At 32.3% G+C, this 72,089-nt stretch overlaps 3 protein-coding genes across 4 annotated transcripts; 1 reads left to right on the top strand and 2 right to left on the bottom strand.

Annotated features, from left to right (window-relative positions):
• Window positions 1-15,583: 15,583 nt before the first annotated feature.
• LOC127711600 (uncharacterized) lies at window positions 15,584-27,293 on the bottom strand. Its single transcript, XM_052217702.1, has 6 exons — window positions 27,204-27,293; window positions 23,486-23,590; window positions 22,110-22,284; window positions 20,499-20,643; window positions 19,425-19,484; window positions 15,584-15,725 (listed from the first exon to the last, which is right to left on the bottom strand). The coding sequence occupies exons 2-6, from the start codon at window positions 23,585-23,587 to the stop codon at window positions 15,608-15,610; spliced, it is 600 nt and encodes a 199-aa protein (XP_052073662.1). The 5' UTR covers window positions 23,588-23,590; window positions 27,204-27,293; the 3' UTR covers window positions 15,584-15,607.
• Window positions 27,294-32,098: 4,805 nt separating this feature from the next.
• Window positions 32,099-69,170, top strand: LOC127711598 (ubiquitin carboxyl-terminal hydrolase 30-like). Of its 2 annotated transcripts, XR_007986801.1 has the most exons (9): window positions 32,099-32,249; window positions 37,416-37,583; window positions 38,475-38,566; window positions 39,806-39,904; window positions 41,371-41,574; window positions 42,388-42,525; window positions 50,180-50,364; window positions 50,923-51,777; window positions 69,141-69,170. XR_007986801.1 is itself a non-coding variant. In XM_052217700.1 (8 exons), exons 1-8 carry the CDS (start codon window positions 32,111-32,113, stop codon window positions 51,269-51,271), a joined length of 1,374 nt encoding a protein of 457 aa, XP_052073660.1. In that variant the 5' UTR covers window positions 32,099-32,110; the 3' UTR covers window positions 51,272-52,661. The 2 variants fall into 2 exon arrangements, 1 of the variants encoding a protein (XP_052073660.1); XM_052217700.1 differs by lacking the exon at window positions 69,141-69,170 and having other exon boundaries at window positions 50,923-52,661.
• On the bottom strand, window positions 65,544-68,655 carry LOC127711597 (protein wech-like). The gene is made up of 2 exons (XM_052217699.1): window positions 68,592-68,655; window positions 65,544-67,343 (listed from the first exon to the last, which is right to left on the bottom strand). The coding sequence occupies exon 2, from the start codon at window positions 67,340-67,342 to the stop codon at window positions 65,654-65,656; it is 1,689 nt and encodes a 562-aa protein (XP_052073659.1). The 5' UTR covers window position 67,343; window positions 68,592-68,655; the 3' UTR covers window positions 65,544-65,653.
• Window positions 69,171-72,089: the final 2,919 nt, after the last annotated feature.

Here is a 72,089-nt window from a genome sequence, read left to right as displayed (position 1 = left end):
TAAACTGACCAACTGATCATTTTTTGTACACATGCATAACTTACTTTTTGTAACAATAAAAAAACAAAATATATTATGTTATGTACTAAATGAATAAAATCCATATTGAAAAAAGTAAATGCAATGTGTAATTAAACTTCTGAGATCATAAGTAGTAAAGGTTTGTCATGGTGGGCGGAGTTTTGACCATATCAGTAGCAACTGACTTACAACAAGGTCAATAATGATATAACATCTCCCGCCGAATCTGGTTTTTGATGCATAGGGTGTGCATTTTCTCTATATATTTAGAATTGCTGAAATTGAATGCTTTCTTACAGGTCAAAACCTAATTGATTTATGATTGAAGGCCAATCCTGAAAAATCCCAATGGTACATGTGTGAATTATATTGAAGTTAATGGGGTACAAGTAGGAAAATCCTTATTTATTCAATTGTGACACATTCATTTTTGTCATGAAAATGTAGTTTTAAATGAATTTAGCTCCTAGATGGGTGCCACTATATGTCTGATTTTCACACATGTTGTACCTTGACCAGGTATCTTCAAAAGGGTGTCTCAGATTTTCAAAAACATCAATAGAACAAATTTTATACCCAATTAAATTTAGTGATCTCTTATGAATTTAGGTTGCAAACTTCATTGAAGGTTTATGAGAGAATGAAATTCAATAGGAAAAATCTGAGACACCCTTTTGGAGGTCAAACTGTGTTATACAAGAATCTATAAAATATTTTCGGATGCTATGAATAACAAAGAAGCTATTTTCATTCAAGTGTGGACATCTCAATGTAGCAACTAATTACATAATAATTAATTATGTAATGATTATGTCAAATTGACGTTTTCACCATTTGAAAGATTAATCTTTCTTCTTTCTTTTGGTACCTCATTTATAAAATTTAAAGCTGGATGAAAGAAATTACATCAGTTTAAAGTTGTCTGATTGGGGGTGAAAAAATCTTTGTATTGTCCTACCTTAAATGAAACCCTTATATAATTTGATTAAAATGAGGATGAATCAATCAAGGACACAGTTAAAAAGTATGTCAATTAAAAGAGACAGCACCATAGCAAAACGAAATCGAAAATATAAGATAAACAACAGTATACAAAACACAGCAAAGAAAATTAAAGTTTGAAAAAAAACACGTTTGTTACGTTTCTAATAAAGTTTAAAGTTTGGTAGACCAATTTGTCTGGATTGTCTTAATTGATTGACGCAGAAAAATTGCTCATATTTGCATCGTTGCCGACACTTCTACATGTCTACAGTATATATAAAAAAAGAGAAGTGGTATGATTGCCAATGAGACAACTCTCCACAAGAGACCAAAATGACACAGAAACTAACAACTATAGGTCACCGTACGGCCTTCAACAATGAGCAAAGCCCATACCACATAGTCAGCTATAAAAGGCCCCGAAATGGCAAATGTAAAACTAGTCAAACGAGAAAAAATAACTGCTCCACTAACCAGGGTACTCTGCCACAAATATGGCATTCTCATTACGTACTTTTAACTTGGCTAAAACAATCCTTCAATTCGAAGTTAGTTGTCGCATAGCTGTAGTGATGCCTGTGTAAGAAGCAAACAATTCTTACTGAAACTTTCTTCTGATTTTAGGTGTCAAGATTATTATAAAATATCAAATATTTTATCGCATCGTTTCAATAGGAAAACTATTTGTCAAAGGGTAAAATATAAAAACAAATAAAATATAAAATATATTGAAAAAGAATAAAGAAGGAAATTTCAATAAAAGCACATACCTCGTTTGTTACGTTTTCTGGTGAATGTTGCAGTTTGTGAGACCACTGTGTCTGGATTGTATGACGTAGAGAGGCTGCACAACATCGTCTCATAATCGAAACCTGCTGTTTCACAAAAATCATAACTGCTGCATTGAATAGCGCACTCTATCACAGAGGTGACGATCACATCCCGTTCGATTAATTCGGTTGAAATGATCCTTTTAGATGACTTCAAATCAAAGTTAGTTGTGTTTACAGCTGTACTGGCTACTGTGTATACAAAAGGCATAAGAAGACAAGCTACTCTTGTCATAAACATACTTCTCAGATTTCTAAGAATTTCCTATAGTAATATATTTTGCAATAGATAATTATGACGTTTAAATTGAACCAATCAATTCAATGAAAGACAGTTTCGTTTCAATAGAAATAACAACAAACGTTATCAATAATTAATAACAAATTGTAAAACATACCAGATAAAGTATTATATACAACATAGTGTTGTATGTAAAACATACCAGATAAAGTATTATATACAACATAGTGTTGTATGTAAAACATACCAGATAAAGTATTATATACAACATAGTGTTGTATGTAAAACATACCAGATAAAGTATTATATACAACATAGTTTTGTATGTAAAACATACCAGATAAAGTATTATATACAACATAGTTTTGTATGTAAAACCCGTTATTTTGATCGCCTAACAAAAGAACTGCAATCTATCACCAAACATGGGAATCCAACTTATCCATCAACACCATTCATGAGGAGAATACTTTAAACAAGAGTGCACATGCTGAAATGTCTCGCCTGCATTACTGACTATAAATTTTATGTTGAAAGTCTTAAAGATAAAAGTTTTTACTAAAAGCATTACAGAAAATTAACATTTTTAAAAATCTATGTCAATGGGGTCAAGCTCAGATAAATTGTATCAGACAGACATATACACTTTACAATTTTATTTATACACCAAATATAGTTGACCTTTTGCGAATGCTAATTGAAAAACAGACCAACACACAAAAACTTAACATTGACCATGAACCATAAATATAAGGTCAAGGTCAGATGATACCTACCAGACAGACATGTACACCTCACAATCATTCCATACACCAAATATAGCTAACCTATTGCTTATAGTGCTTGAAAAACAGACAAAAACACAAAGGTCAGATGATACCTTCCAGACAGACATGTACACCTTACAATCATTCCATACACCAAATATAGTTGACATATTGCTTATAGTACTTGAAAACAGATCAAAATACAAAAAAACTTAACATTGACCCATGAACCATAAAAATGATGTCAAGATCGGATGAAACCTGCCGGACTGACATGTACCCATTACAATTATTCCATACACCAAATATAGTTGACCTACTGCTTATAGTATTTGAGAAACGGACCTAATAACGTAACTTTAACCTTGCTCATTGATCCATTAAATGAGGTCGAGGTCAGGTGAACTCTGTCTGAGGGACATGTAGACGTTGCAAGGAATCCATATACTAAATATAGTTATCTTATTACTCATAATAAGTGGGAAATTCAAATGACAAAAAAAACTCATATTTTTTTTCAAACAGTCGCTGAACCATGAAAATGAGGTCAAGGACAATATTCGTGCACATATGATTGACGGAAACTTCGTAACATAAGGTATCTGCATACAAGATAAGAAGGGTCTTCTACTTTCTGAAATATAAAGCTTTATACAAATAGTTTACGCCGCCGCCGCCGCCGGATAGTAAAACAAAAACCAAACGTGATTTACTTATCCGGTACCAACCTGAAAATAACGATGAATATCTCCTTTCTATAGTATACTGGATACATAAACTTCACGCGACAATTCTTATAAAGAACGCTATATAGCCTGCTCTCCTACATTTCAACGAAAAATCTTTCTAAAATTCCAAGATCATCAATTACAGTTATTACGAAGTTGCCATTATAATACCGAAACGTTTGATTTTTCTACAATAAACTATTAAATTCAAGCTTAACTGAAAGATTGACTACATCTTTATAATTCGAAGTTTGGTGACTATGTTGAACGCATCTATCCCATATGCCACATATATCGACTTACATCTAGAAACTGACCATGAGGGTCGGTTGAAAACAAAATTTAAAGACAAGAGGTGATTTCAGCTTCCTAATTGTGAACTTTCCATTTTTATGTAGCAATATTTTAGCAGCGCCTGCATATGGAGTATATATCTCGCATTTGATTACGATATTGCAGGACTTGTATTTCATATCATGATTTCCTTGATAGAAGGTTGCTGATCACACGGAAGTTATTCAACCAAGAGTTCTAAGTAGTGAAGTTGAAGTCATCCCTTCGTTAATTTTACGGACGCCATCACGAGTTGGTCGACCGTTATGGAATATCTGTTTCACAGATGACGACGGATATGTTTTAAATGTCGTTATTTTAAATTAAATAAGACTTATCACCGTGTTGGTACGTACATGAGCAACACGACGGGTGCCACGTGTGGATCAGGATCTGCTTTACCTTCAAGATCATCTGAGATCATCGAAGGTTTTTTGGTGGGGGTTCGTGTTGCTCGGTCTAGTTTCTGGCTTAATTCTACAAGTTTTGAGACGGATTGGCAATTAATGTGTAAGACTGGTTGTTATAATAAAGGAAATGAGTGATTTCTTGTATTATGAAGACTGATTTGGAGTTGTTTTACAACAAACACGTGTTGTAGATAAATAATCTATGCAAAATTTGGCAATTTTGCACGACTTGTAGCTCGACAAAGAGCACAATGAGCTTTATATTTTAGTATATTTATGAAAAAAAGGATGGTAAAATCTAAATTTTTGCAAAGTATAAAGAAATTCCATATGAGGAAATACATCTACCTTAAGCAGTACTTTTCTACAAAAGTGGGAATACAAGTTTCGTGTTTTATATCAGACCTTTGTATACATCTGATGAAGCCCTTTTCAAATCTTTATAGTTTGTTCTTATGTGGTACTGTTACACCACTGTCCCAGGTTAGGGGAGGGTTGGCACCTTCAACCTAGTTTAACCCCGCCACATTCTTTATATGCCTGAACCAAGCCCAAAAACCTGTTAGTGTAATTCTGTGGTTGTCGTTTGTTGCTGTATATCATATTTGTTTTTCGTTCATTGTTTTGTACTTAAATCAGGACGCTAGTTTTAACGTTTGAATTGTTTTACATTTGTCATTTCGGGACCTTTTATAGCTGACTGTGCGGTATTGGTTTTACTCATTGTTGAAGGCCGTACTGTTACCTGTAGTTGTTAATTTCTGTGTCATTTGGTATCTTCTGGAGAGTTGTCTCATTGGCAATCATACCACATCTTCTTATCTTCATACTTTATGTATATAAATTTTGAACAAACAGTCGACATGCCTGGGGGTAGGGCTGTTGGTTCTCTTCTGATCGACGTGATCTTATACTCATATGAAAAACATGATTCATAAAAACCTTCTCAACAACAAAAATAAAAAGCTTCTTATTACGTTCTTAAATTTCACTTTCAGATATAAAATTAACGGTACCAATTTTACCTGTTTACCTCACCTGGTGCGCATTCACTTTCAGATATTATGATGATGTCCTGAAACATGTAAGTAAATACTTACATTTATCATAGAGAACTTTACTTACAAGTACCGAATCTAGAGGGACTGTTTTGTTTTTTTCATTATATTTAACCCATTTCTCTGACGTCAGTCTATTGTTCTTACAGTAGATTATTTTTCAAGAATCCACTGACCACTTCGTTTACTTAAGATAACTTATTTTATAACTTTAAACTTTTAACTTACGATTTTTTATCCTTTCAAAAACGAGAGGCATATGAAGGGTTCGAACTCGCGCGTATTTTCTTCATAATCAGTAGAGTCTTCAGTCTATGCATAATACCACTATACCACGAGTGCTGACATAAATCAATATTTAAATAACACTCTTAAAGCGCACAACTGTCAATACATGTCAATAAACTGTATTTCTATCCAAGGATTTGTAAAGTGAGTATACAAATCCTTGTTCTATCTCAGAGATAATTCGCTTTTGTTATCTAATAAAATATTTATACTATGTCTGGATTTGTTCATGTTCTTTTCCAATTTATGTAAATTGTTTTATGCGTTATTTTTTAAGGAAGATTATGTTCTACATTTGAACGTTCTTGAGTATAGTTATATAGCAGTATAGTATATCTTAAAAAAGAGTTTATTCACGATGTCAGGTTTGAACATTGGTCGATTTTCAACATCGTTATAATGAACCGATGGGTCTTTATACGATTGTGGCTATTACACACTAGTTCTAAACACTAGAGAATCGAGGAATTGTATATATTAGTACAGTTCCTTGATAAAATAAACAACCATATGCCCATTACACATGTCACTTTTAACGTACAAGGACTTTTCCTTTTCATCATAGCAAATGCTTACTTAAGGTTTTAGTCTTATAATGATATCGAACTATCAATATTTTCTTCTTTGTTTGATTATAAATGGTCCAAATATACATCACGTCAACATTGAACGTACTCTAATTTGAATAAATGTGATATATAAGCTACGACCGTAAAACTACTTCATTGACTGTAAAACCAGAAACAAAATCATCGCCTTAAAATGAATATGAAGTATATAATACCTCTAAGATTATAACAATATTTTTGTCGAGAAAAAAATTGTAAAGAAAAATTTCAATTCGGGTACAAGGTTTGAACTTGGCACTGCTGATATCACAGTTGTGTCTTTTGATACCAACGACTAGACGATCACGGCTATGAACAGCTTGAATGAAATAGTAAAAAATTGACATAATTATACATTGTACATCTGTAGCACGAGCAATTCTGCTGGAGATATAGAATGCGTACCACAGAAAATACTAGTTTATTGACTGGTTTACGATGGATGCCAAATGTAATAACGTTAAAATAATCTAAACTTAATGAAAGGGAAACAGTTTAAACAAAATACATGTATAATTTTCAAAAAAGACCTTCAGCAATTATTTTATTTATTTCGGAGAGCATCATTTACTGGAGCATCATAAAATTGTAGTATTATGGCAACTACGCTAAATACATGTATTTGACTTAATACGGTTAAATTGCAGGCAATCCTTAATCAGCTGTAAAGAATCATAGATTGCTAAATACTATATATGTAAATTTGAAAGGTTTCTAAATTTTGGTAATTAGATTTTTTTAACTATTCAAAAAAAGATTAAAAAATTCTGTATATTTATATATGTCTTTTTGAATAAATCATAAACACCAAAATCTATATAATTTAAATACTTTGTAATGATAAAACATTAAATGAAATATAAATATATAAGTATTAAATCTGGTAATAAAAAGGGGAGCTAACAACCCATTTAAGTTATATCAAACTTATGTTAACTTAAATATAGACGTGAACCGTGTGGATATAATCATTTCCAGCTATTATAGAATAAAACAGACAAAATACGAAATCATTTTTATGAAATTCCGTTGATTCATTGTCAAAACATAAAACAGACAGTCTTTTTACTAGAAATGGGTTAAGCTAGAGAATTGATAAGAAGTAGTGGATTCGTAAACGATAATCAACTTGCGACTAAAGTCGCTCGTTGATTATCGTTTACGAATCCACTACTTCTTATCAATTCTCTACTACTGAAACAGATGGACGACTTAAAAATGGGGTCTTTCTCAAATGCCGTTAACCATGATGTCAACTTTCCAATAACTCTGAACAGTACAATATCATCTGGTGTGTACATAGCTTCACTAAACGTTACATGCGTGCACGTTCTTAGTATATGTACTTATTAACAAGGGTGTTCTAACGCATAAAAATGATGAAGAACGACTGATTTATAAAACTGTGGTTACTAATTAAAGTTCAATACGACGCAGGACGCGACCCCAATACTGCCATGACGTCCATAGGAGGTATCGGCCATACCTTGAAGTATTGGCTATAGGACATCGTCCATACTTTGTGAAGACGCGTCGTCCATGTTGTTTTTCGGAAATATATTTTATTTATAAAGTATTGTGATATATACATGTAGATGGTTATAATAACTTTTAAATGTATTATGTTGCATTGACATTATTTGTCATGTTTTTGTCGAGCCTGCGAAATTTATCTCGCGAAAAACTAGACATAGCGATCTCAGATTCCGTTGTCGGCGTCGGCGTCGGCGTCGGCGTCGGCGTCGGTGGCGTCAACATTTGGGTTCAGTCTGTAGTTAATTTTTTTGTGGACGTCAATAAATTTGTCAATCCGATATGAAATTAGTTTTATCACACTTGACACTCAGATTCAGTCTGAGGTTAAAGTTTTTCAGTCATCAATAACTTTGTCAAACCTTCATGGATTTTGATGAAACTTGGACAGAACTTGACCAAAAAACAGTATCCAGAGCAAAATTTTGAAAATATTTATTTAGATTGTTCCGTATTTTACTGATCAATGGACTTAGTTTTTTTCTTAATTTACATTAAAAAATAGATACTGGCTGGGGTTAAAGTTTGTTACACATCAATTACATTGTCAAACCTTCATAGAATTGTATGAAACTTTTCTATGATTAAGAGATAATGTCTGAAGCACACTTTTGAAAATATATTTTCATTTTCAGTATTGTCTGATAGACATGATAGATGGACATTTTTTACAGTTAACATTTACTGACAGTCTGGGATTTTTAAAAAAAAAATGGCATGATAAGTTTGTTAACCTTCGTGGATTGTTATTAAACTTAGACAGAAACTAATCTTCAAGACCAAGAAATAGCATCTAAAGAAAAAGTTTGAATCATTTTAACATTCTGTATTTTACTGATAAATGGACTCACTTTTTCAGTCAACATAACACTTTTACACTGACAGCAGCAATTGCGGAACCCCTTACAAATTTTTATGTTATACACTTGCAATACGCATTATATATATCATATATAAATGTGATTTATCTACTAAAAAATATAAATTTGCTTTATCTAATAAAATATTTATATCATTTTCTAAATGGATTTTTAATATCTTGTGTACAAGTGTTGATGATCAAGCAAAGATAACTCTTACGAGAATAAAATATGGTACGCGGTACTGCACAGACGGAATTTATGCTGTTTAGTTTCTACTCTCTGTTAAAAAGCTGTAAATCAATTTTCTTCGGCCTCAGCCCCTATGGATTTTCCAAACCCTCTATGGATCCGTAGGGGGTCAGTAGCAAACCATATAACTTATAAGTACCGATTATCAGGTTGTATGCATATTGATATCGTAAAATATCAGCTGCGAGTCACAATATGAAGCTTTTTGTCGAGTGAGCGCAGCGAACGAGATTTAAAAGGCTTCATATTCTGTCGAGCAGCTGATATTTTACAATATGAATATGCATAAAACCAGATAATCGATTTATCGGGTTGTATTTGCATAATTTGTATGATAGAAACAAGTGTTTTCTTTGTTTAACCAGCAAACCGGAAGATGACGTGATAAGTTTGGGTCAAACGTATCAACGTCGGTTCATATATTATGACGTCGGTGTAATGTCCAGGTCAAAGTTAGTAAAACCGGGTCAGCGTATCTGACGTCATAAAGCCGTGATATGCAATTTCATTAAGAGCTGAGCAGTGAGAAGAGTGATACAGACAGAGGGACGACCGATAATGGCCGACACATCCTATGGACGTTGTGGAAGCTTGGCCGTCGCGTCTGGAAAGCGTTCAATATATAGAGACATTTTCCAATTCACCTCAATTATAGTCTCTATGTGCATCAAAGCATTAAAACCTATTGAAAATATCAATATATTTTAAATGCATAGTTAAACAACGGATGTCATTTTTATACCCATTAAGTGTTTTTTGATTGAGATGTAATATATTCTCAGTGACAATGTGTAAAGCATGTCATAACGAACGCAACTTCTAAAAAACATTCACTGAAACGAAATACTATATGTGTAGAAGATGCCGTATGTATATATATATATATACCAATTGTTGCACCTCATGTTTGCGGTATACCATCTTTTCCGCAAGTTTATTGTTTTCTGTTTGGTAATAAATAAATAATTAAGTCCATTTTGTTACATCTGGTGATCCGTTTATTTGGCAATCGCCATGGCAGTCAGCAGTGTTTAAGAACATCCGTTGTTCGACCTGCTAGTCAAATGTGTTTTGTTAAAATATACTTTTCACTTTTTTGGTCTTTTGGAAAATGTTGTTTGTGCTGTATTTAGACACCTCTACCAAGAAATTTGTTTTGCATGCACACGTATAAAAATTGCGGTTTTTATCCATTGCAATCATAGGTTTGAACGTTGTTTTCAATTTAGACTTGTTTATATATATATATATCTACAAAAGACCATAGTAGGAGCATTTGATTAAAGTTACACAGATACAAAGATATTATACAGAAAATACGCAGTGTAAACAGAATGATAGGAGAGTCCGGGCTGTGACCTAAGGTGACCCGATACTTAAATGAGGATACAAAATAAAAATGACCCAATTAACACCTTTGATGATCGCTTATCTGTTGATCTCTGGTTAATAAGTGTCATCTCTTCTGATTTCAAGCTTGCAACATTTAAAATGTTTACTTTGCAATATCCTTCAATCGAGAAAATTTGTAGGCATAGCTTATATCCGAAAACAATTATTTAATGAATGTTGTCATTAATGAAAGACGAACAAGTAAGTGAAAATGAACACCTTATTTTTCAATCTCCCACAAATCAATATAAAACAACAGTTAATTATTTTCAAGAACTTAAAAGAGGATACAAGATAAATATTTACATAAGTACGGTTGTCATATTTATAACCTCTAAGTGGTTTTTATTTTGGGATGGTATCTACTCTACAATATGTAAAGAATATACTAACATGTGGCAACTCCTAAAAAAAGCTTACTTGAAACTGGACAAAAAATACTAAACTGTTTCTTCGTTTGGGTTTTGTCATTTTATTTTTAAATTTTGTTTCGAGTATTGATAATCATATCTCCTTCTTTTCCATTACAATGACGAGGTTGCAGACTCGAGACAGACAGATCAACATGTTAGAGGTACGTTTGTTTTGTGCGCCACTTATAAACCTCCCCCTTCTGTGGATGATCTGTAAATGTAAGGAAAGGACTAAGTGGGTACAAAACCACTTAGAATAATACTACCGGTATATTAGACAAACAATACTACAAGCGAAGCAATATCAAATAATACCATCTCCATAAATGAATGCTATGTCACCTAGAGTAAGATCGAACTAATTAATCGACTAATGTAGAAGCCATGCCTTCACATACTCTTAATTTCAAGCTGTGTCTCTTTTTTCATACAGTAATATCATAAACAAATTACAGGAAATGTCCAAATCAATTATTTACAGACTTTCTGCAATTAGTTTTACTGCTTGTCATTCTTCCATGCTTCTTTTGTTTCCTGAATACTTTTCATTCCCAATTGTATTGGAATTTATTATTGATAAAATGAGATGCAAGATAAATGTCAATCATAACAAATAACTTTTTGATTAAATACAAAAGACCGCCCACAGTTTTGTTTGCTTGGTTTGTGAAACTGCATGTTAATGATATACGTAGTTCAAGACTTTTTCTTTTTTCTTTTTTAACAAGACACTTTCATTCATATATTACTGTCTCTTGTTCTTTTAACAAGACACTTTCATTCATATATTACTGTCTCTTGTTCTTTTAACAAGACGATTTTATTTATGTATTAAGTACTACTTATACACTTCTTACCTTACTTTGTTATCGTTCTATGAGTTTCAAGACAATTTGGAGACGTTCAATGTCGTATCGTCGATCAGAAGGCATTATTTTGTCAGCTGTTAATGTCGATTTATATATTCATCGATACACGTTATCAGGTCTTATAGTGTTGCAAATATCCATAATTTAATTTCGTAGCTAACAAAATCCTTCTTTGTCCAAACGTTATCATGATATAAGATTAACACAATATAACTTTCGTGCGTACGAATGTTTCATGCTGAGGGGTGGGGCCATATAATCACCATGGAAAAGAGACTTGCAAATGCTAATACAACTGCATACCTAAAATCATTTAATAATAGGGATGTCGACGAGTACTCGAGTATTCGAGTATCGCTCGGTAGAACCGAGTATCGAATATCAAAACTATACTCGACTAATCGGTTTTCTGTGAGAATATTGCTGTCTTCCTTATATAAAATTGATCTTCTTGGAACCTCTTTCGGAAAATTAAATAGGCATCACTGATTAACTAGTAAATAAAATACATTTGGTTTCGAATGCTGTGCTAAATAATCATTAAAAATGCCTCCGAAAATATGTGGGTTTTAACTAGGCTAACACTTTAAACTAAACATGTCTTATCCATTCCGTCACATCGGTTACGTTAGAGCAAATATTTTCGTCTGCAAGACTGTAATTTACAGAGTTGCAAAACCGACTGGCCCCAATAACAGCTGACAAGAAAAATTAATGTTTCCAAATAAAATAAATTCGTTGCATCCTCTATCTGGTGACCCTCAATAATTAATTAAACTTCTAATCCTTCCGCCTTTGTAAACATTAAATGTGTTTTCTTAACAATTGCCAAATACTATTGTTTGATATGGTTTTTCCTTGTTATAATTTTTAAATAGGAGTTCATTAGATTATATCAATTTCGTCCTGAATATGCATGAAATATTTGCCACTGGACGTTAAAGGGGCACTAGCTACGAGATATATAAAAATCTAATATATGATTTTTTTTTGTTCAATCATTAATGAAAGTGAAATAGTGAAATATTGATTCGTTTTTAGCCGCCAGTATGGTTCAATTTTGTTAAAATAAGCTAAGAAACATTGATGATGAATTATTCACTTGCAAGTGAATAATTCGACCTCATTGAATCCGTATTCATGTGAATGAAAGTGAAATATTGATTCGCTTTTAGCCGCCAGTATGGTTCAATTTTGTCAAAATAAGCTAAGAAACATTGATGATGAATTATTCACTTGCAAGTGAATAATTCGACCTCATTGAATCCGTATTCATGTGAACTTCAATTTGACCCCTTAGCTAGAGATGGATAACACGTGAATTGTATGTGTAAAGTTATTTAAAGATAAAGAATGTCAACATTGAAAGTGAAACAAAGGTAAATCATTTGATTGACTGATCCGATCCACAAAAAATCATTCTGATACAGGTAAAAACGATGATAAACATATATTTTTAATCTATAATATGAAATTAAACAGACCTAGAAAAATCCAATAGCATGAGTTCGCTTAATCTATTTATATCTTTATTTATGTTTACATGGCTTATATGGCCATCGGATGACTTTGGAGGTCAACTCGATAGTTAATTAGATGGCGTCTAGACTAAAATACACAGGAAACGAAGCCGCGTGTTATCATGCCCATGTCCTGTTAACTGTTTATTTTAGACTTTTATTGGTTTGGATAAATGTTTTACATTGTTATAAATCAAATATGAGAATTTGAGTCAAATCGGTGAACACGAATTTGACAGCAAGTGCCCCTTTAAGCAACCAACAATCAATCGATCAATTATATTAATTAGATTATTGTTTTTTTAATCAATTAGATTAAGTACTTGCAGGCTGAGAATCTATAACATATAGTAGTTTCAGTTGCAGGTAATGAGCTATTACTTATGGTATGTAATTTTCTTATCCCAGATACTCATGTAAATGGTTTTTCGTCTATTGAACAACAACCCACAGAATGTAAAATACGTATTTTTGTGTTTCCGTGTTGTAGATATATTCCCTAGCAAGTACTCGAGTATAGCTCGATAAAACCAACGAGTACTCGATTAGTAATTGTTTACCGAGTTGACATCCCTATTTACTATCATTAGCGGTTCCTCTTAAACTGATCTAATCAGAGACTATGGAAAACATTCAGTCAATAGATCATGACTGAGGGGACAGGGTTGAATAATCTTCAAGGAAATGAGATGTGCCAATGCTACTGCATCTACATATCAAATATCATTGACCTACCACTAGTGGTTCCTCTTATAATACATGTAAACAAGGTGAAAGTTTCAAAGTCAATAGACCATGACAGAGGGGTCGGGGCCAAATAATCTCCGTGGAAATGATATGTGCCAATGTTAATACAACTGCATACCATATATCACTGAAATACCACTAGTGGTTCCCTTTAAACTGACCGAATCACAAACTCATACGTTGTTGATGCCGCCGCCACTGCCGTCGTAACCAGCATACCTAAGTCTCGCTTTTTGACTCCATCAAGTTGAGACACTTATACACCTAAGTTCAAATGAAGTGGATGTAAGCAATTATAAGCAACTGTATGGCCTTCAACAGTGAGAAAAACTAATACCGTATAATTGGCTATAAAAGGCCCCAACATGAAAAATATGAAACAATTCAACTGAAAAAACTAACGGCCTAATTTATAATAAAACAATTTACGAAAAACAAATATGACAGACATGAACCAATGACAACCACTGTTAGAGTAAGATGACCAAAAAAGACCTTGACAGAATAGCCAGATTCATCTAGGTCAAAAACTTTGCCTGAGGGAGGTGGATAATAATATCATGACTATAACTCCAAAATAACTTTAATTTGAATAAAAAACAAGAAATGTTTTTACTCTTGTTGTTCTTGTAATACGAAAAATGCTACAAGTTAAATTTTATAATTTGTCCAAAACTAACAATACATATACCTTGGTCTATTAGTGACTACCATAGGTCACCCTATATGTTCTTTTGTTAGATTATGTTGGTAGTTTATTGTCTTACTCACTTATGTCCTGATTCCATTCCTTCATACTGAACTAAAAATAACATTCTAATGTTCTTTCAGATTACAAAAAGACACAAGTAAGGCTTTTTTGATCTGCTGTTGTTTTCTTTTGATTATTCAGTTAAAGGATGGTTTTGCCTCTATAAAACAGTGCCCATATGAAATTGAAAACTCAATTTATTCATACTTAGGACAACATACTATATATCTGAATAGAATTTCCAGGAGAGAAAATGTAAATTATGAAATGTCAGTAATGTCATTCAAATGGAAGCAATCATAAATTCCAAGACTTAATCAGACAAAAATGACTGTTTCAGGCCGAGATCTTGATACTAATGTATACCAGATATGAATCACCAATATCTTCTACTCTCTGAAATATAAACTATACACAGAGCAACTGCACCACCACTAGAGTAACATTCTAATGACCTGTATGTTGCAACGTTCCTCGCAGGAAAGACAAAACTAGGACTGTCAGTGAACTCACAATAGGATATACCTACCCCTTAAATTCGATTATCTCCCCTTTGACATGTAGGACCTCGATTATATTTGTTAACATACATCCTCATTTTGTATTTTACAATTGGAAACAGTTTCATAAATGCACTTTCAAAGCACATAGACAGACAGGCAGATGGATGCATGGACAGGGTGATTACTGTATACCCCAAACATTTTGCTTGTGGGTGGTATAAATATGAAGATTGGCTTCAAACAGTTCTTGACCTAGCCCTAAGGGCTATTCCATTAAAATGCATGTGGGAGGGTAGGAAGGAACTTTCAAAATATCCCTACAACCAAGAACCATTTTTTAGATAATTTTGCATAATAATAATAGACGTATACTGAAAAAAGACCCATGACCCACATTCAATAATTAAACTTCCCTTCCTACCCTCCCACATACATTTTAATGGAATAGCCCTAATTATCATCAATAACAAATATATAACAATTTGAATATGATGTTTTATTATCCTGCATCTTCTTGTTTCAATTTGTTTTGTAAGTGTGTTGTAATTGTCTCTGTGGGATTCTCTTTGTATGCTGGATGATCCAAAATCTGTTTGAATATTGATATATCTTCCATCCTACAAAATATTTACACAATAATGTTGTGTCTAGCATTGACTATGCAAAATGTGAAGACATGTATGTGCAGAAAACATTATTCTTTTAAAGGGCACTAGCTACAAGATATATAAAAAAATATAAAATATGATTTTTTTTGTTCACTCATTAATGAAAGTGAAATAGTGAAATAATTTACCGCTTTTAGCAGCCAGTATGGTTCAATTTTGTCAAAATAAGCTAAGAAACATTGATGATGAATTATTCACTTGCAAGTGAATAATTCGACCTCATTGAATCCATATTCATGTGAACTTCAATTTAACCCCTTAGCTAGAGATGGATACTGCATGCATTGTGCATGTTCAATTATTTGAAGGAAAAGAATGTCAACATTAAAAGTGAAACAAAGGTAAATCATTTGTTTGACTGATTCGATCCACAAAAAACATTCTTATACAGGTAAAAACGATGATTAACATTTATTTTTAATCTATAATATGAAATTAAACAGACCTAGAAAAACCCAAATGCATGAGTCTGATATCTATTTATATCTATATTTATGTTTATATCGCTTATATGGCAATCAGATGTTTTCGGAGGTCAACTCGACAGTTAATTTAGATGGCGTCTAGACTAAAATACACATGAAACAAAGCTACATATTATCGAGCCCATGCCAGGTATATTGTTTATTTTAGACTTTTTATAATTTGGATAAATCTTTTACATTGTTATAAATCAAATATGAGAATTTGAGTCAAATCAGTGAATGTGAATTTGACAGCTAGTGCCCCTTTAATTATACTGACTGCCATTTTTTAATTATACTAATATAAAAATAATCACAAAATATCCATTATTCAGGCTTCATATGACATTTTATTACATGCAGATGACAGTGGCTAAATTGTCCTTCAAATACTGTAAATTCAGAAATTAATGCTAGGTTTTAATTAATGCTAATAATGTGACTCCTTGAGTATCGCAATAATAAGAACTTGCATTCTGATATATGATACATACATATGTATGAAGCTTTTCCTAAAATAGCAATAATTCCACTTGCATTTTTGTTACCGGTAATTCTTCAACAATAAATGCACGCAATAATTTATGAATTTACAGTAGTTTATTCAATAATCACTTTGAGGATGTGAACACCCATCATACTAAGCTCTGTCTATTTACATGAACATATAATTGATTGAAGGGTACAAAGCATAGCATTAACAACAGCTGCACTTAATATCAGGCAATGAAATGTTTAACCCAAAATAATTTATTTCAACTTTATGCCAAAATAATGAATTTGAATAGGGAGTATATCTCTCAAATGCAAAGCTCTCATTCCTTGTCTGGATTTGCCTATACTTAGGGTCCTTTTTGGTTTAATCAGATCTGCAGGGTTTGTATTAGGTTTCCGATTTTCAAATATTTTGGCCTAGAGCATGACTGATAAGACATTAATTGTTGAAATGTGCATCTGGTGTAAAAAATTGGTACTGTTATTGTTGTTACTACCACTTGTTCAATACCTCAGATGGTAGACTGTTAGTCCCTGAGGGTATCAACAACCCAGTAGCCAGTATTCTGTCCTGGCATGAAAACACAGATATCATTTGATTGAAATTTGTAGTTTTAAAATTTTATAAATCATTTTACATTAAGGAAATTCAATATATCTCCTCCATGCAAATCTCTGATTTTTGTCTGGAATGCCTAAACTTTAGGTATTAGGTTTTGGATTTTGCCAATTCTAGTCAATTTAAGTCAATCTAGACCAGGATTTGAACACACAACCCCGGTGTTGGATATTGTTCATTGTAGATACACAACTCCGCTGGGGCGCAGCTTGATACGAACCCTGAACAGTTGGGGCAAGTATGGACACAACATTCAAGCTTGATACAGCACTGAATTTGGATTGTACAATGTAATTAAATATTTGACACAGCATAGGTTTCTGACACAGAATGAATGTTGTCTAAGAACTTAAAAAATTTTAATTAACCTATTCAAACCATATCATTATTATTTGCTTTTATATATAAATCAGAAATAACCAATTTAAAATGGAAAATTTTAAAGAAAAAAAGGGGAAACCCCCCCCCCCCAAATTTTTTGAACCCCCTTATGATTCATCACTCCCAAACTAAATCCCCGCCTTCCCTTTGTGGTATGGTACCTTGCAGTACAATTTCAGAGAGATCCATACACTTGAACACAAGTTATTGTCTGGGAACTAGAAAAATGCTTGTTTTTTGGCCCCTTTTTAGCCCCAAATTCCTAAACATTTAGGGCATTTACCCCCAAACTCAAACCCAGCTTTCCCTTTGTGATATGGAACCTTGTAGTACAATTTCATAAAGATCCATACACTTACACACAAGTTATTGTCCTGAAACTAGAAAAATGCTTGTTTTTTTGCCCCTTTATGGCCCCTAATTCCTAAAATTTTGAGGCAATTACCCCCAAAATCAATCCTAGCCTTCCCTTTGTGGTATGGTACCTTGCAGTACAATTTCAGAGAGATCCATACACTTGAACACAAGTTATTGTCTGGAAAATAGAAAAATGCTTATTTTTGGGCCCTTTTTGGCCCCTTATTCCTAAACATTTTGGGCAATTACCTCCAAACTCAATTCCAGATTTCCCTTTGTGATATGGAACCTTGTAGTACAATTTCATAAAGATCCATGGACTTACACACAAGTTATTGTCATGAAACTAGAAAAATGCTTGTTTTTTGCCCCTTTTTGGCCCCTAATTCCTAAAATTTGGAGGCAATTACCCCCAAAATCAATCCCAGCATTCCCTTTGTGATATGGAACCTTGTGGTACAATGTCAGAGAGATCCATACACTTACACACAAGTTATTGTCATGAAACTAGAAAAATGCTTGTTTTTTGCCCCTTTTTGGCCCTTAATTCCTAAATTTTGGAGGCAATTACCCCCAAAATCAATCCCAGCATTCCCTTTGTGATATGGAACCTTGTGGTACAATGTCAGAGAGATCCATACACTAACACACAAGTTATGTCTGGAAGGTACAAAAATGCTTATTTTTGGCCCCTTTTTCCTTAACTGTTGGTACCATAACCCCCAAAATCAATCCCAGCATTCCTTTTGTGGTATTGAACCTTATGGTAAAATTTCATAGAGATCCATTCACTTAAACTAAAGTTAGAGTGTGAAAACCAATGTGTCTTCGGACGACGATGACGACGCTGGATTACGAAGACGACGACGACGACGCCAACGTCATACCAATATACAACCGCAAAATTTTTTTGCGGTCGTATAATAACACAGCCACCGTAAAAACCATTAAAGTTCAGTGAACAAACGTATAAGTTTAGGGTTTCAAAAACAACCTCAATTTTGAGCACCATCACTGACTTTCTTTGGATGATATTTTAAAAAACGTTTTGTTAACCTATCAGTTGTAGTAAATGCTAAATTATTTTATCAAAATATGTGACGAAATTGTTCCTATACATATTAACTGGCATCACTTCATTCATTAACAAAGTCAAAATGATCTGGTCAAAGTTCTGGTTTAGCAGTATCTAAAATACGAGAACCAGACTTGTATAAACATGATATTGTCTTGAATGTGACTGAAAAAAAAACATTTTTTTTAAATCTGACCTACCAGCCCTACAATTATTAAGAAGGATGTATACTATGTTGTTTGGCGCAAGTTACTCACATTTGTTTTTTCCGTTTCTTTTCTTTACCGATTCCTCTGGTCTTCTCTTCTGTTTGATCCCTTGATGAAATAAAAATAAATTATGATTAAGCTTTGTATTTATTGAATTAAATCAAAATTATTTTCCCACACTTGTCAACAGCCTTGTGTACATATGAGATATGGGGCAAACATTAACAAGACAACAAATCAACACCACAAAAAGAGCCCCCAAAAAAAGAGGGCAATGATATGGTCTTCAACAATTGACAATTGTCAATGCCACATACATGTATCATGCTCTCAAACAACCACGTCTAAAAAAGTTAAATTGACGAATTTTAAAAATTGGCAACTGTCTGCAATAGTGCTTTGTTGAAGTGTTGTTCTTTATTGTTCACACACCATACCTAAATATTATTTGAAGTTATTCAAACTACTTTTCCAATCTTTCCATCAGTGATTCCAATTACCTAACTTATTTTAGATGATGATGATGATGAATGGCAGCTTTACGTCCAGCGGCAAATTAATATGCATATTGAGGACGAGAACATGTTAATGTTATATGAATATTTACCCTGCTAAGCCTGCTTTGTACTAGACTGACACACTAAGTCGGATTTTTTACGTGCTAGTTCACAAGGTAACAGCTGTCCACAGGAAGACATGTCACCTTACCTGAACACATTATTCTGACTCCAAGCCAACCAGTCTTTGCTCCTTTGCTCTTACTCCTTAATGCCACGTGCTATGGGGAGAAGCAGCAAATACCAATTTTAAAGTCTTCGGTTTGACCCAGCTGGGGTTGGAACCACAGACCTCAGGCACTTAAGGTGAACACGCTACCACAAGACCACTGAGGCGGTATACTTATTTTAGAAGGTAAACTGATATTCTGCATCTTCTCTTAACATGTCATTAATGATTTGATATGGAAAGGAGGAAAATTTTCAAAGGAGGGTGTAGTGTATTTTTTTATAGTTTCAATCATGACAAAATGTAAACAAAGACTACCAACATGACCAAAGGTCTGCCATTACCACAAAATATCCTAAACGACAAAAAACATAAAAGCATATAACCAAAGAGAACCTGTTAGCTTGGCTGGATTTTTTCATTAAGAGTTCTATGGTAGGAAGGGCATCTCCCATGGCTCCAATGTCACCCACAATAGCTGTCTTTTCTCTCTTCTTTCTATCCTTTTCTTCTTTCTTTGCTGCTTCAACTGCATTCAATTCTGCATAAAAATACATAATGTACCAATGGATATTCCATTAAATTGAGATTTGGGAAGTAGGAGAGGGACTTTAAAAACAACAAAGAAATTTTACATTCATCAAATGTACATATCACCATAAACATTATAAGTGACCTATGACCCATTTCCTAAAAAGTAAGATGCCTTTGATGCCCTGCGACATTCCATTAATAAAAATAGCCCTAAACTGTTCTTTGTTTTTGATTTTTTATCACTTGTTTCCTCTTTTATGGATATGTAACAGCGAGGCCGTATGCATTGAACAAATCTAAAATTATCTTTTTAAAGATATGATAAGACTTGCTCCTCTGGCCAGACAATCCAAAACAGCAACTTAATACCAATACACAAGGGATCTTTGCAGTTAATCAGCCTATAAATAGTCCACTGACCCATACTTTTTATTCTTATATTTGAAAATACTGTAGATTCATTTATTTTCGTGGGTACCAATTTTCAAGGATTAAGGAAAATTGTGATTTTTCCTGGATACTTGATTGCGTGGTTTTACAAAAGGCTGAATACAAACCTATAGAAATTTATACTTGGTTGGACATTTAAATTCATGGTTGATCTGCACACATAAAATCCACAAAGAATTGGTGTACCATAAATAATAATGAATAGTCACAAAGAATTGTTGTACTGCAAATAATGATGAATCCACAAATAATACTGAATCCACAAAGAATTGGTGTACCACAAATAATAATGAATCCAAAATAGCATGATCTATTCTACATTAATGCAAAGTTTTAAAATTTGTTATCCTTTTTAATTTAGACCCCCTATCTACCTTAACCTGCCACATTCTTTATATGAGCTACGTCAGATAGAAATCCACCTTATGCAAATTAATATTAATACATCTGTTATCCTAATTCGGGTTAAAAATCTCTATTCAAAGTCTTTAACGCTTTGAAAATTGAGTTGTTATAACCCTACAAAACAGACCAAAATTCATCTTTCATTTCGTATTTGAATTTTCCAAAACCATGAATCAAAGTCTTATACATGTACATATATATGTGCACTTGCAGAAGGTCAATTTCTATCCGATGCAGCTCATATTTTATCCTAAGCTGAGAGGTTAAAATCAGGTACGTGATGTCTGTCTATCATAACTGTTTTTGGTTTATTGTTGTAGTTAAGGTTTTCTCTATCAAGTCTATAGTTGTCAATTTCTGTGTCATTTAGTCTCTTGTTGAGAGTTGTCTCATTGGCAATCATACCAAATCTTCTTATTTTTATATTGAATTGTTTCTGATATCTTGAGGCCATTTACAGCTTTCTTCACAGTATGAATTTTGCTCATTGTTGATGGCCATATGGTCACCTGGTATTTCTTATATCTTTGTCCTTTGGTCTATAGATAGATGTCTTATTTGCAATCATAATAAATCTCCTTATTTTGATACAGAATACCCTAAGTTTGTGACACTTACTTTTTATCCAAATATCATGTCTAAGTTTCTTTTTATCTTTCTTTTTAATGTGTAAACCTTTCAAAGATTTATTAGTGACTTGACTTCTGGCATCGAAATCTGGTAGCTTCTGCTTAAGCTGACCCAAGTCAAGGTCAAGATTGGCAAATGGATTGTCTAGTCTTAGTTCTGGTTGCTACAAAAAATAAAGAATGAAATCTTTTAAAAAAATTATCAATTACAAAGTTCAACTCTGATAAAATACATACGAACACATTTTGATAAATTGATCGATATATTGTTGCTTTCTAAACAACCAGTGGCAAATATAATATGCATATTAGGATAATGTTCAGAAAGACTGGAAAATGAGGTAACTTTTTATTCCTTGAGCTCTTAAAGATTATTCATGTTATTAGAGAAACTGGTTCAAAGGCTGAATTATGTGAGATAGCTATCAATATCAATTTTCTTCACTACAGAGAATTCAAACTAGAGTTTTTCCCCATAATGGGACTAATATCCATTGCACAAGCTTTAAATTATTGCAAGGCAGCAGATTGAAATTTGATATCAATATAAAAAAGAAGATGTGGTATGATTGCCAATGAGACAACTCTCCACAAGAGACCAAATGACACAGAAATTAACAACAAGTTCATTTCTGATCAAGATTTTTGGCTTTCAGCATGTTAATTTTATATGATCATCCCTGTGTGTGAGTTTGACACAGTGTCACCTGTAAGGGCTGTTCCATTAAAACATACATGGCACCCAGGGAAGGCACTCTACAGAATCACCCAATCATTGATGACATAATCTTCAATTTGTTGAAGGTGGTCACTATATGGTAGAAGAAGACGAGATTTCAGAGTGCTTTCCCAGGGTCCCATGTATATTTTTATGGAACAACTCTAAGTAAATCTGCCATAATTATATATACTGACTCAAGAACAAAGGTTTGTACATTGTAATTCAGAAATAAATGTTTGCATTTATTATCATAAATCCCTGAGGACTGTCCAAAATGTGAGTTTAAAAAACAAGATACCAGTTATAATAAATTCATGCATAACATTCAAAAATTTTGAATGTACGTACAGTATAAAAAAGTAAAATAACGAAAATACCAAACTCCAAGGAAAATTCAAATTGGAAAGTCCCTTATCAAATGTCAAAATCAAAAGCTCAAACACATCAAACAAATAGAAAACAACTGTCATATTCCTGACTTGGTACAGGTATTTCCTTATGTAGAAAATAGTGGATTAAACCTGGTTTTATAGCTATAAATTTGACTCTGGTTTGCCTTCAGATTATCACATGTATTATTACAATACATAGCTGGTGTATTCTAACAAGAAATGATACTTCCTATAATTAATTAATGTGATTACCTGTATATCTGTATCCATCATATCTACAATTTCCACCTTGCTGTTTGTAGTTTTTACAGCTTCTGTATGCAGTTTCTTTCTTTGTCTTTTAACTTTACCCATTTTCTATAAAGTATAAGGGAACACAATTTATTATGATTGATGTTTGTATCAAAAGAGAGTATATTTGGTTTGATATCATGACAGGTATTGCAGATTAACAACTTTCATGTCATTTACTTTGGGAGACCTAACCAATATAGGGCTATACTCAATTGTACCTCAGACATGAATAAGTCATTTTGTTTTTAGAGGTCTGAATTTTTATAAATTTCATATGTTATCTCCCTTTATGTTATAACACAATATGACTTCAACAAGTCAATTAATGTTCAGCAAAAAATATTTGACCTAAATCAAAATGTTGCGAGTGTTGACTTCTTCAAGTCGATAAGTTACCAAGATTTACTAACTTCAAGACCCATGTACACATATAAAAAGGTCATGAACCAACATGAAAATGTGACAACAATAATAGGTAATGTTTTGTTTTCAGTAGAAAAGTATGAAAGAGAGTCTAAAAAAAAGAGACAATGTTTATCAACTTTCTAATGCAACTATTTATAACCACTGAAAATGAAAAAAAAAACTTATGTGTGAGTACAAGGACTTATGTTAGTTCTACGTCCTTGGTGAGGAAAAAATGTTATTTGAGAGATAGCTCGATCTTTGATTATTCTCAGAAAATGTTATTGTCATAAGTGATGTTCTTTGACTACAAAGTCAAATAACAGTCAGGGATATAACTCTATAGGGTTATTACAGAAAAATAACATACATTTGTTATTGTGGACTAAAAAATCAAAGAACTGTGATAACATATGTATGTTACATGTTTCAAAGGTACAATATACATCATTAGTTTAGTTAAAATGTATACAAGTTCTATTGATATTACTATTGTCTTTATGTATACTTAACTATAGAAAGATATAACAGTTCATAGTTTGCCAATTATGCATAGTACACCTATGTTATTACAGAAAAAATATGATTGATTGATTGTTGGTTGCTTTACGCCGCATTAGCAAGAAAAAATATGCCTGTAATAACTAAAGGGTGTTATCACAGCTACTCCAAAGCATTTGCTCATACATACATCATGCTTAATTACAATGTATTTTAGTTTATTGTAAGAAATAATGACCAGAGCATGTAATGAGATTCTGCGCAAGCTTCCCAGTAATTCTCAAGTGTCTCATATAATAAGTTACATTCCTTTAATAACTAAACCTTGTTATTACAGCTAAGTTTATCCCTTAAAAGCCTAGTCTCATTGATTTACCATGGTTAATCAAAAATGTATTAATTTAATTAAAAAATTAGTTATCAAGGCTATGCATTTAGTTTCTGTGCAAAGTCTCAAGAGTTCCCTAGAGCCCACTACAGATTAAAATATCTTTGATTTATTTTACAAAAAACAAACATATGTTTTTACAGATTTATAAAATTTAAGGAATAAAGAGTAGACAACTCATGAAAGTATCTGTAATATAACACATGCAAGTTATTTTCTGTTATAACCCTATAGAGTTATATCCCTGAATGAATAAAGTGTTTTTATTCTGTTTTATTATTCATAAATTGACTTAAAGAAGTCTGTCATTTTCTGACTTAGACAAAGTCCATAATTGTCAACACATTTTCTGACTTAGACAAAGTCCATAATTGTCAACACATTTTCTGACTTATACAAAGTCCATAATTGTCAACACATTTTCTGACTTAGACAAAGTCCATAATTATCAACACTTTTTTGATTATAATACCTTCAGTCAGGGGTATTACTTGTACAAGTAATTTTTATTTACTTGAAGAAGTAAATATTAATATACTTATATAAGTAAATTTGTAGGATACTTATACAAGTGTATTTTATTTACTAGTATAGGTAAATTATTTTTTTGCCTAGTTATGTCCCTAAGACATTCAGATTTTTTACTTGTACAAGTAAAAAAGTCATCCTATCTTCTTTCTTGAATTCTAAGAACTTCTTTGCTCTAACAGAATTTTGAATTGTCTGCCCTTTGCAGATGTCTTTACTAATCATTTAAGTGAAATTTCATGGACAATGAAAATCTCATTTGTCTGTTATCTTCAGAACACTGCTCATTAACAAGCCCCCCAGGAGCAATTTTTGAAGGCCTTGCGCAAATACTTAAGATCTTTGCGCAATCAGTTTCTTTGTTGAATTAATGAGATGAAACATTGAACTCTTATCAAAAATTATGAGCTAACCTGAGAAAAATTGTTAAAGGCATGATTTTACATCTCAAAACTTGAGAATTTTTGTGGGATTGTAAAAAAATTTTTTGAGAAAATTAAGGGGAGATTATTCAAACATTATAATTTACTTATATATAAGTATATTCTATTTACTTCTTCAAGTAAATAAAGATTACTTGTACAAGTAGTACCCCCTGACTGACCTTATCTGACTTTTGTAAGTCAGAAACAAAAAAAAGAATTGTGTTTATGTCTGAGCTCTGACTGTAAGACATCTTGTACAGCTTTTTATATTTATTTTTAGCTGTTTGTCACCAAGCCTTCCAATTCGCCTTTTCAGAATCTAATGCATTCTGGGTAATGTTTTCAAAAGCGTACACCAAAACACTGTGATTGGCTTAGAACTACCAAAAACAATTGAAATTCAACCAACATGACCATGATGACGAGGGTGGTAAAGGAGGGGTGCTTGCACGGAAAAAACGTGAAATAAGACATAATTTCATGTTGAACGTGAAATAATTTCTGTCATGAACGTTGCACGAAAAATAAAGACTTTGATGTGAACCTTTTGTGACTGATTCAATGTCTTCTTGTATATATAAACTCTCTGTTTTACTTGATATTCCCGATTTAGTATAATATAACTGGTTTACGGCTTTTAAAAAAGTATATATAAAGATCTTCTAAACTATGCATTCTTTTCTTGACGATCCCTGCCAAGTGTTTGAATTTTATTTGAAAAATACCGAGCACGCAAAATAAGCATTTGAAAATCACGATGCACGTAAAATTAAATAAGCAGAACACGGTGAACGAGGCACCTGTCTTGCACGACTGAACGTCAAATAAAAAAGTAAAAACACGTTGAACTTGAAATAAAAAACGGCGATCATGTTGCAGGAAAATAACCCTTTACCACCCTCGATGACCAATGATGTGACATTATTTTCATTTTGGGGTACGAACAATGAGATTACCCGTGGTCCTTCAGATTCTGGAACGGCGAATAGGTTATAATGTATAAATAACATATCCACCATGATAACCTTAACCCTAAACACACTACACTACACATGGTAATGTTAAATGAAGGCTAGATTTAAGGATCATCATAACAAATGACCAAAAAGGGCTGTTTTTACACCTCAAAATGTACTCTGAATGTGCACAGACACAAACGTGCATTTGGAAAAGTATTAAGGTCTAGCACCCACTAAATATATAAAAGTTGAATGCAGTTTGTGTTTCAGAAAGATACGATATTTTTAGTATTTTTATTGGCATTTTTTCATTCCTGCAGAGTTTTCCCTCCATGAACAGATGAATGAGTGATTGTGATTAATAAGACAGACGATGGGGTCATTGGGCTATATCTCCCATGTGTCTTATGTCTATGTCTATGTCTGTAGTTGCAGTAAAACGTCATTTTTTTCTCATTTTCAAGATTTACATGTTCTGTGTGATTCCTATCACGTATTCTGTATCCTGTATTCTATCACGTTTATAAATTGGCTGGCTGGATATATCTCCTAAGATTGTTCTCTTTTGGAATCCATTATATTACAAATAAAACAATATTATAAACTAAAGACAGCAACGCACCAAAACGAATTTTAAAAGGCACTAGCTACGGTTACATTGAAATGTAACAATAATAAAAAAAAATATTGTTACATCGGAGACTAATTGCCGGAATGCAGGGTTGGGTAAGGAGCCGATTAATTACGAATGTAACAATAATATTTGTGTCTACGGTTACATTGCGTTATTGTTACATTCGTGCACTTCAATGTGCACTAGCTGGGACTAGTAATATGTATTAAAATAAAACTTGAAAACTTTTATTTGAATTTTACAATATTGCATACAATTTTTTAAATGTTTATTTACAATGGCAGTTTCTACAAATTCAGTATGTTGTTTTGGGAGCATGTTTCAGTCCGACGCATTTTTTAGAGAAACCACTCTAACATGTCAAAGCAGCCATCACGAATGAATTATGCAGCAATGTGCACGTCTGTATTGCATACTGTACAATTCCATTCTGCACCTTACCTTTGTGAAGTTAAAGAAACTTTCAATGTCTGCCATGCTTCAGGTGAAAAATATTTTTTTTACTCTTGCGATGTTTGTATTTTCGTCCAATATTTTTGTTGGAAACACGTGAGTTTCATGTTGTCTTATAATATAATGTCATTGAAGTATCTTGAAGAACATCAAAGCAATTAATACTAAAAAACTATTTAAACGCTATTTGTTGAATAATAATAATAATAATCATAATTAACATACTATATAACAAAATATTAATTCTACTGTCCACCGCGCGCGGAAGTAGTCAAGGAGACATTATTATTTTTTCAGGGGTTGACAGGATACACGTACTAATCGTTATAAATTTTAACTTCACGGTTCTTGTGCAAGCAAATTTAATAAACAATGATGTTATACAGTTGGGTTTTTTTCACCTTACATAGGGCTTTACTTCTGATCTTATTTATGTGTACACAATTCTAAATCTACATATTTCACTTTTATCAATATTAGGAAATCCGATTGGACGATTCCATATATTAATATTAAATAATAATAATAATAATAATAATAATAATAATAATAATAATAATAATAATAATAATAATAATAACAATATTATTATTACTATCATTCTCTAGTACATATCGAAGAATTAAGCAACAAAACTATAGAAGGTTTAAGTTTAATAAATCTAGCGTACATTGAAGTGCATTAATGTAACAATAACGGAATGTAACCGTAGACACAAATATTATTGTTACATTCGTAAATAGTCGGTTCCTTACCCAACCAAGCATTCTGGCAATTAGTCTCCTATTTAACAATATTTTTTTTTTATTATTGTTACATTTCAATGTAACCGTAGCCAGTGCCTTTTAAAAAATCAAAACGAAGAGATATTGATAATAGATTCTCTGGATGATTTAATCTTGAAATAGAAGACTATTTTGATAATATATATCCGATTTTAACATTTGTACATGTTCGAACTTTAAACCAAAACTATATATAAAAAAAGTAAAAAATTCTCTAACAATAAAATTGATAGAAATTTGGATAGCTAGTGTAGAAAACAGTTCTGGGATGAGTACCAATATACAGACGGACAATAAATTAAAAACTTACAGAAAATTTTAAAATATGTTTATGTTTGAACCATTTTAAGAAGAAATCAAAAAGTCAGGCGAACAATTACAAGCTTTATAACTATAGCTGCCATGACCTTGAAATTAAAAGAGGGGTATATGGATTCTTTTATCTGAAGATTATGTTGTTTGTAACTTCAAACGTATCTAAGTTATTGCACTTCATATTTGAATAATTTAATTTTGAATGAAATTGGCTAAAAGTTTTTTTGTCTATCAGCTCCTAGACATAATTATTTTTGTCATGTGACCGTGAAGTCATCAACGTTTTTTTTCTTCATGATTTACTCCTTAAAAATGGAATTTAGAATTGAATTATAAGGAATGACTGTATTTTTTTTTCTTTCTGTTCGAAATAACCTACGCGGGTTATTCAGTATGCGTCACATTTTTTATGTTAGTTCTTGAAAGACAGAAAAAAATATTACATTCATTCTTTAAAGAACGAAACAAACTTCTGGGAAATATCAATGAAGTATGAAAAAAAATCGACCAGGAGTTGTCTTCCATAGGCTTAGGTCTAATAATTGAATAAGAAAAAGTATTTTCTCCAGGTCACAGTGTCTTCAAAAAGACTTAATGTTTTGTCAATGACATTGTTTGTATGTTACTTTGTTTAAATGTACTTCAATCACTCTAGTCATTATAATCATTTACTTTGGTTTTTGTGTAATGATTCATTTGATTTTATTCATCAAATTAAGGGCACCATGATTGGTTAATAAAAATATCGTATCTGTTCGCGTAAGTTTCTGATGTCACGATGCTTATTGCGTTACAGTAAGAGACAATTCTTCAATGAAGTCATTTAAGCCGATTGGCTGGGTCAACCGAAATGACCTTTCAATACAAAAAAAAAAAGAAAATGGTCAAGTTATGAAATACATTACTCTTTCACAATGACATAATGTTGTTTCAAACGCCAGTCTAAAACGGGACCTATCATTTATATACCAATGTATGTCCGTCCGTCCGTTCGTCAACACTTTGTCAGAGAACTCAAATTCGCTTTAACCAATTCTCATATGACTTTAACACAACATTAGAATTGAACGGAGAAAGCTCTCTTTCGATTTTTTTTTTATTTTTGGATTTGTCTTTCCAGAGTTACAGAACTTTGATCCTTAGGTGGAAGGCAATTTTTGAAAAATCGTACACTTACCGTCCAGTATTCCTGAATTGATTTCCTCCAAACTTTTCATTATTGTAGGAATTGATGAAAGAAAGCTTCTTTGTGATTTTTTTTTTAATTTTCCAGTGTGTCATTCCAGAGTTATGGAACTTTCACTGTTACATTCAAGGCAATTTTTTCACAAATCAAGCACTAACTCCAGTATTCCAAGGTTTAATTTCCCCGTATCATACCTTCTTTGTGCAGCTCTTTACTATTGAAGTTTTCTTTTCAAACACAACGTAACTACTTTTAATACGATTCCGTTTAAGAGATCTGTTGTTTAGTTTTAACATATGTTACAGAAGTTATGCTTACTACAATATCAACATCAACAAAGAAACAGAACCCTATTACAATTATTATTATAGTTACAGTGGACAAATGATAATAATGCTTTTTTATGTTGATTTGAAAATAGCAATAAACCAAAACCAATCAAGACAACAAACATATGGTATTCCTAGAGATTGAATGAACAGTGCAGATAGTATTTTTTGTGATAAAGTGAAGCTGGTTGGGTTCGCATGTCTTATCAGTTAATTGACCACATGCATATTTTAGGTGATTGGTTATCCCGAAAAAAAATGAAAACAACACGTTATAAGTTTAATGCGTCCGAAGCGCTTTTCTGGATTTACCTTCAGCAGGAACGCTCAAAGCCGAATATTTGAAAGCCAATGATGTATAAAAACCGAAAGAGTTGAAGATCTATATGACCAAAAGTACCTAAAAATAGCCAAACCCATCGAAGGTCAACTTTGCCTGAGGGAGTTGAAACCTCAGTTTCTTTATAATTTAAAAATTTATAAACGGACAATTTTAGAAATGTTTGTTATAAATCATGTCAGTACCGAAGTACTGTTTATTGAACTGATAATACCCCCAGGGACTAATAGTCCACCAGCAGAGGTATCGGAAGTGCGTAATTTTCATATTCCGAAAACTCTATATTGTTTGAAAATTATTCCAGGCAAACTCGCACCTGCTGTCATTGAAACCACTGTAAACAAATTAACTGTCAAACGACCAATACATCATTCCGTTGTAGTATCCTAAGCAAATCAGTCAATTTAAAACACATCTTCTTCTTCTTCTATTGCATGGATATCCTTCCATTCATGGAACACCACATACAGACTCTGTATGTGTATTGAAATGTGTCACACAATTTTTTAAAATTTATTTATACTAATAAATTTAAAATCTAAAAGGACACTTTTAAACAGTATAAATAGGGGGAATTAATTTTAAAATTTATATATGCGACTAAATTTTAAAAACTAAGAGGATACTTTTGTACAGTAAAAGTTAAGCGGGAATAAACTTAAAATCTACAAGGATACTTTATACAGTATAAGTTAAGCGGGAAGAATACCCTGTCTCTCCCTGTTTATCTGTCTATATACATACATACAAAAATTTGGCAAAGCACTGTTCAGTAGCCACATTATATACAATGTCAGTTTATGATCATCTCCTTGTATCCTATATATCTGAGTTATTACTTTAAAAGTCTGATTCTATGTGTATGAAGTTTATAGCATAGACTTGCCGAAAGATTATGGATATTGATAATGTCCTCCTTCTTGAATAATGCACAGAAGTGGCTACAGTCGATTACAAGCTGTACAATATCTTGTTTCTTTGAGAAAGTATTTTTCCAAGTTTGTGGGCCAATGATGTTTATTGTATACATTTTCAGTTCTTGAAAAGCTTCTTTTCTTTGCTTAAATAGCACATCATGAATTTTATTAGTAATAGAAGTACATTGTACTATCAAAATTCTTTAACATTTGTAATTTCATCTGGGACTAACTTTCTTTTATCTATCGAGTCGTATTGCCGTCTTTCTCAAAGTTGATCATAGTTGCAGATTTTTGTTGTTCATTATGGTGCGTTGTCATATTGGACTGCATATGGTAACTAATTATAGTATTAATAGTTTTTATAGGGTACAATCTTACGATATGTAAGGACTGTCGTCCCTTACAGAATTTGTTTATGTTGAAAGATCGTCCAGTCGTCATGTTTGACCTTTTTAACAAAAACGTTTTACTTTTTAGTGGACTAGCAACTGTGATTTCAACTAGTGTTTATGTTTTTTGGGGTCCTTCTCAATCTAAGCGAACAAAATCTAAAGGTAAATTTGCTTTTGTAAATTAATTATCGTGTTATCAACTGCCACTGGTTATTATAAAGTTAGTCTAGACCATCTGGACCATGCAGTTATCATCCAAGAAAAGGTAAAAAAAATCCGGACCAGTAAGAATCTTTTGATGGCTTTATTTTAGCCAACCCCCAAGGGTGACTGGGGAATAGAAGTATGGTCACCATTGGTCTTCCTCCGACCGGCAGTAAAACCCTTGCTAAAGTGGGGCGTCCGTTTGGCTGTGCGGGATGTACAAATTTGCAGTCACGTCCGGTCAGAATGGGGACGTTAAATCCGATGACTCGTGTAAAGAGAGTGCCACGCTCTTTGCACGTTAAGAACCCTTGCAACAACTCTTTGAGGGGTCCGTAGGTGACCTGTTGCAAGGCTAAATTTCTGTCCCTATCCAATATACCCTCATTTCCCGTGGCAGTCTGAATTTCTCCGACCTTAATCCCGGAAGCCCCTATTACAGAACCTACATATTGTATTTATTGTTAACTTGTTCTCGTCCTGAATATGCCATGTATGCATGAAATATTTGCCACTGGACCTTAAGCAACCAACAATCAATCAATCAATTATTTTAGCCATGGGCAAGGTCTCAAAATGTTAATAACAGAGACATCAATTAGTATATTGATTGAATTGAGGGGGTTATTGCACATGCATGCAGTTGTTTCTGCCAAAAATACTTAATCTGATTGAAATACAGATCCTCATCTCCACGCTTTGCTTAGAAAGGTCTAACTTCGCTCCATGCCATAAGGAATTGACTACAGCTCAGATATATAGCCTATTTATCTTCAAAAATACACCCCTACTATACCATGGTTACTCTTTTAATTTAGATAGATCTACCTTTTGAATAATTATGTCTGCCATATTGTTACAAGACACACAAATCAGATTTTTGAAGTGAAATTAAACTTTTTTTTTAGTAAAAATGAATTATATCTCAAAATTATATACTTTAATATCTATAAAAGCAGTACAAACCATATAAAATAAAGTTTTCAAGTGACATAAAGTCACATTTATCAGTTCGGGTACAAGTCAAATCGGTATAATAGAAGAATTCAAATATCGAAAAATATTCAACTCGTGACCGAACAACACTGATAATTAACTCATGCGCTACGCGCATTCGTGAATTAATGTGTTGTTCGGTCACTCGTTGAATATTTTTCGCTATTTGAATTCTTCGATTAGTTATTCTATAAGTAATTCTAAAAATGTATAAATGATCTTTCTTTTTATGATTATTTTTGGGGTTGGATTTTATCATTCATTACATCTTTAAAAGTAAATTTAAAAATTTATTGTTTAAAGTTTTCTCAACATTCTATGACTGATGTTTTGATTAGTTTTCTTTTCAATTAATTAATTAATAACTTTTATCAATTACATAATTAACATGTTTGTTGTTTTAACTCTATACAGGTAGTTATTGCTGTTTTTTCTTCAAAAACTTAATAATAAACAATGAAGCCATTATCCAAGCTGTTGTTTAATTATGAGAAAATTAGATGCAATAAAAGGGAAAACTATGAGTTCCTTTCATTACTATCACTAATCAAACTTGCATGCAAAATAATTAGCAATTAAGGTGGTTTTTCAGGAAACTTTAAACAGCATTAAACCAACAATCATGCAAAATGCTCAACTAGTTAAAACATGCATAAAAAATATCCAATACCTTGAATACACATTAAGTTGACCAAAAAAAAATACATACAGAACGAAATCCCCTAAAAATGTAAATAAGTCAATACGTGTTTAACCCCTTCTTTATTTTAATCATTTTGCTTAAAATACTGAAAAAAACATATATTAAACATATCTAACATGGGTGCCGAAATGACTTCATCGGGTGCCGATTTAACCAGGTGCCAAATTGACTAGGTGCCGATTTGACTATATCGGGTACCGATTTGACCAGGTGCCGATTTGACTAGAATTCATCAGTTCTCGGGTCAATATTCAGTTCTTGGGAGTTCTTTGAAAATTGTGGTACCTTATCCAAAATCCACTTGATTTTCTGAAAAAGAAAGGTTTTTTTGTCACTGAAATAGACTGCGAATCATAGTTTTACTAACTTGTTCAGTCCAATTTGAAGCATGAATGACTTAAATCGATCTATCAAGTGAAAAACATAAAAAAAGTGTCAGAAGATTGGAAATGACACAACTGCCATAGTACATGCATAAATTAACAAATTAAATGTACATAATTTACCAGAAAAATAATATGTTTTCTCCAAGTCTTAAAGAGGTCTGCGGCTTAGTTTTAACATATTTTTATTTTTATGCATGATATGTTCACCTTTTAAAGCCTTCAACATCAACAACAATTTTTCCTAATTTATTTTACTGCATGAATATGTACAAATATAACTTTAATTCACGTAGTTACCGCCTGTAACATCTGTTTCTTGTGTTGACTTGTCCAGGAGGAAAGACTTTGGCCTGCTGCTTCCAGCAGATCTAATGTTTGTTTTAGTCTGTAATTAATACTTTTTACCAATTCCTTCCTTAGAATGTTAGTTTACAAAATCAATATACCTGTAGTAAATTGACTTCTTAATTCAAAGAAATAAACACATGACACATGAAATAGTGGCTTGCAGATCTTTCGTTAATACATAATTTCACGCATGCATCACAACTGAAGATTGGCCAATCAGATAATTAGATTGTGTTTATCTATTTTTATACGACCGCAAAAAAATTTTTGTGGTCGTATATTGGTATGACGTTGGCGTCGTCGTTGTCGTTGTCGTCGTCCTGGCGTCGTCCGAAGACACATTGGTTTTCGCACTCTAACTTTAGTTTAAGTGAATGGATCTCTATGAAATTTTACCACAAGGTTCAATACCACAAAAGGAAGGTTGGGATTGATTTTGGGGGTTATGGTACCAACAGTAAAGGAATTAGGGGCCAAAAAGGGGCCAAAAATAAGCATTTTTGTAACTTCCAGACATAACTTGTGTGTTAGTGTATGGATCTCTTTGACATTGTACCACAAGGTTCCATATCACAAAAGGAATGCTGGGATTGATTTTGGGGGTATTTGACTCAAAATTTTAGGAATTAGGGGCCAAAAAAGGGGAAAAAAACAAGCATTTTTCTATTTTCATGACAATAACTTGTGTGTAAGTGTATGGATCTTTCTGAAATTGTACTACAAGGTTCCATATCACAAAGGGAAAGCTGCAATTGAGTTTGGGGGTAATTGCCGAAACGTTTAGGAATTGGGGGCCAAAAAGGGGCCAAAAATAAGCATTTTTCTAGTTTCCAGATAATAACTTGTGTTCAAGTGTATGGATCTCTCTGAAATTGTACTGCAAGGCACCATACCACAAAGGGAAGGCTGGGATTGATTTTCGAGGTAATTGCCTCAATATTTTAGGAATTAGGGGCCAAAAAGGGGCAAAAAACAAGCATTTTTCTAGTTTCAGGACAATAACTTGTGTGTAAGTGTATGGATCTTTCTGAAATTGTACTATAAGGTTCCATATCACAAAGGGAAAGCTGGGTTTGAGTTTGGGGGTAATTGCCCGAAACGTTTAGGAATATGGGGCCAAAAAGGGGCCAAAAAACACATTTTTCTAGTTTCCAGACAATAACTTGTGTTCAAGTGTATGGATCTCTCTGAAATTGTACTGCAAGGTACCATACCACAAAGGGAAGGCTGGGATTGAGTTTGGGGGTCATGAATCATAAGAGGGTTTAAAAAATTGGGGGGGGGGGGTTTCCTTTTTTTTCTTTTTTTCCTTTTTTTTTTCTTTTAAAATTTTCCATTTTAAGTTGGTTATTTCTGATTTATATTTAAAAACAAATAATAATGATATGGTAGGAGATACACACCAAACAGGATGTGTAAATAATTATATAATAAGTATTGTGCAATAGCAAGAAATTTTCAATTGCACAGTATTGCACAATAGCAAGAAATCTTCAATTGCACAGTATTGCGCAATAGCAAGAAATCTTCAATTGCACAGTATTGCGCAATAGCAAGAAATCTCCAATAGCACAATATTGGGCAATAGCAAGAAATTGTCAATTGTACAGTATTGCGCAATAGCAAGAAATATTTAATTGCACAGTATTGTGCAAAAGAAGATACTTCGTATAAATTGCTTATAAATTTCTTGCCCCGTTTTTAAATTGGTCCACATTGAGGTCCAAAGGGTCCAAAATAAAACTTTGTTTGATTTCATCAAAAATTGAATTGTTGGGGTTCTTTGATATGCCGAATCTAACCGTGTATTTAGATTCTTAATTTTTGGTTCCGTTTTCTAATTGGTCTACATTAAGGTCCAAAGGGTCCAAAATTAAACTTAGTTTGATTTTAACAAAAATTGAATTCTTAGGGTTCTTTGATATGCTGAATCTAAACATGTATTTAGATTTTTGATTATGGGCCCAGTTTTCAAGTTGGTCCAAATCGGGGTCCAAAATTAAACTTTGTTTGATTTCAACAAAAATTGAATATATGGGGTTCTTTGATATGCTGAATCTAACCATGTATTTAGATTTTTGATTTTTGGGCCCCGTTATCAACTTTGTCCACATTGAGGTCAAAAGAGTCCAAAATTAAACTTTGTTTGATTTCATCAAAAATTGAATTCTTGGGGATCTTTGATATGCTGAATCTAACCATGTATTTAGATTTTGGATATTGGACCATAATAGGTGAATGTCCAATTTAAAATTTTTAAGTTCTTAGACCACATTCATTCTGTGTCAGAAACCTATGCTGTGTCAAATATTTAATCACAATCCAAATGCAAAGCTGTATCAAGCTTGAATGTTGTGTCCATACTTGCTCCAACTGTTCAGGGTTCGACCTCTGCGGTCGTATCAAGCTGCGCCCTGCGGAGCATTTTATTATATATTGGAGTTGACATGGTTGAAACGGGGACAAATCCTCGGGTTTTACCATCATGACCATAGATAATAATACTAATTAAAACATCAATTTTTTTTTTGTTGAATCACAAACAATCGAGAATCTCACCTTCTAGAAATCTAAAGTGCCAGGATGTTTAAAAATATGGTATTCATTATAACTATTATTCTTTTTGCAAATGTTTTGTTTTACAAAATAAACTTATATTTTTGTACAAGTTCCTGTATCTATTTTTTCCAGATGTGTGTGCTGGATTACAGAATTTAGGCAATACCTGTTTCCTGAATGTAATTCTCCAGTCCTGGGCATCATGTAACAGTGTTATAACATGGCTCTCTGATTTCATTATCCGACATGAAAACCAAAGTAGTGATTCCTTAGCTGTCGCTGTGCAAAAAACATTGTCAGGTATAGTAACTAAGGCAAAAAACATTGTCAGGTATAGTAACTAAGGCAAAAAAGAAACAGTTGTGGTTCTGATCGCCTTACCATACCTAGTGTGTATGCTTCAACCCTAAACTTTTTTTTCAGAAAAAACAATTTGTAATTTTTGCTGATGAAAAAAGCTCTTCCTTTTGGGTGTACCAAAATTGTCTGGGTCTAATGAGCCCTATTTGTAGACAACTTTGCGACCATGATTGATAATAAACAAATGGCCAGATTATACAAAACTGACAAGTAGTGTGCTCACAGTTCGGTTGATGAAATGCAACCATAATACCAATGACAGTTTCATATTAAAAAAAAACATTGAACAATGAAAAAAATGCAAGCAGGCAAAAAAAGAAATACCTACCAATCCTATTTTTGTGGGGCATGCAATAGGAAACACACCTATTTTGTTTGGTCTAACCAGTATGGAGGTCCTCTAAGAATGTCTAATGCAAGTCATATTTACCTAATCACCAGGTACATTTGTTACATGTACAAGAAGATAATACTAACACCCATGCCAACCTTCTTGATTTATCGGGATTTCTCCCATGAAATTGTTGTTAAACTGACTCATGAAATCCTATTTCATAAACTATATATAGCAGACATTCATAGGAGAGAAAATAACATAAAGCATATATATACTCGTTAAAAATCATAAATTATCAGACAAAAAAACACTCATGACATGTACCGTTATAAGAGATGCATTAGCATGATTAGATCCTTTTGTGTCTAAAATCCTCAATGCAGACATGGCAGATATTGTTGCTATTATTTTTCAATATTTCATTTAACAATAAACATTGTAAAATCTCTGATTATACCATGTTAATACAATTATTTAATATTGTTTATTTTCAGCATTGAATGAGACCCACAATGACATGTACAGTCCTGTTAAAGTATTGGATGCACTTAGATATAGAAGATGGGTTATCTCCCATGATGAACAGGTTAATTTCCTCATTTAGTATTGTCGTTCTATTATTTTTACACCTTTGCTAAATGCTTATTAAATTTAAAGAATAAGAAAAGTAGCAGAATGCAAGACATACATAACATAGGGATGCTAATCTGACAGGGATGGCATATATCATGTATATGAAAAGTAAGCTTTATATTTCAGACGGTCAATGAAGGTAGACCTGGATGCTTCATACCTTGTTTTCTGATCAATGCCTTGTGTTATTAATTTTTGATCTGTCATATTTCCATTGACCTTGACCTCATTTTCATGGTTCCGGGACAGTGAAAAAAAATGTATAGTTTATTTCATGGATCAGTGATCATCAATATTAATTTTTCATAGTCAAGTCTGTATCTCATTTACCTTAACATGTATAAGCATTGTAACGTGTACATGTCCCTCTGGCAGGTTACTTCTGACCACGGCATGTTTCATTGGACAATGTTAAGTTTTTGTGGTTTGTACTTTCCTATTTAGCACCTATCAGTTAATCAGTTAGGAATAAGAGAACAAAAATGTTGGAGTAAGAATAGACGGTCTTGATGTGGTCATGTCTATATAGAGACTTATCTTTCTCCTTGCTTTTGTGAGCTAGCAAGATTCTGTTTCAATCTATTGATCTTGTGAAAGGCAGGTTTGATTATCATATAACATCACAGCATGTTGTTGTGCTTAATATTGTTTAAAGGTTGCCCACTGGACATTAAACATTTGTCCAATCATTTTTTCTCACCATTTATAAGAAATTTTTTCATGTCTAATTTTCAGTACATAAAATTTTTTAAATGTTGTATTATTGTCAATAATACAACTATCTAATAGCATTTGACCAGAGTCCAAATGATGAGGATATAAGCAACTATAGGTCACTGTGCAGCCTTCAACAATGAACAAAAGCCATATAAGCCCCTAAGATGACAAAAGGTGAACTGTTACAATAGGTATTTTACAAAGAAAATTACTGTACAAAAACATTTCATAGTCTGTTAAAGTGTATTGTACAAAACAGTGAAACAGCAAGGAATAGACTGTTCCTTGTAAGGTTAAAATGTCGATCAAAACCGAGACACAAAAATAACCCGATATAAGATTATTTATCTCTTGCTGTCCGACACATGTGATGCTGCATAGTATCTGACTACACATTAATCTTTTGTCACTTGTATGCAAGTACAACAAAATGTATTGTGCTTTTACATAAATTGGCTTATGCATTTTATTTTAGGATTCCCATGAACTGTTCCATGTATTAACACAGACTCTCGATGAAGATACTGCTAGATATCCCAGAGTTGTCTCCCTTTTTGACACTGATACATTGGAGGTTTGTCTTGCTTAGTTTTCTAAGAACCTGAATGTCCTTTAGTCAGATCAGACATGTCAGAAAAGAAAGTACATGTATGTTCTAGTGAGAAAAGAACAAAGGTACAAATGAACATGCAATTAGGAGAGAACTGTATTGTATTTTAAGCTCAGACGGCATCAATTGGTGATTTGATGGTTGTGAATGCCAGTAAACGGGTATTTGAGACCATCAAATCAACAATTGATGCCGTCGAAGATTAAAATACAATATTGTTATCTCCATTCTAATGAAACTGACAGAATACAACGTCAAATCATACATTCAAAATCTGTCAAACGTCGTCTGCGCTTGAAAATTGGTGACGTTATCCAATCAAAATGAACGTTACAAACGATGTTGCATTAGAATTTATAATTACTAGTTAAAGAATAACAACACCATGACTGAAAATGATGAATCAACAACATACCACAAAACAATACATAGGGAAATAAACAACAACTCACATGGAACTTGGGATTAAGTTATGTGCTCTGGAATGTTAAACAGTGCCTGCTCCACTGGTTTCACCTGTCGTGTTACTCATGACAAATAAAAATGTAAAAGTTGCAAAGTTGTGAAAGTAACATTCAATGATATCAAAAATGTAGAAAGGAGTGTAGAATAGACCTTATCGCTATTTGGGAATCTGCAACACTTGATCCGAAAATTTGTGACACTTGAACTTTTGAGGTGATACAACAAACACTTTTCCTTTGTGGTGTCAGACATTTTCTCTTGTGATGTCAAAATTTTACAGGAACCTCTGTGATGTCCAGTAATGGCAGACAAATAGCTCTTAGGTGTATGATGCTTATGACAAGTGGGACATAGCTATGGTCATGTGACACTGATATAAAGATCATCCTGATTATGATGGCTTCTGTAAAACATTCACTTAAAAGCATGACAACTCTATTTTAAGAACAACAAATAAAGAACCACTCAATTCAATAGTTACCTCATTAATAGCTGCAATCTCTCAAGGAAATAATGATAGGAAACTAGATTTTAAGAAGTATTTGATGAAGTGTAAGTTTTGCTTACACTTGCTCTAAATTTCGGACACCCAAAAACAATTTTCATGACTTACTGTAAACCAACTAATTTTTCGTGAGCGATTTATTTTCACATCTTTCGCGAGTAGAATAATAACTCGAATATAATCGTCACGAATATGTAAAACTTGAATCTTTCCTCATTTAACTACATCAAGCAAATTTGTAAACCGCGAAATTAAATCGCTGCAAAATGGGCTAGGAAGGGCTAAAAGCGAAATAAAGTATCCGCGAAAATAAGTTGGTTTACAGTAATGATTTATAGCTATATTACTAAAAGCAGACAATTAATAAACAGATATACTAATATTTTGAACAAGAGAACGAGATTTCACAGCTATTTTATAAGTGAATATGCTGATGATGGTAATTTTATTATTTCTGTAGAATTCTGATGTTGTATACCAATCTGAGAAACATGCTTTGTCAAGAACAAAAGGCTTACTACCTGTTTTACCTCACAGAGAAATGGAACAACCCTTTAGAGGATTACTGGCCAGTCAGATGGAATGTCAGAAGTGTGGATATAGGAATCCTATCAAATATGATGCGTTTGATAGCTTATCATTAAATCTGCCATCCATATCAATGGTAGTAAATTATTTACTATTTCAGGGAAAACAGGAAAGGGCTGTTCCAGATTTAAGTGCATGGGGGGGGGGGGGGGGGGGGGGGGGGAATAGGAGACACTCATATTATTAAATTGTGGGTGGTTGCATTTTCTTTAGAATTTTGTGGGAATTGAAAGTAAAATGAAAATTTTATTATTTTGGGTGGTTGAGGTAAAAAAAAAAGTGCCTCCCATCTCACTTATGCTTTTCAGTTAAACGTCAAAAATGATATTTAAACTAATTTTTATGATAAACAATTTATGCAATCTTTATATCATCATGGTTGCTGACATTTTCATGGTCACAGTACTCTGTTTTATAGTCTATTCCATTCATTCTCTTCATGTACTCCAGCTTCCTTCACCAATAAAAAAATTATTGCCATGATATAGCCATAAAAGTGGTGATAAACACCAACAAACAAAGCAAGCTATTCTACTAATAAAATACAACCCACCCAGGAGGGTGCACTTAAAGTAAGGTAGCTACACATAGAAGCAATTTCAGCACTTTTTCATGCAGTTATCTTCTCAAATTGCTGCAATGAATAATTTCCAAGGAAATTAATTTTGAAGTTTATCTCTTATGATATTATGTCTTTTATTTTATTTAGGCAAACCACTGATACTTCAGGACGGGGTTGCTTGAAATTTTTATCCTTTGAATAAAACATGATGAACTCAGTGTAAGTTATCCAGTGGATAACTCTTATCCATTGGTCAACTGTTTTGAGAAACTAAGTCCTGGTTATTGCAATTAAAAAGAATTCATATTTTTTGTTTGTACTTGACAGGGAGCACTTACATTAGAGAGAATGCTTCAGCGTTACATTAGTGAGGAAACAGTCCATGATATTGAGTGTATAGGTTGTAGTAAAAACAGGAAACCAGTCATTAAAACCACATTTAAGAAAAAGCTGACAATAGGAAAGGTATAATTCTATTAGCCTGATTAAATGATTAAACAGCATAAATCAATAGATTGGATAGACATGTAACATCCTGTGGTATCATGGGTTTAAAAATCCACTAGCCAGACGCCCAGGACTAGAACATGTAAACCTTTGGCAATCAAAACTTGTCATCCAATATGCCCAACAGACTAGTAAAATAAATTCTTGGCGTTAACAGTCAGGGGTACTACTTATATAAGTGATTTTATTATCACCTATATCAGTGATTTTATAAATTCAGTTATCACCTATTAAAGTGATTTTGGTGTTTCCTTCGATCTTCAAATGCTAACTCTATTAAATTTCCATATTTTGACAAATTTTTCCTTAAATTTCTTACATAGATAAATTATCCCTTTCTCTTGTATATTAATTTCACCAGTGCGCTTGGACAGTAAGTAAGTGCACTAAAGTTTTTAAAAGTAACCTTGGGAATTTTTCTGTAATCAGATACAGTGGAACCTCGTTGTGTCAAAGTCCAAGGGACCTGATCAAAGTATTTGACTCATCCGAGGTTCGACTCATCCAAGGTCGATTGTGTTGTCATAAATTTGGAATGCATGAAATACGGTATGAGATTTGTGTAAACTAGATACAATGAACAGTGTGCCTTTTTTTCGATATGACACTTTATGATTGTGTATTCAATCTCCATTTTGGTACTTCGTAATAATTAAACACACAAGTACAGATACAAATCGATCACAAATAAAATCAATAGTATACATGTACACAAATATTTACAAAGGTCAGTCACTATAAATTATGAAATCCCTCGCGGCACGAAATAAGTTCTGAACAGTCTCTGATGAGGTCGTCTGCTTTACATAACATTATCATAAATTTATTATAATTGTCCTAATCCTTTTATTTATTGTAATTGTAATTAATGTGTTTTAAATCTAAAGTTTCATTTAATCTCGGTTTGGGTCATTTAAATTCGTTTCGTTTTTATCTCAGGTGAAAAATGTTAAACACACTAACATTCCGCTTGAACGATCAACAAAGGTGTTAATTAGCGGTCTTCATAAACATGCCATTTTAACTGTTATACAAACAAGTATGTTTACTCAGCTTTAATCTCTTTTGAAAATGATTAGGTGACATAATAAATACATCCGATTTGAATTTTTATCATTAGGCCTGCATCTTTCGAAAATTCTTACTTTCCAACTTCGAGACATCGGGGTCAATTTACATTAATTTTATTTCGACAGGACTATAAAATTTACTCAACTTAACAGAGTATTCGAATCAACCGAGTTCGACTCATCAGAGGTAATTATGCATTGATCAAACAGGAATTTTACCGGGACAGAGAAATTACTTTGACTCATCCGAGTTTTCGACACAATGAGGTTCGACTGTATTCATTAACTACTCTTACAATCAGACAAATGTCAACAATTTTAAGTAAACTGATTGGTCTTCTTCAGAGTTAGAATGACCTACTTCAAGGTTATGTCCTGATCTAAAAATTATTCCAGTTTATGCATATTTAAATAAACTGTAAACACTGACAGGCTCATCAAGCAAAAGATAATTTCTGCATGTATGTAGTTGTTTTTTAAATGGAATCCTTGTCTTTTAACCAATAAAAAAATCCAGCTTGTTGGAAAAATATCAAGAAAATGTTATAAACACTTATTGAAGTGATTACATTTTTACTTCTCAAATTACTTGTTTCAGTGATTTTAAATAGTCTGTGTCTATTTTTGTGAAAATTTTCAATTTTTCAAAGCCAAAATCACTTAAAGATGTGATTCTGAAATCACTTGTATAAGTAGTACCCCTGACTGATTAACAAAATAGACAGTGGAAAATCCATTCCTCACTCATTTTAGCTTAGCCAATCGGATTCAATTACTTCATTGATTCCAGAAATTTGAACTGATTTTTTACATGTTTTGAAAATGGAGCAAAAAAATGGGTAGAAGTTAAGAACGGTATCATGTACTGAATGCAATTCCCGTACTTTCAATGTCGATTTCAGTATACTAGGGGGTATTGTATATTGCTCATACCAAGACTTTCAATAAACAGTACTGGGAGTACATGGAGTATGATGCACCTGTTTGCATCTAATTAATTTAGTCAAAAAGAAATACGTATTAAAAAGTGGTTTTATCATAAATTTTAAAAGGTATTAAAAAAGTTTTTAAGTGAGAAAAAACAACAGAACTACGTTGTTAACAAGTACATGTTTTCCCGGTGTGAAACTTAGTTATGCATCAAAATTCTTCCGAAACGCTAAAAAATATCACTGATACCTTTATCAAGTGTTCATTTCAAAGTATTTTTTTTTTATACAATTTGAAGAAACAAACATGGAATGAACTCTTAAAACTCAATTGTGCTTTGTATATATACACAGATTATATGTATCTGTCTCTGGTCCCATGCTTTGCCATTGTCAAGTCAACATACGGTATTAGGAAAATGTGCTTTTTAAAAACAAATGTAAAGTTCTGAAACATGATATTGCTTTAATTTTTTTATATACTTATGTTGAACATTTCGTATGATGCACTGTCAATGTACCAGTTTAGGTCAGAACATCAAATTTCAAAAGTCTGAAGTTTAATATCCTTTTTATGTCAATCATTGGTATGATTGATGCTCAAATTATTACCATGTCATGATTGCCTTTCTGGTCTTCACTGATGCAGTATTTCTAGTCCTCACTAACACAGTACAGTACAACCTGTGACTTCCTCTTAGTTATGTCCACCCTCTTGTATGGTCACCATCAAATGGTGGCCATTTATTGGGGTATTCAATCTTGAGATGTTGGCCATTTATTGGGGTCATAAAACATAGGTTGATGTTTTATCTAATTATGTTACCTGTTGAAATCAATCAGGGTTGAAGTTTTCAGCTTGTATGTTTCATTAAAATTAACCTGTGCAGGTAAATCAGGTTTCTTCTCAAATTGACATTTCACCTTTTCTTGAAAATGTAGAATAGAATGTTTGTTTTAGTCTTTGTTAATTCATATCATTTGTTGATTTTTCTGTCTTTAAATTTACATATTTTCTTTTTTTTCTAATGTTTTTATTTTTTTATGTTATTATTTTTTATTTGTTTTTTTGCTTCTTATTCTTTTAATTTCTTCTTGGAAAGAATCTTTAGTAGAAATGACAAAAATTCAAATATAAGTTATTGACTAGCATTTGAAAACAAAAGAGAGAATCCTTTAAATGATTATATTTTCAGAAAAAAAAAGGTTATTGTACATGATGTACATGGTATTCTATTGTTCGTTTGCATAATTAAATGAATTATTATTAATTATAACTTATAATCATGCAAATGATATGTTTAAAGGAACCATGAAGCAAGCAATTTAACAAGTCAGTTTATTCACAAATTTAAATTATCAATATGAATGAATATCAATCCTTTTATAATAAATTTTGTTAACAAAGTTGTACAATCTATTATCATGATTATTATTCAGGAAAACTACAAATATCATTATATGGTATAGGAATAAACTATTTTTGTTTATCTTTGATATTTTTCAAATCTCAAAACGAGTTTTACATGAAAAATAACTAAAGAGACTTACAAAGAAATTATTTAAAGAAAAAACTGTCTTGCTTTTTGAAACAATTGTAAACTTATCAAATATGTTATCTTCAGTTTGGCTAATTTTGTCAGTTAACAGGCAAAATTTGTTTCCTGAAAATATAAAGTTCACTTCTATATAGATTGTGATATTTTTATGGTCTATTAATTAAATCACTTTTTGTTCTGTGTATTATATTGTCGAAACAGCAGGACTGGCATATGCATGATACATATTCTTGGTATACATTTGCAAAGAATATTTCACTCAACTCAGGCCTTTTAGATAAAGTTAATAATTGCAGGGACTTGAATGAATTAGATTCTGTAAAGCCCTTGATTAAAAATGATTTAAAAAAAAAAAATAAGAATATTTTTGAAAATAAAATAAAAACTTATGATGAAAACAGTAAACTCAAATGCTTCACTAAGTAAAGAATTAGTGGTCATAATTTAGAAATAGAAAATGGTGAATAAAAATTCCTATAAAGGATAGAATTGTTTGTAAAATTAACATAACAACTTTGAGATAATCTATTTGAAAATTGTTTACCTTCTTATAATAATGTCTCTGTCCAGTTTATGAATAAAATCTTGAATCTTATGAATAAAATCTTAACCAAGAACAAAAAGTAAAAGAAATGCTAAACCTCTATAACATGGAACACGTTTAAAATATTGGCTCCTTTATAAAAGAAAGTCATTAGAACTGAGGGCAGAAACCTAATAACTTTTTTCCATGTGTTTTGATTTCTTATAGAATTGTTATTTCTTTGCATTATAATGTTTGTTTTGGGTTTTTTTTTTTGTCAGAAACTTGATTAAATTGTAATATGTTTATACGACAATAAAAAAATTATCAAATTTTTCTGTAATGAATACTTTGAATATACATGTATTTATTCAATAGAGAAATAATGAATTGCCTAAATTTTATTTAGAATAAGTCCTAAAGATAATCTTAAACATTTGTTAAACAATGTTAAATGCAGTAAGTATAAACAATTTTGATTTTAGAAAATTAATTTGAGAATCACCTTTTCAATGGAAAAAGGCAGGCGTTGTAAAAGTTTGCATTATATTAGAAGATGATATTCATTTATTATTCACTTGCCAAAAAATATATGTAAAAAATAACTTAAATTGATAGAATTATTTAAAAGTTATAACATCAAAACAAACATTTGCAAACAGTCATGAGAAAACTTTTTTACAAAAAAAGTTAGCAAGCTATATGTTCAACTAGTTTTATTATTTCATTTTACTTTAGAATTTTCATGTCATAATCACAGCTATTAAAGTTTGACAAACACAAAAAGTAATATATTTTCCCTGAGACACTTTACCTGTAAGTTATGTAATTTTAACACTTCAATGCTGTCATGATTTCTCTTTATCCTTGACTAGTTTTTGATTAATACCTTGTGTATTAATTAAGCAGCAGGGGGTATAATGATGGACATTTAGGGCCATCATGGTGACCATATTTTTTATGGCCACCATTAATAAGATAATGTCACAGGTAGTACTGTATTTCTGGTTTTCACTAACACAGTATTTCTGGTTTTCACTAACACAGTATTTCTAGTTTTCACTGACACAGTATTTCTGGTCCTCACTGATGCAGTATTTTTAGTCCTCACTAACACAGTATTTCTGGTTTTCACTGACACAGTATTTCTGGTCCTCACTGATACAGTATTTCTGGTCTTCACTGACACAGTATTTCTGGTCCTCACTGACGTAGTATTTCTGGTCTTCACTGATACAGAATTTCTGGTCCTCACTGATACAGTATTTCTGGTCACCACTGACACAGTATTTCTGGTCCTCACTGATGCAGTATTTCTGGTCTTCACTGATACAGAATTTCTGGTCCTCACTGATACAGTATTTCTGGTCTTCACTGATACAGAATTTCTGGTCCTCACTGATACAGTATTTCTGGTCACCACTGACACAGTATTTCTGGTCCTCACTGATACAGTATTTCTGGTCTTCACTGATACAGAATTTCTGGTCCTCACTGATACAGTATTTCTGGTCTTCACTGACACAGTATTTCTGGTCCTCACTGATGCAGTATTTCTGGTCTTCACTGACACAGTATTTCTGGTCTTCACTGACACAGTATATCTGGTCTTCACTGACGCAGAATTTCTGGTCTTCACTGACACAGTATTTCTGGTCCTCACTGATACAGTATTTCTGGTCCTCACTGACGTAGTATTTCTGGTCTTCACTGATGCAGTATTTCTGGTCTTCACTGACACAGTATTTCTGGTCTTCACTGACACAGTATTTCTGGTTTTCACTAACACAGTATTTCTAGTTTTCACTGACGCAGTATTTCTGGTCTTCACTGACACAGTATATCTGGTCTTCACTGACGCAGAATTTCTGGTCTTCACTGACACAGTATTTCTGGTCCTCACTGATACAGTATTTCTGGTCCTCACTGACGCAGTATTTCTGGCCTTCACTGACACAGTATTTCTGGTCTTCACTGACACAGTATTTCTGGTCTTCACTGACACAGTATTTCTGGTCCTCACTGATACAGTATTTCTGGTCCTCACTGACGCAGTATTTCTGGTCTTCACTGACACAGTATTTCTGGTCCTCGCTGACACAGCATTTCTAGTTTTCACTGACACAGTATTTCTGGTCTTCACTGACGCAGTATTTCTGGTCATCACTGACACAGTATTTCTGGCTCCAAGCTGACCAGTCTTTACTATTACTCCTAAATGCCGAGTGCATTGGGGAGAAGCATGCACAAAAAAAAAACACATTATCAGGTCTTTTGCATTGTTTGACCAGTTGAGGGATCAAACCCAGACACCCTCACTTGAGGACAGCATGCAGCATGACTATCCAGGCAGTTAAGTGTAAATTCAAATGTCAAATATTCTTTTATTATTTCATGTATTTCCTGAGGTTAAATTAGTTTTGAGACGATGATATATTTTGTTGATCTAATAAGCAGTTGTCAGTTGAATACATTTGAATAAAGGAGACATTGGTATATGTCAATGAGAATGAACCCAACAATACAAGTTCAACAAAAAGATTTCTTTCAAAAGTATAATTGAAATCCAGGCACTGATTTTAGAGGAGTTGCAGATACAACCTGTTGACAGACACAGGAAAGGACACTTTGATAATTATACACACTATGCTTCACTTATCATTGACATAGATGCCATCCCCCTTTTGTTGCAATCAGTTACAAAGTATTAAAATTTCAGTAATTTGTGATTTTTTCAGAAATAATATTTTTTTCTTTAAATTTTATAATAATTATGACACAGCGACAAAATAGATGACTTCCTTTATTTATGACATCTACGAATCAAAGTAAGTGAGGAACAGCGACCATCGTACTAAATGGAATAATCATGAATTTGCAAAAGGCATAATGTTCGGGTTACAATTTTGTTGTCCAAGTTTTCTTTCCTTACTGTAGAAATTCAATTGTTCCATTAGACATCGAAAATGGAAAACAAAGTCTTGCTTCATTAATTATTCGGAATCAAACAAGAAATGAACATATCACTTTCTATTAGAGATAATCCTGAGAAAGTCTTAAGTATTTTATAATCCGAATCACTCAAGCACTTATCGTTACACTATTTTAACCAAAAAATGAAAAATCACAATGATCAAAAAGATATCTAAATATTGAACTGTTCTGGACTGGTAATGAACGAAGATCAGTAACAAGTAAACTGTTAATCGTAACACCATAATTTTGGTTCAAAATTTGTAACAATTATGGAACGGTTGTCATCTACGCATTGAGTATAAAAAAGATATTGAACAAGCCAACATTGTTATTGATATGCAAATTAAAAAAAGTGAAAAAATATTTCATGGAAACTCAATGCATAGGACAAATGCCATACATGTCTCCTTTATTCAAATGTATTTAACTAACAACTGCTTATTAGATCAACAAAGCAGATCATCGTCTCAAAACAAACCTTGTTATTGGTTAAGTCATATAAGATTTAAACCTCAAAATTTCATTAATAATTTGTCAATATTATAAACTTTGCAGCTACCAAAGTGTTTATGTATACACATACAAAGAACACACTGGTTAGACAATGGAATGCAGATGAAACGTTACGATAACGTGACTTTCCCTCAGACGTTACACATGGATGGATTTGTTTATTCAAAGTCTGCTACAAAAGACAGGAAACAGGGGTTAGTGGGAGGTCGAGATGATTGTGTCTTTAGGTAATATATAATATTACATAAATTAAAAAGTGTTAATGATGGCAAAATTTAAAGTTAACGTATGTTTATTTAAAACTATGTCCAAGTACAAGATTCTGTTGGAACAGACACTATTGCGTAGGTTATGTTGTATTTCATTTAACTTATAACACACTCAAAATATAAAGATAAGAAGATGTGGTATGATTGCCAACGAGAAAACTAACCACGAAAGACCAAATGAAATAGATGTAAGCAATTATATGTCACCATACAGCATTATACTGTACATGTTAACGAAGAAATTTTCTGGCTGATTTTATTCACAATTTGCTGATTGAGTTTTAATTCGCATGTCTTTTTTTCTGCATTCAGATGCCCCAATGTTCTGTTGCCAACCCTAAAACATTTGATTGCTGTGCCCCAAAAAAAAATTCATGGTGGATGTGAAAATGACATGATGTTTAATGTAAATGGTGATCATACTTTAAGAAACATATCAATTTTATTGTATTTAGTATCTTTTATCCACTGAGCACATTCTCATTCTTAACATACACAAATTTCATGTGTCTTCAGCTTCCAAAATCAGTCTGCATCATCTGGTGTGAATTTACTACGAGCCTTGAACTATGATTGTACAACCCAGAGTGGCCTTCACATTCAGAAACCATTGTATAATAGTACAAGTGACATTAACCACAACAGTCCTGAAGGAGCCATGTCTTACAAACTTAGTTCTGTTATCGTCCATCTTGGAGATGTGTTTACTGGACATTTCATCTGTTACCGTAGAAGTCCTCAGACTGTACAAGGAACCAGACAAAATGAACGCTGGCTTTGTTGTTCTGATTCATCCGTTACTCCATGTACCTTAGACGATGTTCTGTCAAGTGAAGCTTATATGTTGCTATATGAGAGATTGTAATTTATAGATGTGGTCCAGCATTTTGTGTTCATACCAAATTCATCGATTTTTTACAAATGCACATTGGTTTTAAACACTGCCTTATTTGTATTTTATGAAGTTTGTTTTTAATCACTACAATCATGAGAAAGACAATTTTAACTGTTTTGTTAAATTTATTACATATATAGTAATACATAATATTAAGAATTCCTTGGAAACTTTCTACCTTGCAAACTTGGGGATCTCCCTTTTAAGAAATTTGTTAAATTGGACATTTAATGTACATTTTCTCCGCATGCAAAGTTTGATAACCTTAACTCTATCATGTATTTAATTCAAATTTCTCATCCTTAAAATATACCATGAAGCTTGTCAAATAGTGGCCTATTCCAACTGTTCATTTCTACCACTTAGATCATAGTTCAGTTGTTAACCGATTAACTTGACTATAGTTATGTTTGCATGGGTTGATTGCTTTTTGTTTAACATGTGTAAAGTTGTGTGCCAGTTACAAATGTGGAAATGTTTTATGTTTCCATTCATAAGTATGGAAAAAAGTTATTTTTTATGTGTGCATATTGCTTTTTGAATGATATTTTTATGTGGGTTATTACACATATCATATTGAATATATCTGCATGATTATAAAAACTCCTGCAGGAAATTGTTTATATATGCTTCAACAAATTTAATATTCTATGGTCATGTATTTTTTCAATATTTCCTCAATATTTTTGTCCCTTTTTGGTTTTTCTTAGTATGTGCATTAAAAAAAATGATAAAATTATACATCTTAAAATTACTTTTAGAAGAAAATATTTGAAAATCTACTTGCTTCTAATATATTCACTTATAAAAATCGTTCTTAACAAGAATTTCAACAGTAAAAAATGTCCTAAATTTAAATGATTTCATTACTTAAATTCAGTTTCGCTGTAAATTTAATTAGATTTTTTACAGTTCTTATATAGACATTTCAGAAGATACTGGTGATTAATATTCATTAATTTTGTCTTGCCAGCAAAGAAACTTGCTTTAAGGATTAGAGTATGCTAATTTTGGTATCTTGTGGCATCAACAATTGATAAAGTGTGTGGCAAGTTCACTCAGACGAGAAGTATTTTAATCTAAAACTATCATTATGCTACCTTCATATACAATGTATAAAAAAATTAATTTGTGTCGTCATTGTTTTCAGTAGAGAATGTTTCAGCCATATATGTTTATAAAATCATGCAAAATATTGTATTAGTTTGTTACATGTGATCATGTTTAACCCCTAAAGGTATTTTATCTTAACTATTCATTGACAGTTGTTGTTGCTTTTGATGAACTTTTAAGTGTTTACTTTATGTGGATTTAATATCCATTGTTGTTAAAGTCCTAAAATAAAATATCTCTATCAGTTTTTATTAGTTCTTATCTTAATACCTTGATCAATAAATGCAATTGTGTACATGTATATATCTATACTATTTGGAGACTGATTTTTCTCTCACCTCTGACCAATGTTGCAGAATACAAGACATATGGATGCTTTGATAGGCAGCAACAGCAGAATAATCTATTTGTATAAAGTTTTACATTTAAGACGGTAGAATGTTGTATATTCCACATTTCTGTTTTTCATATATCTATTGTTGTTGACCTTCATGTGTCAATTACTGCTTAAAAAACTGTAAACTAGATTTGTGTAAGTTCTTCTGGCCCAAAGGTCACATTTCCACCAAACTTTGTCAGAATCAACCTTTAGCTTTCTAGTTAAAAATTATTTTTTATGATCCTGTCTACCAACCAACATAAAGATTGAAAATAAAAAATAGATGAAGGGGTAAATTGCAAGTATTGTAATTGTTATAGATACCATTGATTTTTTTTTTTTGGGGGGAGGGGATTTTGGCTATTTAATTATTTATATAACCATAATAGATAAAAAATAAACTGTAAATCAATAATGATCTGAAGGACAATCAACTAAAGATAAGTCAAGATAGCATAAATCGTCAGGTACTCATAATTGGATTTATTGCCTTTGAATGGTAATATATACTTACTTTTTTAGTGAATATTTGGTAGTGTGAGGAATTGTAGAAAAAAAAATGATCAGCAAAATTACTGAATTTCATGGGTCCGTGATGAGGTCATCTATTCTTGGTGAACAGAATGATTCTAAGGTGAACATGTCCAGCTGATGGAGTGTATTTAATCTTGACCTGATACTCATGGTGACCAACCTTGGAGTTTTGGTGATTTGGTTAGTTTCCCAGTTACTGCAATATGTAGGGAAACATCCATTGATATTATGTATATGGAATGATTGTCACAATATTTCCTGTATCACAGAGTTCATGTATCCTACAACACTTGTTTAAGTTTTTTTGGTCAATGTTGAGTTTTTGTTTAAAATCAGTTTATCAATTTACTGAATTCAGGGTCAGACAAGCCAATAAAGTTTCATGATACATTGATTACGTTCTGTTCTTTTTTTGTCATTATTGCATCAGTTTTTCAGTTACTGTGAGCAATAGGTCAATTATATTTTTGGCATAGAACAATTTCAACATGGTTGCAAATAAAGTTTCATCTGACCTTGACCATATTTTCGTGCATCATTGATCTATACATTAATTGGTTGCGATATCTGTGCTTTCAGCATCAAATAAAGTCATAATCAGTTTAAAGGCATTTCAGATTTAGCCAACCCTATTGTAACTTGGTTTTTGTCAAGCCTGCAACTTTTGTCCCAGAAAGCTTGACATAGGGATAGTGATCAGGTGGTGGCGGCTGCGTTAGCTAACTTCTTAAAAGCTTTATATTTTAGAAGCTAGAAGACCTGGATGCTTCATACTTTGTATATAGATGCCTTATGTTACGAAGTTTCCGTCTGTCATATGTCCATTGTCCTTGACCTCATTTTCATGGTTCAGTGACTACTTGAAAAAAAAGTTAACATTTTTTGTAATGTTAATTTCTTTCTTATTATAAGTAATATGATAACTATATTTAGTATGTTTGTACCTTGCAAGGTCCTCATGCCCGTCAGACAATTTTCATTTGACCTCGACCTCATTTCATGGATCAGTGAACAAGGTTAAGTTTTCGTGGTCAAGTCCATATATCAGATACTATAAGCAGTAGGTCTACTATATTTGGTATATGGAATGATTGTAAGGTGTACATGTCCAACTGGTAGGTGTCATCTGACCTTGACCTCATTTTCATGGTTCAGTGGTCAAAGTTAAGTTTTTGAGTTTTGGTCTTTTTTTCTAATTCTATATGCAATAGGTCAACTATATTTGGTGTATGGAAACACTTTATGATGTACATGTCAGTCTCGCAGGTTTTATTTGACCTTGACCTCATTTTCACGGTTCATTTCTCAGTGTTAAGTTTTGTGTTTTGGTCTGTTTTTCTTCAACTATAAGCAATAGATCAACTATATTTGTTATATTTTGTATATGGCAGGATTGTAAGGTGTATGTGTCTGTCTGGCAGGTATCATCTGACCTTGACCTCATTTTCATAGTTCATTGGTAAATTTTAAGTTTTCATGGTTAAGTTTGTTTCTTAGATACTATAAGCAATAAGTCAACTATATTTAATGCATAAATTGATTGTAAGGTGTACATGTCTGTCTGGCATGGTTCATCTGACCTTGACCTCATTTTCATGGTTCATTGGTCAATGTTAATTTTTCTTGGTTAAGACTGTTTCTTAGAAACTATAAGCAATAGGACAACTATGTTTGGTTTATTGAATCATTGTAAGGTGTACATGTATTTCTCGTTATATATATATATTGTCGATAAAAGACAATTCTTGCATTTCACCAGGACATGTACCAGTATGTTCTATTTTCAACTTTAGCGGCAATGTTGTTTAGTAGGTTGGATCATATGCTTAACAGTAGATACATGAAGGATAATTGTGGCAAAATGTGGTTGCAGTTGATGCAGTAGTTTCAAGAGAGGAGAGATGTGTGTTCATGTGTAAAAAAGGGTCCCCAAGTGATGGCAATAGCTCGTACTGGTTGCAAAACTCAGGCTCACAATGATACCGAAACATAGAAGCAAATAATTTCATGTACTGTTCATCATAATGAAATAAGAACTTTCGTAAACTGATAGAGATATTTTATTTTAGGATTTTAACATTAATGGATATTAATTTTTACTTGGATGGAGACAAAAATATAACAAGGATAATATTTCGTCCACGTTATTTGAAAATCAGGCGACGACACAGCAGTACAAAAACATGTTTACGTTCGTAGTAAAACATAGTACATTCCATTGTCGGTCACCTGTGTCAATTCACGTGCACACCACAATTGTTGTTGTATTTGAATCTTTCGGCCAATGAAATGGGACGTTACAAGTTGTTTGTTTGTGATATGCCAGAATGTTATCAATGAATTATCAAACGCTAAAGAATTTCCCGAATAATGTAGAATAAGAACTAATTCATGATGGGTTGCACATTTCTCTTTTGTTTTCATTCCATCTAATTACTCTCCATCCAAGTAAACCTGGTGGAGCAAATTATTTTCATTTGCAAAGAACCTGTACTTAGGTCTATACCCGTCACTCAATGAGGTTCTTTTTACACAATATTCTTTCATATGTATTTTTTAATTTTAATGAACCAGTTTACAAAATTGATGACACTGAAATGAGATTTGTTTTACTGATTCAGTCAAATAAATTTTTATTAAAAACAACTGGAGATTTTCATCATGTTGACTGTTTTGTAGTTGATAAGTTTCTTCTTGCAGTTTTCTTATTGTGTTAAAAAAGAGAGAGATCTCAATTTCCTGATTATTTTTTTATTACAATTTCCATCTCTCTTCCAAACAATTGATATTAAAAGTTGTAATTCAAGGGCAATAACTCCTACTATGAGATGACAGACAAGTTGTCTGACAGTTTTAGTCAAAATGGACCTAATCAGATTTTGTCTAATCTATACCGGTTTAAATGATAAAAGACAATGCTTGCATTTCACCAGGACATGTACCAGTATGTTCTATTTTCAACTTTAGCGGCAATGTTGTTTAGTAGGTTGGATCATATGCTTAACAGTAGATACATGAAGGATAATTGTGGCAAAATGTGGTTGCAGTTGATGCAGTAGTTTCAAGAGAGGAGAGATGTTTGTTCATGTGTAAAAAGGGTCCCCAAGTGATGGCAATAGCTCGTACTAGTTGCAAAACTCAGGCTCACAATGATACCGAAACATAGAAGCAAATAATTCCATGTACTGTTCATCATAATGAAATAAGAACTTTCATAAACTGATAGAGATATTTTATTTTAGGATTTTAACATTAATGGATATTAATTTTTACTTGGATGGAGACAAAAATATAACAAGGATAATATTTCGTCCACGTTATTTGAAAATCAGGCGACGACACAGCAGTACAAAAACATGTTTACGTTCGTAGTAAAACATAGTACATTCCATTGTCGGTCACCTGTGTCAATTCACGTGCACACCACAATTGTTGTTGTATTTGAATCTTTCGGCCAATGAAATGGGACGTTACAAGTTGTTTGTTTGTGATATGCCAGAATGTTATCAATGAATTATCAAACGCTAAAGAATTTCCCGAAATAATGTAGAATAAGAACTAATTCATGATGGGTTGCACATTTCTCTTTTGTTTTCATTCCATCTAATTACTCTCCATCCAAGTAAACCCGGTGGAGCAAATCATTTTCTTTTGCAAAGAACCTGTACTTAGGTCTATACCCGTCACTCAATGAGGTTCTTTTTACACAATATTCTTTCATATGTATTTTTTAGTTTTAATGAACCAGTTTACAAAATTGATGACACTGAAATGAGATTTTATTTTACTGATTCAGTCAAATAAATTTTTATTAAAAACAACTGGAGATTTTCATCATGTTGACTATTTTGTAGTTGATAAGTTTCTTCTTGCAGTTTTCTTATTGTGTTAAAAAAGAGAGAGATCTCAATTTAAACGGATAAATACATGGCCAACTTTTAAATTTCGTTGACACAGACGGGATACAATTATATCCTACTTTATTGTCCTGACAATGTCGTAGTTACATGTAATAAAGATCTCATAATAAGAACTAATTCATGATGGGTTGCACATTTCTCTTTTGTTTTCATTCCATGAAACTAACGCACAGTAGGTAAGCGTTTGGGCATTCAGAAATAACGTATCACAAACTAATCAAACTGTCCAACTCATTCACCAAAAGATAAAAACAACGATAATCGTATTGTGCAAGACGAAGAACAAAATTGACGAACTTTGGAATGTACTGTCATGGTGTATACGAAAATAAAATGAAATAAAGGCACGTTTGTATAAAAAAGGGTTGAAATGTTACACCAGAAAAATATATACACGTGAATATATGTCTCTGTTATGAGTGAAATTAAATTAGAAAATATAATCCACATTTTCTATTAATGTCTGTAAGCAGTTAATACCTAGTAAAATAAAAATTTCTTTGATCTACCGTGGTTAAATTATACAAGTTACAATATTAACAAGAGCACGAATTTAAAAAAAATCATTATCGGGTTCAGATGTAGGATACTGGTAGTGCATATATAGCATGATATTTATTCTCCCAAAACTAAGTACGAATTTACCGAGAAACATAAAATTGAAGATAAACAAATGTAGTATGCTAATTTTAAATGAAGTACAAAATAATACATTTTCAATAAACTGTAAAACGAAATATAAAGAAATTAAGGATGACAAAATAAATGAACAAGGAGGGACCCACCTTTTTTATTAATATATTTAATGAATAAACACACTTTCTTTAAACATGTTAAGCTGACTGTTTTTCATTACCAAACAGTGAGTTCATTGACATAATACTGGGTCTTCTATGTAAATATATGTAAATATTTTCATCACCTACATCGCCGGAGTTACATGTGTAAAGTACATTTCCTTTCATTGTAGCCAATATTTTGCCATCTGCGTTTTTCTCTAAAGAAAGCATGGTTATCTGCTCTGAATCTACTTAGAATTCAGGAATTTTTTTTTCAAAATCAAGTAAACCTGGGACTATTATACTAAAGTATATTATGTCCCAGAGTAAACTGAATCAGAAGGGAAAAACACACTATCCCAAGTCAAATCCATAAAACCCCAAACTTCCCTGCATTTAAAAGCCATAAAATGATATGTAAATTTAAGTTGTCATTTGTGATTCTATTTTTATATTTCTATGCAGTTTTATATTTATAAAAAAGGTTTAGTATACGCGAGTCTTGGTTTAAGTGTAAAATCGTGCAATATCTTTATTATGTAATTTGGTTATTTACATGTATGTAGTTAATTGGGGTCTCATTTACGTTTATCCAACAGCATCGAGTCATTTCATCCATATTTCATAATTTGGTCTCATTGCAAACACACAATGATGTAACTTAACAGATAGAAAAGGTGCAGGGGGTTATAGTCCAGAACTACTTGAGAGGAAACAGTCGGATTCAATATATTTCGCAGTGAAAACTGTTAGGAGTCTTTTTTAAAAAATTCAAATTTAAAACAAAAGGATCGACCTTATTAGAACTTTTGCACACAATTACGATATAAATAAATTTCACATGCACATGTATATAATTTAAAACGCCATGAGATAATCAAGTACACAATCATGTACGTGATTATTCAACTTTCGATCGTTTATAGTGCGCGTGTTGCTTTTTGTTTTGCAGGTATGCTTGGGCGGGGCCTGACTAAGTTTATTTCAGGTCGAAGGTTTGAATTCACCAATGACAACACTCGTTCCTTGACGAGTTGATCTTATAAAGTTTATATGACTGATTATGTCGCAAGGCCTTTCGCTAAGCTTGGCCACAGTTAAGTGTACTGTAGAATCAGAGTCTGGAAGTATTATTAATTGTTTTGAATTTTAAAAAAATTATTCAATTATTGCAGTTTTTAAATGAGTATTTTATTATTGCTATCAAGGAAGACATTCCCAGCTGGTGCACTTAAAACAGTATGTTAATGATACTTTTATTTGTACCCACTTTTTAAGAAATTGAATGAGCTTTCGTTATTCACGTGCGTAAATACAGATGTATTAACCCTATTTTGCTTCATTTACATAAACCCAGATAAGTTTTCAAACTTGACCAATTGCTAGGTTATCTTTGTGAACGTTTTGCATTGACTGTATATATAAGCAAAAGTGTGGAAAGACATGCATCATACTTGACAAGGTCAAAACATGTGAATGATTTGTCCTTTTTGTGTATAAGAAGTCAGAAATATGAAATGATACTTTAAATTCCTGTCTCTTTTTTCAGTTACACCTGAGTATTTCAAATAAGACATTGTGATCTTTAGCTCATTGACTTTCTATTATTCACAGGTCATGTCGGCTATCTTGGTTTAATTATTTTTAGCTCCTCTGACTTCAACTTCATTACTGATTAAAATCTATACTGGACATCTAATAATGAGGACTTGTGTGCATATGAGTAGTTTGATGTGCGCAAACAATCCAATAAAGAATGTAGCACCGGTGATTAAAAATATAACAAATATGTAGAGTATACGAAAGTTCAAGCTCATTAGTTGATGTTAATTCTCAAAAGCAAGAATATATGTCAACTGGACACCGTGCCATGTTGTAGGTCAAACTTTGATTTGGCATTTATATTTCTAAACATTCACATCATAATGAACATGCACACAAAGTTCCAAGTTGATGTGACAGTTACATAATTGTAAAAAGTTTAACCTGAAAAGATGCTGATTTCACAATATCACATTTTCAAATATACCAAAAAACCTAAGTACTGAGTATCATGTTGGTGTGACCACATCTTCATGCCTGATAAACTACCCAACACCAAAACTTGAACCTATTATTTTACGAAACCGGCTGGATGGACAGGTTAGAAATCAATTTGCTACTATGCTATTATATATACTAGAAGATGCCCGCGAAATCGCGGTACAATCGGGCAAGTGTTGAAAACAAGTTTTTAAATTTCGCGGGCAGTACGTCAACTGAGCATGCGCGAAAGCGTATAAGACACGGATCGATAAGGGTCTCCGAATTTAGATATTTTCTCAAAAATTGGCGTTTTCTGCGGAAAAAAGATTGTTTCAAAGACAAATTTAGGAAGTACAAAACACTATATTTATACGTCATATCATAAATATTTCCGACTTTGTATGGTTTCAGAGGAGTTGCGGCTCAATGAAATCGGTCTCTTCCTTTATTAGTATAGATATCTTTAGTTAGCCTCCGTTAGCAGATAAAGTGTTACAAATAAAATATTAGTAAATTTACATAATATACAAAATATACATAAAGTTTGAACAGATGAAAAAAAAAAAATTATTTTAAACGTATTTCACATTTTCGATTGGAAAGAGAATATGTTTTGCAAAAATTGTAAACGTAGGTGACGCTTAAAAATTGAAAACGTTTTTTCTGCTCACAGTCTAGTTCGAATTGTGTTTCGCATGACAGTAAGAGATACAGAAATCTTTATCAGCTATGGAACAAAGAGAAGCGCTTAAAGTGATCGGGTTTATACAAAGTAACTTGCACCAGAATTCATCGGAATGTAGGATAATTAGTCACACGAAGAGATTGTATGAATACACGGATCGGTGAAAACATTTACCAAATTTATCACATAGATCAATATCTATGTTGCTATTGTGAATTAAACAACTCAGGGATACTATGTAATTTGCCTGCTTACGCAACTATGGAAAATATAATGCAACAGTCCATGCAAGATGAGGCTGGAATATTTTATGTATCTTCTTGAATATGTTAAAGTCACTTTATATACGCATGCGTTGCTGCCATTTACTTAGTTCATAATTAAAAATAGAGCTGTAAACTATTCGCTTCCATATACATAGAGATGGACCAGTTCCGCAAGACATAAACTGTGTTAAATTGTCAGATAAATTGTATTTGTAGAGTAAATCAACACAATCTGTGTAAAATCTGATGCACAATGGTTGTTCCGTTGATTAACATACTTTACATACAAGAATACGAAATGATATTGCCCTGTGATGGACAGATTGGAAATCAATTTGCTACTATGCTGATACTGGAGCAAATATAATAACTATTTATTATATTAGGCAAAATACGTGTTCACAAAAGTAATTTTAGTAAACTGCAAAGGTTCGATAAACAATCATTTATGTATGCTAGATGCTCCAGTTCTCTTGAACTCCCTACCCAAAGAATTTGGATGGTGCTGAAATTTCAATCAATTTAAGACCATGATCTCGTGCTGGAGTAGTAAAGCATTTTCCTATGTTGCCTGCAGATATTAAAAACACTTTCACCAATACATGTACAATGCAGCAGCATACCCAAATAAAATATTTTCTTTCTTTCTTTGTATATTTTCTATTTTATTTTGCCTCTAAAGTTTTGCTTATTTTAAGTGTTGATAGTTTTCAGTTGCAATATTATGTGCTTGCCTTATTTGATTTTATTATGTTTTTATGCTAAACTACTACATTGTATATGACAATTGTGTATGTGTAAACTATTGTACATGTTGCATGTCATGTGCTGTCCTATTGTACCTGTTCGTACTGTATATAATATGCATGTCTTCAATTTTTTATCTTGACATGTCGGTTCAAAAGCTCCCTTTGACATTGTTATTTAAGGATGTACACCTCTGAGGAGCCAAAAATTTCTTGAATTAAACTTTTTTTCTTAACATGATTTTTGGGTTTATATGATTGTAAAAAAAAATGGTGAAGAAAAAATCATATGGTGGTGCACTTCTTTTTTTGCTACGGCCCCTTGAAAGTACGCAATTTTGATGATTTTCCCATTTTTCATCAATTTTACCCATTTTGGGGCTATTATCGTGAAAAAAAAATTACAGTTCCACAATTAAACTTTTTTCATACTTCCAATAAAGATGAAATGGACCAATCTGAATAAATTTAACTAAAAAAAACTATAGGTAGGTGTTAATATAAGAAAGTTTTATCATATTTTGAAGCTTTTTCGAGTAAAATTTACTATGCTGTCAATTAATTTTGTAAATTTTGGATTTTTCTCCGTTTTAAGAACAAAATGCATATTATTTCAAGTTCTTTGTTATAAATGATCGACAAAAATACATATCTAAGACATTTGAAAAGAAAAAAGTGATATGGGATGTACATGTTTCTGGTAAAATCATTTCTTGTACCCACCTAACCCCTCCCTCCATTTTCGCAAAATTTGGGCTAAAGAGGCTGACTTGATTGGTAATAAAATTTGAAAAATTATTTACACAAAAACTACTTAATGTAAATACACAATTTTTTCACAGAGTTAAGTTTGATTATTAAATTTTTTTAAAATTCATTGATATTTTCCACTTGTATCACATGTTTTGGAAATAATTCCAGAACGAGATTTCAACGAGACTGAAACGTCAGAAGAATACATCCTTAACATGCCGACGTAAAATAAAACATAACTGAATCAGAAACACAACATATACACCGAATATAGTTGAGATTTTGATTGTAGTATCTGAACATTGGACCTAATCATGAAAACGTAATGCTGATCACTGAACCATGGTTTGAAGTAAAGATCCCGTCCTGATGATAACAGAAACAAATTTCGAAAAGGACGGACGGACAGACAGTGAGGGACGGCCAAATCTTAATGCCCTCTTAACCTTTACCAACGGTGGTTGCATGAACATTAATTGTAGATATAATAACCTAAGTTCTCCATAATAAATATGTATATAGTATTTAGATGTCTTTACTTTGAACATATTTGACGATGTTCCATTTATAAGAACACAAAGAGCGCAATCCAACGTTTTTCATAACACACATATTTAAAGATAACCTTGGTATTGTATCAATTCATTTTGAAACGTCACAAAGAATTGCGTCATACTGTTTGTTTGCAACAAGTAACTTGCTATTTTTTCGATCGAAGCACACGGATTGTGGGTTAAAAAGGCCATCGTTCTTTGACAGCAACACTCTGTGTGTGTTTCCATCTGGTGAAATTACAACGACATTGTGAAATTTATTACCCGATACGTAAACACGTCCGTAATTGTCCACAGTAATACCTCGTGCTGTCTGGAGAAATGATTTATTTTTAAATTTCCATTTAATTCCTCCTTGAAGATCACAGCATGTAACTGAATCATCATTGTTTATAAAATAAAGATTATCTGACCATATCGCAATGCTGCTATATTCAGACAATGGACCGTTAACTAACTGGGATACAGAGTTGTTATCTAAATTTACAACACATAATCCACAGCTACCTCCATTATAGAACAATTTCCCATTTTTGTGAACAATTCCATAATTCTCTGATCCAACATTAATCGAATACTCTGTTTTTCTTTTTTTCATATCAATAATCTGAATGTATATGTTGTAACACCCAGTTGTTACGAAAAGTTTTTGGCTTTCCTCAATAAAGTGGATATGAGATGTACAAACTCCTTGCTGCAATGTAAAATCCAAAGTGCCGTTGTTTTTGATTACGGTAATTTGGCCACTATCATAACAGGAAAACATCATTCTGCCATCAGGAAGTAAGCAGCAACCTGTGACATCACTCCTTTTTGTTTTCACGGTCTGTTTTATAGTAAGTCTAACATCATCAAAAGTAGGAACATGTGTAATAGGCACCATTATCTGTGCTTGTTTGTGCTTCCTGTTTGTTAATGATGCATCTCCTGACCGAGTAAACAAGATCATAATGTTTCCTATATTCTTCATCGTGGTAGGTAGAATCTCAAAAGATTTTTCGTTTTTCCAAGACATGGATACATGGTTCATTTTCTCTTCTTTTATTAAAGATTCAATAAATTGTTCATTGTTCGTGACATCTCGTTGGATATGTTTCAAAGCTAAGAATGACTGCAGGTCGGAATCATATTGTTTTATTCTATCGAAATTAGTTTGGCTTTCTGAAATCTTTCTTTCTTTCTCTTGTATGAATGATATTATGTTTTTGATTTTTGTGCTTTCCTTTTTCTCAGCGGCATACAACTCTTTTATCAGACTTTCCTGCAACTTATCCAGATGGTTGTCAATTAACATTCGTGTCTGCTGAATTTCATTTTCTATTGTTGCACTATCCTACACCAGACTTTTATGTTTTCTTGCCGATCTTTTCTTATTCTCTGAAAAATTTCTGAAAGTTCTGCGAGCATTTGTTCTAGTTCCAAGAATGCGTTTGATGATTTTACATTCCGAATGACGTCATCTATTACATCTATCTCTTTGCAGTCGTTATGGGTTTCAGTAACGCATCGTCTACAACATGGACAATCATGCTTTCTACAAAATATGACGTATTTTTCATCGTGTCTTAGATACATGATTTCTTTTTAATTGGTTGTTATTGGCTTTGAACTAACTGCCAGTAACTTCGACTACTCTCAGATCTGTACTTAAGAGTCTTTTTGTTGTTGGGATGGATGTATAAGTACCCGTCCTCGTCGACTTTGTGTTTTTGTTAGATGTGTTTCTTTTTGTATCCATTTGATGTGTTAAGCCTTTATCAACTGATTTTGATAGTTCGTTCTTATGTTGTACTGTTACACCACTGTCCCAGTTTAGGAGGAGGGTTGAACGCTGACAAAAATGTTTAACCCCGCAAAATTCTTTATGGGCCTATCCCAAGTCAGTAGCCTGTAGTTCAGTGGTTGTCGTTGGTTCATGCCTGTCATATTTGTTTTTCGTAAATTGTTTTGTTATAAATAAGGCCGTTAGTTTTCTGAATTGAATTGTTTCATATCGGGCCTTTTAATAGCCGACCATATGGTATGGGTTTTTCTAATTATTGAAGGCCGTACGGTTGCCTATAATTGCTTACATCCACTTCATTTGAACTTTAATGGATAGTTGTCTCATTGGCAAACTTACCACATCTCCTGATTTTTATATTGTGTATAAGATTCAGAACATTAATTTGGTTGTGGCAAAGTAATTATAAAGAAAGAGTGCGGAGTTCTATTTTTTTTAAGGGACATAGCTCAAGAACAGTAAAAGTGACGCCCAAATTAGAAATTGATCTGTGTTTGGTGGTAATAAGCGTTGTGTCTCAGTTTTATAACATTTAGTTGAGGCAAACGAAAGTTAATGAACAGAAACGAATTTTCGGACGTTCACGAACTTATAGACGGCTGTACAGACAGACTAGGGTAACACTAAATGCCCCCTTCGCCTGGCATTGGTGGCATAAAAAATAATTGAAGCGACAATAACCGAAATAGTTACATAATAAGTGTGTATAGTATTTGAATGCCTTTACTTCGAACTCATTTGTAGATATTTCATCTATAAGTACACAAAGAGCATATATATTACTGTTAAGCTCATCTCAGGGATATGGTATCAATTCATTTTGAAACGTCATAGAGAAATGCGTCATTCCCTTGGTTCGCAATAAGTAACTTGTTACTTCTTTGATCGAAGAACACAGCTGTTGGTTTTCTAAGACCATTTATCGTTGCCAACAACAACCTGGTTTCTTTTCCATCTGGTGAAATTACGACGATACTGTTAGATTCTTTATCCGATACGTAAACACGTCCGTAATTGTCCACTGTAATACCTCGTGCCGTCTGGAGAATTCCTTTCTTTTCAAATTTCCATTGAATTCCTCCTTGAAGATCATTGCATGTTACTGAATCATTGTTAATAAAATTAAGATTATTTGACCATATTGCAATACTGCTATATAAAGACAATGGACCTTTAACTAACTGGGTTACAGCGTTGTTATCTAAATGTACAACACGCAATCCACAACAACCTCCATTATAGAACAATTTTCCATCTTTGTGAGCTATTCCATATGTCTCTGATCCAACACTAATCGATTTCTCCGTTTTTCTGCTCTTCATATCAATAATCTTAATACCTGAGCTATAATTCCCAGATGTTACGACAAGTTTTTGACTTTCCTCTATAAAGTGTATATGAGATGTCGTAAATCCTGGCTGTAATGTAAAATCCAAAGTCCCGTCGATTTTGAGGACGTAAATTTTTTTATTTGTATAGCAGGACAAAATCATTCTGCCATCAGGAAGTAAGCAGCAACTAGTGACATCGTTTGTAAGTGCTTTCACGGTCTGTCTTAAAGTCAGTTTTAAATCATTAATGTTAGGAACAGGTGTAATAGGCACCATTATCTGTGCTTGTTTGTTCTTCCTGTTTGTCAATGTTGCATCTCCTGATCTGGTATCCAATATAATAATTGTTCCCATCTTCTTGACTGTGGTAAATAAAATCTCCACAGACTTTTCTTTTTTCCAAGACATGGATACATAATTCATTTTCTCTTCTTTTATTAAAGATTCAATAAATTGTTCATTGTTCGTGACATCTCGTTGGATATGTTTCAAAGCTAAGAATGTCTGCAGGTCTGAAGCATGCTGTTTAATTTTACCTAAAGTAGTTTGGGTTTCTAAAATCTTTCTCTCGTTTTCTTGTATTGATGATATTATGTTTTTAATTTTTGTGCTCTCCTTTTCCTCCACGTCGTACAGCTCTTTTATCAGACTTTCCTGCAGCTTATCCAGATGATTGTTAATCAAGCTTCGTGTCTGCTGAATTTCATTTTCTATTTTTGCCCTATTTTCTATCAAACTTTTAATGTTTTCTTGCCGATCTTTTCTTATTCTCTGCAAATTTCCTGAAAGTTCTGCGAGCATTTGTTCTATGTCCAAGAATGCGTTTGATGATTTTACATTTCGAATGACGTCATCTATTGCGTCTATCTCTTTACAATCGTTATGTGTTTCAACAACACATCGTCTACAACATGGACAATCATGCTTCCTACAAAATATGACGTATTTTTCATCGTGTTTTGGACATATTTGATTAATTTCTAATATATTTGAAGGAAGCTTCTGGTACTGGGAAACTGGAATAATACTATGGTTCCTTGACCCTTTTGAAGCTGCATGATGCTCTTTACATTCCTCACAAAGTCCCTCGTCGCATTCCAAACACCAGACCACTGATGGTTTGTTGATTTTACGGTATTCACACACTCCACAAACAGTTAATTTACTCGACATACTATAAAATAGAAAATTATAAAGTTTGCTTTTATTTACAATTTTTCTAGTACTGTCAACGATTTGAAAAAAAAGCGTAAGTAGATAAATATAAAATTAGAAGTACAAAAGCTATGTTAATAAATCAGTAACATTAAGGTTTCACATAAAACTGTACTTTTTCTAGTCCTATGCTTTAGATACTAATACTTATGATGCAAATAGGCATTAATCCGTATTAGCACGGAATAGAACTGATGACGGATCAAGGATAAGCACACATCATGTACCTGTAGAAGCAAGAGAGCAATAAATAAAAAGTAAAAGGGCATAATGCAATGATTGACGGGGGTATGGAAATATGGTCATTCTCGGACTTCCTACCCGGTCCAGCAGTAAAATCCTTGCTAAAATGTCGAAAGCCCGCTTGGCTGTGCAGGATGTGTAAATTACGCTATAACTTCAAGTCTGAAGAGAAGTTATATCCGATGACTTAGTCACTTATGTAGGATGCGTGTCATGTTCCCTGCCCATTGAAAAACTCGTGCATTGTTGAAGGGCAAAAGTTATATTATCCTTCAATCCAACATCCAAAGCATCATTCTCTAGTGGCAGTGTTAATGTCCTGCCCTTTATCGATCGCAGTCGGCCGACCTTGCAGAACCTAGCTTTTGTATGCTCCTTTATTGTTAATCTATTTTCGTCCTGAACATGAATGAAATATTTGACACTGGAAGTTAACCAATTTACCATCAATCAACCAATCATGTTAATATATTTGCTACCGGATGTTAAGCTAGCAATAGTCAATCAGTAGATTAAACTCAAATATGTAATAAATTCATGGCTTGGTAGGTTGTTTTGCGTCTTTGTCTCGCATATTTGTAACACGAAATGAAAGCGGGAGAAGATACAAAGAGTTCAATCAGTTTAATACATTTTTTTATTTTTATTAGCGATTATATCATGTAAATATTAATCTCTCCAATTTAAGACTTAAATATTTTCTAGGTTCTAAGTTTGGTCTAAACTCGAGAGTACAATTTGTGATGTAAACACGTCCTTATTTAAGAATTATTTATGATTAACATTATATATACACTGATCAATAAATGCGAAATGAAAACGAAAGTAAAATTTTAAATCTTTGATCTTTTGAATTGCACTCTTATATAAAATTTAGAAAAAATCATTATTAAATGCAATATGTTAGAAACGAATCAATTAGATATCAAGAATGTCGTTCCAAGTGTTACAAACATAGGTATACCTTAGATAAAGAAAATGTCGATCCGCTCAGACAAATCAGGTATGTTGTTCACGTGACCAATACGTACTTCCCTATGAGTATAATATCGCGGTTAAATATGAAAATATAAGTTTATTCGTAATAGTTCTCTCAGTCGTCTGTTACCAGTAAAATTTGTAAAGTTTTTGCTTATATTTCATAGGAACTATTGGCCGAACCCGTCATTGTGGGCGTATATTTTTGTTTTAATTTAAATTACTATAATATTTGACCGTATTCCATGATAGTAGTATATACGGGTTGCCCGACAATTCTTATGAACGATCTGACATCTGCTTCTGGAGCAACTGCTATTATATGTAGGTACGTGTTTCTCGATACTCCCATGTAAATTATGCCATGCTACATTTACTCGACCCGTAATAGAAAAGCTATTATAAAGTTATATTGCCCACGCCAAAAAAATGAATCAATTATATATACACAATTGAAAGCAAAGTTTCATTGGGTTAATAACTTTTTGTTTGACATGTGTACAATTGTTTGTCATGCAGTAACAAATATGGAAAGGTTTTATGTGTCCATTCATAAGTATGGAAACAAAGTAATGTATTAAGTGTGTACTTTGTTTTTTAACTGTATGTTTATGTGGGCAATAATATCAATACAATACAATACAATACAAAGTCTTTTATTGTCAATTATGACGCCCAATAAATTGAGCAGTACAATCAAGTTAAATTTCATACAAGTGATTACATATTGATTACATTGATTATTTAACAATTAAACAAAATCAATTCTCTCTGAGCAGAACAATTTCTACAGAAATAATATAAAGTTGTACATGTTGTATGATATAATATAGATGGACAAAATACCGGTGACTAAACTGTATCTATATTTTATAGAGAATTAAATTTCTCTCTTTATATAAAGTACACAATAATAAACTTACGTTTTTAATGATAACATTATCCTCAGATGACATTAACCATATTAATTTTGATTTATTTGGGAGGCTTTAAAAGTTTTTCTTAACCTTATTTAAGTAATTTATATAATCAGATCTTTTATTTTCTAAAACGGGACACTGAAGAAGAAAATGAATTTCATCTTCAACTTCAGTGTTGCATAATTTACACATTCTATCCTCCACTCGAGGCCCTGCATATCTGTCTCTTTCAATTTTCAATTCATGTGCACTGACTCTGAACTTAGTGAGCATTCGCCGTTCATCCTCATTTAAAATTAATAACTATTTTTCCATACAAATATTTTCTTTAAATTATCTGTGAGATCTTAATTTATTTCCATGCTGTTTATTATGTCTATCATTGAAAAATTCTGATCTCCAAATACAAGAATATTTCTGTTTTAATTTCCGGTAAATTAATGATTTTAAATCCATCTTTGAATTTTTAACAATTTTATATCTTTATCAAGATAATTCATTAGATTATCAACTAAACTATACCAACTTTTTTTGTTTAAGCTATTTAGTGAACTAGAGACAGTCAGAGCTTCAGAGAGAAGGATATCATCAGACTTTAATATATATTTATAATATCTAAACATATTTAAAATTACTTCAAGAAATAAGGGATATCTTCCCATTTCACCCAATACAGCTATATTTGTAGATTTTTTGCCTAATCCCATAGAAAATTTACAGAATTTGACATGAATACTTTCTTGTTTCATGTCCTTGCATAGTTTAAATTATATTATGTTCATTTTTATTTAGTTTATTTATCACTGAAGCTCCCCATATTTCACTCCCATGTACATGATGTAGCAACACAGGTTTCACAGTCTGATCAAATATATGTGAAAGTGTGTTAATTTTAGGTTTAAATAAGTTAAAACTTTTTTTATGTTTGAATAAAGCTTTCAATCCCCTTTTATATAAATCTTCTCTAGCCTCTGTAAGGCTTCCACTTGCACTTACATAAATTCCTAAATATTTATAACCCCTAGCCCTTTCAATGGGTACATTATTAACATTAAATTTTTTTTTCATACAGTTTTCCTGTTTTATTAAATACTACTGATTTAGTTTTCCTTATATTTATTTGGAGCCCCCATTTATCACAGTAGTTATATAGTTTATCAATACACTTCTGTAAACCATCAGCTGTTTCTGCCACATCAATACTAAGTCATCTGCATACAATAAGCAATTAAGCTGTTAGGAATTTAAAATAGCAGGTTAACAGGTCTCATCAAATGAGTCAAGAATATCATTTATGAAATTTTTAAATAAAGTGGGACTTAAATTATCCCCTTGTTTAACTCCTATGTTAGATGTAAAGTTTTCAGTCATAGAGTATTTGTCTACCTTTACACAAAGTTCAATATTATTTTACATATCTTTTAGAGTGTTATAAGATAAATCACTGACTCCACTATTTCTCAGTCTATAAAAAAAAGTCCATCATGACTAACAGTGTCAAAGGCTCTTAGTAGGTCAACAAAGCATGTAAAGAATTTTGTATCGCCTTGTTGAGTATACTTTTCTATAAGAGTTCTCAAAACTAAATGATGATCACTGGTGCGCTTGCCTTTACAGAAACCAATTTGTTCAGGTTTAATAATATTTCTACTTGCCAAAAACTTCTCTAAACGAATATTTAAAATTTTTAAAAATAACTTGCCTAAACAACTGCCAATGGTAATTCCTCTATAATTTGAAGGGTCGTCTTTTAAGCCACTTTTAAATAAAGGAACTATATATCCTTTTGCCCAAAGTTTGGGAAAATTTCCTAAGTTTAAGATACTATCAAACAATTTTTGAAAACAAGGAACTAAGTATATTTGACTGGACTTTTACATTTCATTTAAAATTGAGTCAAAAGCACTCGCTTTTTTATTTTTTAGTGTACTAATCGCCTTTTCTATTTCTTTTTTTGAAATCAAATTATCAAGTTCAGTAAATATTTTTTCTTTTTTCATATCTTTTTGCTTATCTTTTAAATTATCACAGGATGTATTGGTCTCTTTTTCATTTAAATTTTTAAAATAAGAAAACCAAGCATCTGTTGACACATCAGATGTGGAATTCTCCCTATTTGTATTTGATAACTCATTAGGCAGTGCCCAATATTGACTTGGATTTTCGTTTTTTAAATTATCTAATTTATCTATTAAATCTTGTCGAAAATCCCTTATTTTTTTCTTCCTTGTTTTTCTGTAGTGTTTTAAAAGACTGAAAAAGGATGACCTTATTACTGGATCAAAGGGATATTTTTGTAAAAATTTGTCTTTATCATTTCGGTTATTTTTTAGTTTAAATAGGGAAGCATCTAACCAATTGGGTTTTTTCTTTACATTTTGTTTGAACTTGCTTGTTGATTTTTTAGTAGGCTTTTGTTTTAGTGATAAATTTCCAGCTTCATAGAATATAGTACTAACATCTTTAACATATTATTAATATCAGAATGGTAATCAGTTTTATTAAAATTCAAATTTTTTTTTTGTTGCATACTACCTGAAGATAAAGCTTCATGAAATAATTCA

Source organism: Mytilus californianus, unplaced genomic scaffold (assembly GCF_021869535.1).
Source record: "Mytilus californianus isolate M0D057914Y unplaced genomic scaffold, xbMytCali1.0.p SCAF_8, whole genome shotgun sequence".
NCBI lineage: Eukaryota > Metazoa > Mollusca > Bivalvia > Mytilida > Mytilidae > Mytilus > Mytilus californianus.
Note: the sequence above shows the minus strand (reverse complement) of the source record. Positions and strands in the feature narration are given on the sequence as shown.

Coding starts and splice junctions, on each gene's coding strand:
- LOC127711600 (XM_052217702.1), bottom strand. CDS start 23,587: ATGGGTAAAGTTAAAAGACAAAGAAAGAAACTGCATACAGAAGCTGTA. Junction 22,285..23,485: donor TGATGGATACAGATATACAG/GTAATCACATTA, acceptor TATTTTTTGTAG/CAACCAGAACTAAGACTAGA. Junction 15,726..19,424: donor AAGAAACGGAAAAAACAAAT/GTGAGTAACTTG, acceptor AATATTTTGTAG/GATGGAAGATATATCAATAT.
- LOC127711598 (XM_052217700.1), top strand. CDS start 32,111: ATGTTGAAAGATCGTCCAGTCGTCATGTTTGACCTTTTTAACAAAAAC. Junction 37,584..38,474: donor TGTGCAAAAAACATTGTCAG/GTATAGTAACTA, acceptor GTTTATTTTCAG/CATTGAATGAGACCCACAAT. Junction 38,567..39,805: donor TTATCTCCCATGATGAACAG/GTTAATTTCCTC, acceptor ATTTTATTTTAG/GATTCCCATGAACTGTTCCA.
- LOC127711597 (XM_052217699.1), bottom strand. CDS start 67,342: ATGTCGAGTAAATTAACTGTTTGTGGAGTGTGTGAATACCGTAAAATC.